The following is a 60,917-nucleotide window of genomic DNA, read 5'->3' on the forward strand; positions in this document are numbered from 1 at the left end:
AACTGTGAGATGCATTTTGAATACATGTCTTGACCTCATTGTGCATTCTCTTTACTGTTGACAAATTCCTCTTAAAGTCCAAGCCCAGATGATTGACTTTTAACTTCTGAGTCTCTTGGTCTCATGGCCTGCCTTGGTCTTCCTCTCAGATGTATAATTCCTTTTAAACCCAAGGCATTCTATTTTGGCTGTCTTATTATATCTAAAATTGGCAATCTGCAATGCAGCTGATCATTTAGTTTCTAGGATAATTCTATATCCAACAATTATGGAACATAAATACAAATAAAACAAGTAAAACAAAATGTTTTTGTTGTTGTGCTGATTACAACGCTGTTGAATTATACAATCTATTTATTGATCACATCCTTGATCTTTCATTATTATTTTTCCGATGCTTCTCCATGTAATATGTATCCAATGAAGCATTTTCCCCCAGGCCTGGTGGGTGGAGGTGTGCACTGCTCCATGTGGTGTCACTGTTGCATCGCCGTGACGAGCCTGGGCCCTGTGAGTGAGAGGCAGGTAGTGCCCAGTGCACCGCTGTGACAGAAAACAGTTTGTGCACGTCAGCGTCTCCTGTGCTCAAATCTGCGGCTGTAAAATATGGCCACTGCCGCCATTGCTCTTGCACCCTGTCTATGGGCTTGACTTTAAGCTGCTCACAAAACAGCCTTGCAGCCCACGGGACCAAACAGATATCCGCACTTTGCCAGGCAAGACGCAGCCCTTGGCGCTGAGAGATGTGTAGTTATGGAGAGCGCCATTCATGTCATAGAGCCTTACAGGCAGATTGAATCCTGTAAAAGGTAAGTATTTAGTACCTCTCCAAGCATGTCCTCTTGGGAGTTGCTTTTGCCTGCTGTCGGCCAAAAGACTGGACAAATTCCAGGTGATTCGAGAGGGCAGAAAAACACAGCAATGTAGGACAATTTCATGGAAGAAAACTACCCGTAAAAGATCAATCTTTTTTCTGCCACATGATGCCATTGTTATTAATGAGGCAACAGGATGCCTGTGCCATTTTGCAGTACGAGCTGCTCGGATGAATTCACTTAATGATACTAAATGAAGTCCCTGTGTTTTTAATACGATACAAGGCAATCATTTTCACTTTTCCTTTGTGACTGGACTGTGATTGCTCAAAATATAAAATTGATATGGCATACAAGGCGTAGACAAGCACCTCTCTGTTTTTCATATCGCCTGTGATTAGTCATTCCTTTCCATTCCAGTCCAGTGGCTTCTCTTCTGTATTTGATGGTAATTAAAGGTATTAATCAATTTGACTCTCGACTAAACTACAGAAAGAAGCTTTTCCCTCCCAGCTCTATTCATTTGTGTGACCTTGGCATACACACATACATTCAGATTGACATGGGCATGGACTCAGGGGCTTTAAGCATTACACAACTCCTCAGAGGCAGTCTTGGAAGCACATATCCAATCAAGTCGCTGTGCACCCCTCCGAGGGGCTCCAGATATGATCTCTTTGTGGGTGCAGTTTTGGATGGTGTTCACGCTTCGTTCTGCTCTTTGCCATGGCACTTCCTCAGTAATGGTGGTAGTGGCCCTTGTAGTTAATTTGGCTGCTCTTTGTGCTGGCTGCCTGGCACCCTGAACTCCACTTTAATTTGTTCTGCTGTGGTTGAAAGATGAATGACTCGAGTTCTATTCTTGGCATTCTTCTGTCTATGTCCAAATGTTTCATCTCCAACTTGGCCAGGGCCGTAGTCACCATAGACATTGAGGGGGACGTGTCCCCCCCAATATTCAAATATGACCAAAATGCCCCCCCCCCCCCCCCCCCCCCCATATTTGGACATAGAAAAATAAAGAAAGAATAAAGCGCTATACTAGGCCTACAGGAAACCAACATGTATCTGAAATGTAATCAAACGTAAATAACGCACAAATTAGTGACCTATGGTTCCAGAGTAGCCTACACCCCTGAGTGGTTTGTCCTGGTGATTTTCCGTTTTTCGTTAGTGGCGTCGTGCGCTATCAAAAGCTTCCATTTACTGCACCCTACTGCGGTGAGGTAGGGCTGTCAACAATATCGCAAAAGCTACCGGTACAATTTTCACAAAACTTCTTGGAAAGGTGTAGCACAGGCTAAGGAAATCCCATACATGTTTGGAGCCGATCAGACTGAAAGGGAACATTTTCCATATTGTAGCCTATTCTCGCAATGATAGCGAAAGTGAAACGTTTTATTTTAAATTATGAATTTGTGCAAGCCTGTGTCATTTCTTTCACGTCTTTCAACATAAATAATGCATTCATATGCTAGTAGTAATGGCAGAAATCACCGTGTATAGGCCTCTTAGAAATGATTGTTGCATCTTGCATAGCCTATTATTTAGATGCGCACTCAATCGCGCATCCGTGCAGGCAAAACGTGATCTGGCGACGTTTACAATAAGTGATAGCCTACAGTTAATGTGAATCGCGGACAATAACCAAAGAAAGGAATTTGCACCTCCATTCACCAATTAAAGGCTGTAGTAGGCCTAGTGTTTCTACATGTGGGCACAAAACGTCATTTCAGAAGCCAGTCTATAATGCATACAGGGGTAACATGAGGTGAGTCAGACAGAAGAGGGGCCTGTCTTAGTAGCCTATTCCTGAATCCTGTCCCTTTCAAACTACGTTAAAATTGTGTGATTAGCCGCCAGCATAATAAAATCTAAATTAAAAGACAAAATCTTATTAGGCTCCAAACCTATGAGTCTAAGCCTTAGTTTAAAAAAATCTTCAGGTGTAAGTAATAGGTCAAAGAACCACATTCTGTGTAATATAGAGGTTATCATAAGATACTATACTGTAGTTTGTAATTTCTTTTAAAGTATACATTTTGAACACAGCATTTGGAGTCACAGGTCCAGGGATGGACCAGTGAAGTTGCTTATTCTCCACCCTTCTCTTTTCACAAAACTCACGGGGGGTGGGGGGGTGGGCATCTGTCCGTCAAAAGTTTGGAATAACCTAATTGACTGACCTAACTAACGACTTGTTTGTGATTTTTAATAATATTTTTGCATGAAATGTATTAAAATTCTGTTTGGGGGTCCCTCAGACACCACCACAGATTTGGTCCCCCCCCCAATGTTGACATCATGACTACGGCCTTGAACTTGGCACATGTTAAATTTCGGCAATCAACTTTACATATCTTGTTAAGTTTAAAATATACAACTTGGAAAACTGATGCATACATCTGAACTTTAAAATCCATTTATTGCTTGAATGCTTTTTGAAGATGTTGAATGCCTCTCTAACGTTGTAGCCTACTATTGACTATGTACTGTAACTACAGATATTTAGTTGATGTGTCAGAATCAATTCTTAAGATTTTAAATGGCAACGGTTTATTGTATTTCATTATAAAAAACAATCCTCTCAAAATCAAAACAGAACGGTTTAATGCATGGTTAATTCATGATAGTATTTACAATGATATATCCATTCTCCATTTCTCCAGTGTTTGACTTGTACAAACTGTGTTGTTGGTGAGCTGAGTGATAAACTGAAGTTGAGCACCCATGGTCTAAAAATGAGTATACATAATTAATCACACAACAATGCAATTTTGATGCACAATTATGAATCGCAAACCTGCATTTCAATGTTATGAGTATGACTTCTTTGTTAGTTTGTTTTGCATGTGTGTGGATGTGTGTGTTTGCAGCAACCCAATAGAGTTTGACAGATTACTGTGGTAATTGGAGAGTCCAGTCTTGTTTTTCTGCAAAGTTTCTGACCAAGTCATTATGATTTAAATGTCTCATAGACTTGGTATTCTCCCCAGCCCTGTTCTCCAGAACAGAAGGAGCATTCCTAATCAATTCTACTGCATTCATTATGCATTGCCCATCACATGCAGTCATAACAATCCTTATAGAGACTTGTAGATAAATATGATTATGAGTTATACAGTAATTCACTTCTAAAAACTTCCAACTGAAAGTAAGATTTTACTTCAAGACATCTCCATTACATGTCGTAAATGTGCTCATAACCTATTACAGGAACATGCTCATATTGCCCATTGGGCTCTTGGAATACTTATTGCCGATAGAATAATGATACCCATGCAGTGCCTCGTTAGTAGTTTCAGCCCGATTCTGTACCGAGAGGTTGATGCTATTGTTCAAGCACAATGCTACATACGTTTTTTTTTTTTATTAACTGAAGAAAGCTGTTGTGAATGGCAGTTCCATTACCTCGAAGTACACATTAGATATAGTATAATACACAGTGAGGAGGGTGGAGAGGAAATTATGCGTATGAATTTACACTTTTTTCCCTCATGGTGATCAGCCTATTCAGATTTTGGTGGACTGTTCAATATAAAATGTTAATGTGACATTCAGGTTAACACATCCGAAATCTTCAGTCTCCAGCAATACATTCCAGAGGTTTTGTCATGGTAGCACTATGCACAGGCAGACAAGAAGTCTTCCTTTCTTCTCCTCTCATTATTCCCCATGATTATCCAGTCAGCTCCCATTAGAATTTTCCCACACACAATGAAATCATGAAGCCACAGCGTGATGACTTCTTACACTACCGGGGAAAGCAAGAAAATAAGAAATACATCCATCTACATTCATTAGCAGATAAATTAGCCCTCTGGAACATAGCAAACAAACTGAGCATATTGTGAGCCAAATTGTTTGATTTAAAGACCTCACTAACACAAATAACAAAGCCCACGTTCTCCCCCAGAAGAACCTAACGACTAGATGCCACTATCTCAATAATTAGATGGGTGGCCAGACTGACAGGCAGCCTAGGCACATAATGAATTACTTTGCATTCCATTTTAAGACTGGCTTAAGGGCAAGTTGTGGAATAAGACATTGTAATAAATGTGTGTGGCAGAAGTGTTGTAGGTACAGAGAGTGCTTAATGCCCCTAGACCTATATTTACAAGCACGCTATTGAACGCTTCACTGTATTAGGTGTTTTCATTACGCTGCAAATGAGGGATGTAGTATGTTGTACGCACAGCTAAGGCCTGAAGCCCTGGAGATATTTCCAGATTTAACCACACTATGACATGGATGGTGTGGTCGGTTTCAAAAAGGTTTCAAAAATATTCATATACATATTCATTGTGTCACCTTAAAACTGTAAGCCAGTACAACCTCTGCTGGCATTCAAAAATATTCAAGTCCATTATTTTACTACTACAAAACATTTCTCAAGTAACTCTGTCACCACCTGCTTATGGAGGTGTCACCACTGATGACATTGACACTACTGTGACTTGTGATGCCAGTGACACAATAGTTTTGTCTGTGTGGAATTTTTTTTAAATTACATGCCATGAATGAAAGTCATTGTGAATGTGGTATTTGCTATTCCTCCACCATATTCAGGTCTTTTGTTACTTAACCCATTCCTGTAAAAGGACAGGAATGTGATTGTATTCTATTTTTGACTTTGACTGCATTCCACAACAGCACCATCATGCAGTACATTGCCATGAGACAGGAGAAACGTAAGCACAATTTTGTTGCAGAAAAACTCAATGTGTGTAGATGAGAAGTGACTGATGGAGTCCTCAAAGGGTAATCCATCTTCAAATGACTGACATTAAGTTCACATTGTGGGAGATAATGTCATTTCACGCCTAATCAGCTAATGGAGCCCAAATCCATTTTTGTCTAAATAGGAGGGGCAAACACACATTAACTTAATGGCAAGGCAGAGAGGGATAAAGCTAATGAGAGCAAATGCAATTTTCAGCCACCTTTCCTTTCAACCTCTAAAAACACCGGGGGGAAAACATACATATTTTGAGCAGTGATGTCAGATGTGAAAAACGTAAAGTTTGGCCTTATTTCCATGATATATTTAGAGCAGGTGGCTGGTTATGACGCAATTAATAAGTCTTGTAGAGGATGAGAACACTCAAAATGCTGCGCTCATAAAAGCTGTCGCCTCAGAGGATTAGCATTAGAGTCGAGAGACCCCAAACCAACATCCTTTCCGCTATCATGTTAAGTTAGGGAAGTTCAAGATGGATAGTCATTAGCTGATTATCCACTGCATGTTCACAGATAGCTCCACAGATATTCAGACATATTTGACATACCAAATGTACTGTACAATGATAGTGTGATCTAGATGTACTCTATTTTCTCCAGTCTTTAGGCATTGCACTGTTTGCATTAAGCTCTTTATGGTAAGGAGTTGTCAGTACACACCAACCATCCAGCCCTTTGTAATCCATGCTATAATCCCCATGAGTGTGATCTTGGGGCTTTACTGGCTCATTCTGTGGTTTGTGGTATTAGCAGATCATTGGATGTTAAACATGATGTAACTGATGTTATAGCATTACGTCCTTATTTCTGTTAGACCTTTCCAACACTTGAGTCAAGCCCCTCCTTTCTGTGTGTGAAACACATGCAAAGTAATTGACAGGCAGGAGTACCCATCTGTTTGGAAGTTTCCTATAGTTGGTGAATGTGGGCAGAACATTTTGAAATGTTAGTTTCTAGTCACAGAGCCCTGGAGCGAAGACTCCAGATTTTCCTCTCAGCATTATTTCTGTGATATCAGATTGTAAAGTCAGATAGTATTTCAGAACCTTGCAGCATCTTTTTTAGATAGATAGATAGATAGATAGATAGATAGATAGATAGATAGATACTTTATTGATCCCCAGGGGAAATTCAAGGTCTCAGTAGCATACAGACATCACACACAACATGCACTTACAGCAGAAATGAATATAAGTATAAGCATAACCAACTCCACTGTACAATAGAGACAGTAGAAGATAAGGAAAAACTAAATACTAAATATACTAAATATACTATTTATATACTATATAAATAAAATAAAAAAATCCACAGTGTGCTTGAGGGTGATCAAGCATGAGACACTTGCAGTGACAGGGCCGGGACTGGCCTGTAGTTCTGTGTGCATGGTGAGGTCCTCAAGAGAGTTAGTGTCATGGTGAAGGTGCAAAATGTAGTCCAACAGTAGTCCTGTAGTACTGTGTGCATGGTAAGGTGCTCAAGAGAGTGAGTGTCATGGTGAAGGTGCAAAAAGTAGTCCAGTAGTTTTACAACATCTCTTGTATCTTTACCTGGGCAACAAATCACACAGTAAAATCAGATGCATAGTCTCTTAATATCCTAAAGCCTTCCAACATATATACAGTATATACAGTATTTAAAAAAAAAAAAAACATCCACTATATATTTGCTGCAATTTGTATGTGGACAAAATATTATTGACCATACTGACAACTCAATTAGTTGAGAAACCTGTTGATTTTCTCCATATTGTAGATACAAATCTGGTGCTAATGTTTTATCCTCCAATAACACAAAATGTTGCAATCATGAACATTTTATAACATGAAAGTAATTGTGGGTGGATATAATTACTTGAGAAAAACACAGCAAACTTCGGCAGAATTCCAGATTTCCAAGATTCAGGCTTTACTTTACAATAACGCGTCAAGGGAGAATACAGCCTTCAGCTCAGAAGCATCGACTACCAATACTACCGGAAGAGACTGGCCTTTTATGCTCAATTTGCAAGGGTGTGGTTCAAGTGATGGTCATAGGTACAACGTTCTGTGATTGGCTTTCTCTTCCTGCCATTCAGTCAGCCACACCCAGACACACCTACACACACCTACTTACTATTAACATATTAGGCAGGCTTCTCAGGTAGAAATGTTAGGATGTTCTAAACATTCTTACACTTAAATCATTGTACTCCTTGTACTGAGACTATAAAAATGATACCAAACATGAATACATTTACAGTTAATAACACACACATATAATTCAGCTAAAGTTAACCCTAAGGTCTTTGTCTAGCCAAAGACAGAACAAAGGAGCTTGTGGACAGATGGTAGGAGGAAATGGTGCCCAGCCAGTGGGGAGCATTTCACACCTACATCTGCATTGAATAGATCAAAGGAAGAAAGAGAGAATACACTCTCAATGTAAATGGAGCTAAGCCTCCATCTAGTCTGGGGCAGGAAAATATCATAAAAATTCCCATCAAACGTGAGTAAATGGAATTACTTTTATGTGCCGTGCAACTGAGACTTATTAGGTTACTGAAAAGGAACGTTTGTTGTGTCATTTTTAAAATGCATGTCCAAATGACTTAACTGATGAGCATCATAGCAGGTGGGATGTGTTGTTGAGTCATACCAGCCATAATAAACCCTAAAAATAAAACCTTGGTTTTAGCATGCCTCCCCTTTTTGATCTGACATATCTACAAATCATTTAAATTCACCCCTTCATTCAAACCTAACTGCTTAAGTAAGTTTCTCTCCAAAACTATTAATTTCCAAATGAAGTGCAAGTCTCCTGACACCCTTGTGAGGAAGAAATGATAATCAAATACGGAGCAGGTAATGTACTCGCCAAATGACCTTTCCTTGCCACTGATAATTAGAGCGAAGACAGGCGAGTGGCAGATAAGCGGAGTGGTGAGCTGAGAGCTCTGATATCCGCATGCGTGATAATGGAGGACATCTCGGGGGCTGTCACACACTCACTCTGACCAGAGGAAATTTCCAGCAGAAGGTGGAGTTCATAGCCATGCACTGTCATACCAAAATTATTGTTTACAGGACAGAGGCCCAGTTGATTGGCATGGTCCAACCTCTAGCCCTCTCTCAGAACTGTTTGGATCTATGGACAGGGTTTCATTAGCTGAGTGATATAATCATCTCCCATTTGCTGCTTGTCGAATATTATGAACATTTTTATCAATGGCTAGATGGAATCAGCCAATTATTGATAATTGATCGTGTCTCAGCTACAATGATTTGTAGGTGAAATATCCATATTAAAAGTCATATATGAATATTTATAATTTATTGCTTTAGCAAGATATAATGATATGATATAATGGTATGTCACTATGTCTTGATCAGTGGGATGTGTCCAACATTCTTAAATTGTAAGGAATGTATACACCAATACTATCTTCCACATATTCCTCTCAGGAACAGCTCATGGAGGTCTCTTAACAGTGGGTATTTGAAGGTAAACACTCAACATTTAGCCTTTAAGTGTATGTACAAATAATCTATGAAATACAACATTAGGATATTTTGAGACAGCCATCTTTCCATTTCAGTCAACCCAGGAGATGGCTAATATTTGAAGCAGGTTCAAGTGACCAAATAGACATCATCACCGCATAATTTAACAGCATGTGTGATGAAACGCTGTGCTAATTTAAACCAACTCTGATCTGAATTCACTGCTCTCCGGTATTGTTTGTTAAGGTGCCAAGTGTGTGTGTGTACCAACTGGGTACACACACACACACACACACACACACACACACACACACACACACACACATGGATTTTTATCTGCCAGTTCTTCAACCACCCACCCATCTGCCATTTAGCCCACATTTTCAGCTGCTCTACTAAGCTTCAGGCTGGCAGGGAAGCTCACCACTTTGGTAATATCTGCCCCCTCCCTTTGTATCCTCAGAAGGCAGATTTTGGTTTCCCTGAAACGATAGCCTATATTCAGAAACAGCATTACACAAATGGCCATAAGGATTGTGACACATCAGAACAGTGCTGCGGCTCAGTGATCAACCAAGGCATAGCCATGCTGCACGGCCCATGTTTAAGAGCATGCATGGGAGATTGTATCAGAAAGGTACATCATACATTATGATGCGTGGGATGGAAAGCCAAAAGGTGTTTCTATGGCAACAAGCGAGGTATTGTTTAATACCCATATGGAGGTCATAGAAACAAATACAAAAGGAAGGAAACAGGAAGAATGAAAATAATATGACGATGTGCAGCCTCATTCTCAATGTCTGTGGTGTAGATAATGTGGAAAGATTATTTTGCGCATGAAAGGTCAGACGCCACAGATGCCCTCCTACTTCCAGTAGATTGTGATGGAGCATATACAGTCTGGGTCAACAGGAAATAATCTTAGCAGGTTCAGCGCTTGCTATACACCATTCTATAAAGATGTTCAAATGTGCCTTTCATGGTTATCTCAGATCTACATTGTAAAATCTGTAAACTACAAATACTCCATTGAAATATTCAAGCTGTTTTTTTTACTGAAAGGCCTTTTAGGAAATCCCATGCATGGATCACTGTGAGTTCAAAGTGTTGAGCTAACCTCTCCACATGGCTTCTCCTGCTCATGGTAGGTCTCAGGGATAAAAAAAAAAAAAGAAAAATGGAATGAATTATTCAAGCCCATATGAATGGATTTATAGCACTTGGCGTTGTCTTGCGTTAGCACGTGCTGTTCTGTCTGTGTCTACTGTCTGCTTAAGGCACATCTCCATGACATCTAACAGATTTCACTTCACTTGCTTTGTCTGTCTTATGTGAGCCATCATGGTTTTGTGTCTGTAAGTCATAATATTCTATAAAAAATACTTGAGATAATCTAATGTGAAATGATGTATTGATGACAGGAGCTGACTGACAGAAGATAAAGTTTTATTTAGATGTCTAAGTTTTTGAGAGATGGACTGAGAGGGCTGTGATATCTCCAGCGTTGCTCATAATAGCATGAGGGATCTAGAGACTCGCCTTATTTATTTAATTGCTGAAAGGAAGATATATTCCTTAACATTTCAAATGGCTGTGATCATTATTCAAGCAAAGACATTGCCAGCACCCATAGGATAAGGACAAGTGTGACAGAGTGGGCCCCACATATGGCCGTGCCTCACCTCTGATATGCCACCACTAAAGGGCTTGTGGAGCACCTTAGTCATCAAGTCTTCCCAACACTGTTTGGAATCTCCTCTGTTCGGTGCTCTGGTCGTCAAGGAGCCACTTGTTGGCCTGCCGGCCTATCAAGAGGGTGGGAGGGTGACGGGTGCAATTAGAGCAATTTCAATGCAAATAACAGCGGAAAGGTGCACATTCTCCTTCCCTGCTCACACCTTTCCCTGTGTGCTACGGGAATCATTGCATTAGGTTTAATGAATGAAATTGTTCCTATAAATGCAAAATGGAAATATATAGGGCAGCCGTGGCCCACTGGTTAGCACTCTGGACTTCTAACCGGAGGGTTGCCGGTTCAAGCCCCGACCAGTGGGCCGCAGCTGAAGTGCCCTTGAGCAAGGCACCTAACCCCTCACTGCTCCCCGAGCGCCGCCGTTCACCTTACTGTGTGTTCACTGTGTGCTGTTTGTGTTTCACTAATTCACCGATTGGGTTAAATCCAGAGACCAAATTTCCCTCATGGGATCAAAAAAGTATATATACTTATTTCTATTAATTAATTTCTATTAAAAATATATTTATTAGTGTTATATATTAATATTGTCTTTATTTTTTCCCTTCCTCCATTATAATGTTATGTAGGTTATGTTATTATTTGTTTTATTTTGTTTTATTTACCACAATTACTATACTATATCTCTTGTTATTTCAATGTTACTGTAATCTTGGCTTCATTGAAAATGAGGACTACCCTCAATGAACCTCCGAGAATAAATAAAGATTGAATGAATGGATATATATATATATATATATTGGACATATATATATATTTACGGTAGCAGTCCCAGTGGTGTGACACCACTCCATATCCAGGTGACACATCTCATAAGCAGATAATGTGATGTGAGAATATGGGAAAGGTCCTTCATACTTGCAGACCCTTCATCGTATAAGAATGTCATTGTGCTTCACTCAGGGAGGTCTTCATGGTCTAATTACAGCAGAAGATAAACGTGTCCATATATGCAGCTTTGTTTTCATGGACAACCTTTCATTTTATCTACAAATGGAATTGACTGGTGATTTTTCTCCAGCTTTTCTAAAAGCAAAAACAATAATTAGTCGCTTCTGTGGAAAATATTGTTTTATGGGGATGCTAACAAGCATAATGGGGTGATGATGGTGTATTCAGTTTTGAGTGTAGCTAAACTACAAGGCAGTGCAGCTGGAAAAGTCTAAACATAAACAATGAACTGACAGACCCAGTGGAGGCAGAGTGGAGCTTAAATTGTGGGTTTACGGTGGCATCAAGCCCAAAGATGCTGTGGATTTCAACCCTTCTTTTGCAAAATGCCACTGTTACTCAGAAAAAACCCTTATCTTGCAGATTTCACAGTCTCATTATTCAGATGCCCATCACTTGCCTACAATTTCAGCAAAAGTAACCGAACTCCAAGTTCAGTTTTAAGTCCCAATAAAATATGGCCCTTTTGGGAGGAAGGGCAGGATACCAGAGCAGTGGAAACCAATGGGGAAAGAGATACATTTGTTATGCAGACTGATTCATACAGCAGAACCTGTCAAAGATGTGAGAATTATGCTGCCATGGTCCCTAAATGACTGCATAATCCTTGCCTCAGCGCAGGCAAAAGAGGAGACCCACCTCTTTTCCAAAGTTCAAGACCATTGACTGGTTCTGTAAATTGGCTCTGGATAGCAATGTATCAGGGATGTTACCTACTTCAATGCAGCTGTTTGAATGGCAAAGTGCACAATGCTAGTCCATCTGCACCTGGACCTGAGTTTGAGTGCTAAGCAGGACTGACATGTGTGTCCCCACGGCTGCGACACCAGCTCTCGCTGGCTGACAGAGCAACTGGCAGGTGAATGCAGAACGTATAGTATGGCCCTCCGCACGGGTCTGAGTGGTGGCATTACAAGTTTAATGAGAGGCTCGGCCAGAACTCCTCAGTCAGGCCAGGAGATGGATATGACAGTTCACAGTAAAGTCAACAGGGAACTGGGAGAGATAAACCTGTGAATAGGAACATATGATCAACTAAAACATAAGGTGGTCATATGTAGTGCTGTGCAAACGTCATAGGAACTTAAGTCTTTTTTGGAAATGTTTGTCTTAGACCGTCATTACATTTTCAAACACTCTTTTTGAAGTATTCCAGTGAGCTATCTATTTGCTGTTAAAAAAAGAAACCAAGTCACAGAGCACATAGCAGATTAAAAGCTATAGGCCGACAGCTTGGACCCGGCAGAGACCAGGGTGATCTGAGTTAAATAAATAGACTCAAAGCATCGAGTCTAAATGTATTGAAGAACTGTGCAAGTTCTCTGAAATGCCTGAAACACCTTACCTGTCAATAGACTTCCTTACAGAACATACAAGGGTGCCTTGGCAAACTAGTAGTTTTAAAGACCAGATCACATATACAGTATATATATTGATTTGTTGTTCTTTGTTTCGGTGCACTTTGTGTTATTTAAAACAAAAGTAAAAACATATTATTCATGTCCATTATTTATCATTAAGTATATAAAATGCAGTTCCTTGCACAAAAATATATCTACTGCGCAAAAATCTGTCAGGATTTGGATACGTCAGGTTCAATTATTTCTAAAAGATTAGGGTCATTAGTATGGACTCCATCCCTCACCTAGAGGAGTAGCTCACAAACATTATCATGGAAGAGCTTATCATGAAATGGCTTATCATCTTACTTCAGCAAGAAAATATGTTTTTGGCTAATTGCAGCAATTATCTTCTGTGCCGAAATTAATTTGATCTTTCATTTTCCATTGTAGTGTACCCCTCTCCCTGCCTTTTTTCGCCTTCCAACCATTTCAGCAATTTCACCCCTCAGTGTCATCACATTTATAAGGGACTGGAGAGTGGCAATCTGTGGTACCCAAGAGTCTTTCACTCCCCGGCTCCTCGCACAATCGCTGTCTCTACCCCACTCTCACCTCACGCGCTTCTATTAAACTGTCACATTTTCCCAAATGGCTGTCATCATTCCCAAGATCTCCTTTCACCACAAACACAGGCAGCCACATTGTTTACACGAAGCCTGCGAGGACAGGGCAATCTGGAGGCTAAAATGATAGCGCCATTGTTTTGAAAATAAAGAAATGCTAAATGTGTGGACTCCATGCTCCATTTCATTTTATGCACTCTCTCCAGCACGCGAGCCCAGGCTACCGTTGCCAATGTCTTTCATCGTGGATACAGAAATGCACATAAGCAATATCAGACAGAGGTATTTTTGGCAAAGTGTATCAATCTGACAGTATGTGCATGACTCTGTCTGAGATCCCTGAGAGTCAAAAGGGTATGGGGATCCCTCCTCCCCTTCACATTGTCTTTCTGTCTTGAAGTAATTGCAGTCGTTTGATCTTGGCAGAGAAAGAAACTCATGGCCTCCTGTAGGAGTGTGCTTAATTAGGAAAGAACGATCAGATCAATGCCTCCTGCAATAGCCTTCAGAGAGCCAGTTGTCTTTCTCTCCAAAAAATACTGAGAAGCCTGAGTGTTTACTGAACGCTGGCTCTCACCAGTGAATTTGTATGTCTGCAGAAATGATGAATCTGCCTGGTGATTCATCAGACAAGTGCAGCTGAGATTCTCCACTTCTACGTCCCCATGCATCCTATGTATAGAACAGTGGATACTGAGGGATATATTTCTGAACAAATCAAATTGGTACAGGGCTTCAGGTAGAATGTTGTGTGTTTAAAAAGGCAGACTCTTTCTAACAAACCTATAATCATTTTTATATATATATAAATTGGCTTTCTCTGCTTTGGGGAATGATTTGGCTCCATTTTGAGAATGACTTCCTCCTTTCAAGCATACCTATTAATCCAGTAGGGGTCACTGTGACATAGGGCACTTGTGACCTGACAGGTTTTGACCCCTACATGGACAAATCATCCACTGAATTTCAGTAGCTGGCATTTCTGAACCTAATTTTGGTCATAGCCACATTTTTGCTTATTTATTTATTTTCTCTTAGGCATGTTACACACGGCAGCCAAAAAGACTGCTTGGATTGGGCACGTCATGAAAAAATAAAGAAGTTCTGGCCTTTGAAATGAATGGCACTTCTGCTCTGGTGCTTAGACACGCAGATAAAGGTCTACATTTTTTAAATAATTGACAGGGTGACATTGTAATACAGAAGAACAGCAGCCAGCTGTTTTCCCTCTTGGTGTCATTCAACATTTGTTTCCCTTCGAGGTTTTCATCTCTGTCAGATCATTTCAATATGCTGTCTTCATTCACAAGTAATATGATGTGAGGATGTTCAGCAAGAATAAACCCTTTGCTTGCAAGCACAGCAATTGTATGGCTTAGACCCAGGATACTTCACTCATGTTAATCATTCTGTAATATCCCCTTATCACGGATGTAGTTTGTAGAGGAATAACCAGAGTTTCTAAAAATAGGCTGAAGTCAAGCTGGGAAAATCATGTAATTCTTGCTAGAATGTCACAGCAAGTTCTAACACCCTACTCAAATGGGAACCAGTTTGTCAGCATGCAGAGAGATATAGTCTGTTTTATTGATCAAAATGGAAAAGCTTTTGGCCTGAGAGGCTTTGTACCCCAGGATACTGTATTAGAATTTTCCTAAATTTGCAGAATGTCAGTTAAAATAAATATTTCTCACATCAACACAGGCTTGAAGTCAAACCACTTTTAATCAATGTTACTCAAAAATATCTTTTATGTCAGGTCAGCATTTTGTACAGTGTACAGATGCCCTGACATAAACAAGATGACTAGTACCTTTGATGAATTATTTGCATTGCTATTGTCTGTCAGGGCCTATTTATATAGTTGGATAAATTGCAAGCTGATAAGATGAAGAATACTATGCAAAGAGAATAAAATGCCATGGCACCAATCCTCTCCAGCCAGTCCTCTTGTCTGCAAATACAAATGCTCTATTTCATGTCTGTAGCAGACTGATGGCTCATCTCCATTTTTTTATTTGCATTTTAAATTGGTTCCGTCAGAGCACCATCCATCACAGCACACAGGCACAATTGTGAACAGGCAACTGGCCATTTTATAACCATTGCAATGCAAAAATACACATTGTGTATATAATGTTCTTTTCATAATTCCAGCCTTTTAAATGAAATAGTTTTTAGAGATAACACCGCAAGGGGCTGTATACCTTCCATTTCTGATGATGCAGTAGTTCTCTTCAAGATATGGAGATATGGTTTGCATTAAAAAGGTCTGCAAATCCAATCATTAATTTGCAAGTCTTTGATGTTTGGCACCAGGGAAAGGGACATTAATGTTTTGGCCAAACACATCAGCTTGGCTTTTGATTAAAAATAGTTCAGTTAAAATTAGATTCAACCATGTCTGTGGGGTACATGCATGATATTTTTACAATGTCAAATAACTTAAAATTGTACAAGGTGCATAAAGTAATTCCGCCAACCAATTTTAGTTATTTGTTTATACAGACAGAGTGACTGGTGGAAATTGTGGACTCCAATACAGTCTTAAAAAGGTGTGGTTGTGATCCAAGAAATTGGAGGGTTTTGGCCAAAGAAGTCAGGAAAGCTGTAGTTGTGCATCATTGAATTTGCCCATTAAGCCAGTGTAATTTATGCTTCTCAGTAACATCTTAACCTGGTTATCAAACTGCTTATAGCCTAATGACTTTATGTAAAGTTTAGCGTGGTGTCTTAAAACCACAGTATATTTGAGTCACTAGTCAGTGAATAATTAAAAGAGTTTTTAACTTGCAACTGCATTCTCAACCCTTTTCAATCAGGTTTCAGGAAGAGACATAGCACCATCACAGCAGCCACTAAAGTGATTGATGACATTGTCAGTGCTATTGACCGTAAAAACTCATGTGCAGCATTGTTTATTGACCTTTCAAAGGCATTTAATACGGTGGATCACAATATTTTGTTACAGTGTCTGGCTAAAATTGGGGTGTCCACCAATGCTATTGAATGGTTTAAGAACTCTCTCATGAATAGATTTCAATGTGTCACATGTGACAGTGTTACATCAGGAAAGGCTGAACTTAAAATTGGAGTTCCACAAGGCTCCATTCTAGGGCCACTGATATTTACCATTTACATACTGTAAATTATATTGTAAACATGTAAATGCTAATGTTCACCTTTATGCAGATGACACCGTTATCTATTGCACTGCCATGTGAGACGTTGGTAAAATTATAGGAGGCATTCACAGTTTTACAAGAACATTTATTGAGGTTAAAGTTGGTGCTAAAGTCTAAAAAAAAAAACAAGGGTAACACTTTGTTCCAAGACATCGAAGACACAACATACATGTCATATGTACATGTAAGTAATTAACTGGTACACTTAATAGGTTTATTCCACTGTATCAAAGAGTAACAAGGTTGTAGCAGCACAGCTGTTACTGTACATGTACACTGAAGACAATGAGGCCTTGACTGGAGCTAAGAATGGTTTGTATATCAAATCTATCATGACCAGATTTACCCCATCCAGCAGGTCTCAGGTCAGCTCTTTGCCTCTGTACATTTTTTTTTTACCCTCACGTAACTAACTTGGTAAAGAAACTTAGAGTCAAGCTAGGTTTCTATCTTAGAAATAAGGCTTGTTTTAATTTAAAAGCTAGAAAATAACTGTGGCAGCCACATTTGTATATGTACTAGATCATTCTGCTTTACAGTTCATAACTAAAGCAGAGTACTCTACACATCATTGTAATTTATACACTTTATCTGGCTGGCCTTCATTATCATTATCATCTCCATTATTTCTTGAATTTCCACTGGGGATCAATAAAGTATCTATCTATCTATCTATCTATCTATCATTGCATAGGCAGCGTAACTGGTTCATTTTCATTTATAAAGCAGTTATTGGATTGTTACCATCTTATTTAACAGTTTTCTCCCTTGCAGCTAACAACAGGTCTAACCTCAGGTCTAACAGTAGCATTCTATTCAATGTGCTTACTGTTAGATTTGAATAGGGGGAAACAGCATTTAGTTATAATGCCCCTTCAACATGGAATGCACTTCAGAAACAGTTAAAACTTAGTATGTTCATCCCACTTTCTGATTTAATGATCAATGTGAATGTATTTAGATTGTCTTTTTAACCCATATATGTTACCTGTTTTGTTGCTTGTATTGGACACTGCACCTCCAGCATCATTACCCTAAGCACTAGCGCCCCTAAAGGCTGCATCCTGAGTCCCCTGCTCTATTCCCTTTATGCCTATGAGTGCACAGCAACACACAGCTCCAACATCATTGTGAAATTTGCAGCTGACACTGTGGTGATAGGACTGGTCACTAGTACTGGATGACGTTGAGCTGCTATTGTCTCGGTGTAAGGACAACTGCTTAGACTTGAATATCTCCAAGACCAAGGAGTTGGTCTTAGGCTACGTTTATATGGTGACGATGAAAAAAGAAGACGCAGAAGTGGCGTCTCGTCTTCATTTTTTTATTCGCGTTTAGACGAGCATTCTCAGGGGGAAATATTTGTTTATATGAAGACGCAAGAGTATGTGATATTCTGTGGGGTACATGCATGATATTTTTACAATGTCAAATAACTTAAAATTGTACAAGGTGCATAAAGTAATTCCGCCAACCAATTTTAGTTATTTGTTTATACAGACAGAGTGACTGGTGGAAATTGTGGATTCCTATACAGTCTTAAAAAAGGTGTGGTTGTGATCCAAGAAATTGGAGGGTTTTGGCCAAAGAAGTCAGGAAAGCTGTAGTTGTGCATCATTGAATTTGCCCATTAAGCCAGTGTAATTTATGCTTCTCAGTAACATCTTAACCTGGTTATCAAACTGCTTATAGCCTAATGACTTTATGTAAAGTTTAGCGTGGTGTCTTAAAACCACAGTATATTTGAGTCACTAGTCAGTGAATAATTAAAAGAGTTTTTAACTTGCAACTGCCTTTGTAAACGAAAGGCACTTATGATAAAATATTTTGTCGTCTTCCTTCGCAATCGTTCTCGTATAAACGGCCCCTTAGACTCCAGGAGGGAGAGGCAGAAGTTCCACCACACACTTCTCAGAATCTATGGGATCCCCATTGAGAGAGTGAGCAGCTTTAACTAGAAAATGTAATTTCGAGGAAATTACCAGTGCACGAAAATATAAACATACTGTATATTAACATAAAATGCAAAACAAACTTTTATTTGGAAACAGTTGGCAGGAGTCATAGTTGATAACAACTGACAGTTGAAATGTCTAAACAGTTCAATAGTTTAGTAGTTTAAATAGTTAAATGATTTAATAGTGAATTATTATAGTGAGGACATTTATTTTGAAACAGTTGTGGGCAGAGGAAATAGGAACAGAATCTGTAGTCTTAAGAGAGCCAGATTGTATGCTTAAAGCCTGAGACAGAGTATAAAAGTTAAATTTAGATAGTGTAATGGATGTTGATAGACAGAAAGTTGAATGGATGTTGATAGGCAGATTGTTTAATGGATGTTGGTGGATAGTTTAATGGGTGGATGAGTGAATGGTTTGAAGAGGATGAATGGATAGAAAGTTGGATGGAATGTGCCCAGGGGCGCCTTAATACCACCTGAGGCCCCTGCCCCCCCCCCCCAAACCGCAAATACTAATTATGATACCCGGCCCGCGATCTGACCCGCCTAGTTACATAATGTGCGCTTTTGGTTGATATAGCCTAACATGCAGTGTAGCCTATCATTATTGAGCCTATGTAAAACATTTACATAAACAGAAACAGAAAGCCCTTAATCACGTCAGCCTACCCATGACATCGCTTATCAAAAAGGTTAGCATACTGCACGAAAAAAACAGCGTTGAACTTTTACAACACTATAGGCTAAGTTAAAAGATGGGTTACACATATGGACGTTTCAAGCTTTTCAAAAGTGCATGTGTTTGTCGTCGTGTCGGGGGGTTCCCCAGGAGGTTTTTTGAAATTCTGTCTACTTAACACACCATTCTAACATAGATTGGGAGGGACAGAAATACTTTTAGCCTACAGAACAAGCAGCTGGCTCATGTGACGTGAACATTGGCTACCTTATGCATTATCACTACACTTCCCAACATGGAGACATATCTCACGTTAAAGGAGAATTCCAGTGTGATATTGACCTAAAGTGTATTGAAACATGATACCGAGTGTGAACGTATGTCTCATAGCCCATCTCGCCGATGCTACCAACAGCTTTTTCAATAGTGGTGCTTCGGCATCGGGCTAGCCATGCAAATAAATCACTGTTTTAAGTCTACTGGAAGAAACTGGAATCCATGCATTTCCACTGAATTATTTTTGGAATCTGATCCCTTATCATACCTGTTCATTCTTACTCGTTGCTCGACTTATCGTGACTAAATTCAAGATGGCTGCAAACACTAAACTTCGTGAAGATACTGTCTGTATAAATCGTCTTGTAAGTAAACTACCAGTGCTTTTTCAAAGTTCTCAATGTCTTGTTTTAAATGGCAGGGCCCTCGGAAGTCTACCAATGAAGTGTGGAGATACATTGAGCCTCGTAAATGGGTGTAAAACAGTGATTTATTTGCATGGCTAGCCCGATGCCGAAGCACCACTATTGAAAAAGCTGTTGGTAGCATCGGCTAACTAGCGCCAGATTTTGGAGTGCAGGGGACAAGCCGAGATGGGCTATGAGACATACGTTCACACTCGGTATCATGTTTCAATACACTTTAGGTCAATATCACACCGGAATTCTCCTTTAACAATCAGAAAACATAACATAGGATATTATTTGTGCAAATATGGGTTAGCACAAAGCTTTTGGTGAACGGAGATGCAGATCACTAATTCATTTCTTTGCGCAACAGCCCATGTTCTGCATTCACTCCAGTGAGACAAGTGAAATAGGCCTACATGTTTTTAAAGCCGTTTCATTGCCAGGCTATTTGCTACGATATTTACCTGCTATGCCTTCTGTTTTCATGGACAGTTACAGGAATCCACGTCATTCGTTTATCGTTGCTTCAATCCAACCCACGTTATCTCCAGAGTTTGTAAATTTGTCAGTCAGTTTCAGCCTCTCCTGTAGCTCCTCTACTTTGGGATTTATTAAGTTTTGTTACATTTTGTTACACTTCAGAAGAGAAGACAAAGGGGGCCTCTGCATCGATGTCATTGTAGAGCAGTGGAATGTGCTCAATTATGTAGGCTAGCTCCAGAGTAGGCTAATGACTGACGCTGCGAATACGGACACGGCCGTTTATTATTATTGATTCATTATTATTATTAGGAGGCCCCTCATTGGTCGAGGCCCCTGGGCTTCAGCCCAGGTAAGCCCCTGCATTAAGGCGCCAGTGAATGTGCCTTATATCCTTGTAGAATGGAGAGACACAGAGAGAGTTGGCCTAGTTAAGCAGAAAGCAGTTGATACAGGTGCAACCAGTTTAACTGGCCCTTTGATGGGTCCTAGTAGTGAGCAGCTGGAAGTTGATACAGGTGCAAATCCAGTTAATTAGCCCATTGTGATGTCATCAGCCCGTGTTAAGTCTATGGGGAAAAATAAGCTTGTTTTTTATTAATATTTCAAAAAGTATAAAGTTTACAAAAGTGAAAAATACATTCCCCACGTGTCCTTTTCAAGACCTATGTTACAAAGTTTGAACGAAGTTTCTACGTTAAACGGTTAAAACTGAATTAGACGCAGAAATTTGGTGGGAAGAAGAAGAAGAAGAAGAAGAAGAAGAAGAAAAAGAAGAAGACTTCGGATAACAGAACAGTGTATTTTCATGCACAGTAATAATAATAATAATAATAAGAAGAAGAAGAAGAAGACTTCGGATAACAGAACAGTGCATTTTCATGCACTGTAAATACCTGGGAGTTCACATCTCTGAGGACCTGTGTTGGAACCCACATATCTCCACCCTTTTTGAAGAAGGCAAGACAGTGCTTATATCACCTAAATAAGCTGAAGAAATTCAAGACCTCCTCTGGGCTGCAAAGATCTCCTACACAGCTACAATTGAGTCTGTCACATCACAGCTTGGTACAGAAACAACAACTCCCAGGACTGAACGACCCTAAGTGACCATGGGCACTGAATGGATCACCAGAACTGTATTACCAGGGCTGCAGAACATAACCAGGCAGTGCAGAACCAGGGCAAATAGAAGTATTACAACACATTTGCATCACCATGACCACTATCACCATTGCACTATCACCATGACACTCATTCACACAGAGCACCTTACCTTACCTTGCTATGCACAGAGAATCACAGGCTCAGTCCCTGCCTCAGTCATTGCAAGCGCCTCTGATTGATTAATTACCACTATGTGATACTGTTTTTAGAATTGATTTAGATTAAGTGTTAGTATAATTTGTATTTTAGTATATTTTTTCTTTATCTTCTACTGTCCTTATTGCTTAGTTGTGTTTTTATATAATATACTTTAATTACTTTTTCTGCTGTTAAAGAATGTGTATGTGTTGTCTATATGCTGCTGAGACCTTGAATTTCCCCTGGGGATCAATAAAGTATCTATCTATCTATCTATCTATCTATCTATCTATCTATCTATCTATTTACCTCCACCTTTGTCTTTGATCCATTAAAGCTAGACTGAGAGATTGAGAAGGAGAAATAATTTACTATGTCTATAATGAAATGTGTTTATTTGATTACAGTGCAACCGCAAAGTTTTCAGACCCTTTCAAGTTTTGCACATTTTTCATCAGTCTATACACTAGCCTGGAAAATCCAGACCCTGATAATCTAGAAAGATTAAGGGTCTGCCAAAGAGCAATGTAATGGCCCAACCCGAGGGGCGGCAACAAGCATGCATTTAAAAATCTCACTGCACGCAACTGGATAACACTAGACCATGTTTACTCTGAATGATTTCAGACTTCGACGCAGTCGGATAAGCGCTATCTTCATCAGTTTAGCTGGTTCCCCAGAATGCAATGGGAAAAAGTAACGTGCATCATTGCTCTTTGCCAGAGAGTCTCGCAGAGACAATTCTATTGTGCTTTCGCGAGAACTCTGGATTTCCAGGGTAACACAATACAATAATATTTCACAAAAATCATATATGGCCTTGGTCAGACAGGTAACCAAGGAACCAATGGTCACTATGAATGAGATCATGCTATGAAACGAAGATTCTATTTGGAGAATATTTGGCCACAATTCCCAACGGTGTGTGTGGAAGAAACAAGACACTGAGCTGCATTGATGGTTGTCCTTCTGTACGCTTCTTTCAACTTCACAAAAGAGCTCTGGATCTAATTAAAGAAAAAGAATTACACATTTGACACACAACTTGATTAAATTATATCTGGAGAGTACATTGTTTATCTACAGTAAGATATTGTGGCAATTGCTTGCTATAAGAGCTATACAACTGGAAACAAACAAAAAAATGCATTAATGTCAATTTCATCAAATTAAACTTTCAGAAGACATTAACATTAGTGGAATAATTAACCAACATATAAAATGGAATTATTCACTTGGATGGGTTGTATATATTTTCAGAACTTAGAAACTATAATGGATTTTATGTACATCCAAAGTCAAAAAGCCAAAATACCACAAGCTGAAACACAGAATGCAAATATAACTGCTTTGAGGGACTTAGAGAATCATCCCATTTGGTTCCATTTTTATCATGAATTCTGTGGCTATCGATTTGAATGAGTGTGCAAGGCGTCATAGAGGATTTGTATTCAGGAAAGCGTATTGTGTGCCTAAAGGGGTTTAGTACATTTGAATCGGCATCTGTCTAAATTGTGTAGTGTTACAATGATCTTAGCATTTATACGAGCTCCTTGCAAGTCCAATCCCTGTCAGGGAGGTTCACCTCCTCATATAGTTTTAAAGCAACACCAAAGAGTTTTTTGTACCTTAAAATAATGTTTCCAAAATCGTTTCAGTGGTTCATCAACTTCTTAAGGATGTTTCAAAATGACACATAGCTAGACGAGTGGCAGACAGAGCGACATGCCACTTATGCTACCAAAGACTGTTTTTGAGTCACATCGTTGCAAATCTCATATGATGATATATGTTTCTACTAAATGGTTTGTCTTCTAAATCAATAAGTTATTCAATAGGCTAAACATATAGCCTTACATCAAAGCTTATGTCATTTGATCAGCTACAGACAATAAATGGCAGACAGAGAGTGATGTCACTTATAGGCTAGGCCTACAGAGATTGCTGAGTCACATCATTGCAAACTATACAATGATGCTTCATTCCACAAAATAGTTTGTCTTCTCCATCTGAAGATAAGTTATTCAATAAGCTTAACAATAAACATACTGTATGGCCTTAACTCAAAACAGCTGTTATGTCTTATGTCATTTTGATCTATAAAAATGTCACATGCAGCAATGCCTAAATTCTGCTTAATGCACATTAATTAAAGGCTAATATCATAATATAATATTCAGTATTCATCATAGACTGTATATATACAGTCTATGGTATTCATTATTGAATGCTTAGCTGGATAATGTTTTTCCCTATCATCCTATTTTTAAAGCAGGCAGAACTGCGGGCTTGCAATTGGGCTACGGGTTTTCTACAGGAATAGCATGTTTTAACGGGCACTGCACTAGTACTTTAAATATCTTCACTGTGTGCATAGCAGAGGCCTACAGGTAGGCTATACAGCCATGAGTCACTGGCACACTGGCTTTGAACTAAAAAACGCATGTTAACTAGGTCAGAAATGCACACTGATGAGTATTCCATTAATCTAAGAGTTCCTGACAAATATACAGTTCCACCTCTTAAACATGGCTTGATCATTACAGGGAGTGCTGAGAGCTTCTTACATCAACCCTTACACATCCACACTGGTGGCTATAGTGATGTTCGTGATTGCCTGCCTCCACCTTGGATCTCATGCCAGATGCCTGGGAGTTTGTGCGTGTGAGTGCATGCATTAACCCACTCGACTGTCAGACAACGCTATCTGCTTCGAGTAGGCCTATTAGGTAGGACTCAGGACTGTACAATCCTCAGTACACAGTACAGTACAGTACACTCCTCAGTCCTAATGCACGTATTTCCAGAACAGGTCTGCAACTTTCAGGCAGTTCTGAGTTCGAATCTAGGCAGGAGCAGAGCCTATTATAATGAGCGCATACGGGGAGTAAAAGACTGTTACGCGCTGTTACAACTGTAAGCTACAATGGTCGCAATACAGAAATATGCGTGTGTTAGTTTAGTTAGAGATTATTGTTATTATTATTATTATTATTATTTTACCTTACGTTACCTACACCAAAGCTGAATAAAATTATGCAAGATCAAAGTAACCTAAGGTAGCCTATGGCTCTGATGGTCTGCGATTTTTGTTTTTAGATAATTTCAAACAAATCATTAGTCTAATCACCATGACCAAAATTGTATTTTTTTTTTTACTTTGAATCTTGAAAAAAAAAAAATATTGACCTACCTACCCATTTATTTATTTTTTTTGGCTGTTACTGCAAACAAGAATATTTTTAAGGATGTCCTCATGACTGTGAAAATGGCTGACATTGAACCACAGTGCTTTAAACGAGAGCCCCCAGTATCAGTCATCAAGGCATCAAAATCTGCCACAAACACTTACAACACACAACATCACTCATAAACACGCACACACACACACACACACACACACGGACAGAACCACCACTGTTCAAGAGACCATTTTGGGGCTAAATGTGCTTTTTCTCATTTGGTTGTTTTCTGTTTGTTTAGAGCAGAATGAGCCACTGCTGTTCAAAGGGCCCATTTGGGTGAAATTATTATTATAATTTATGTTATTATTAATTATTATTATTTACTATAGGGTTCTAGAATAAATAAAACAGTGTGTTTGAAATAATGGAATTTGTGCTCTCTCATGAAGCTGGGTCGATGGGACATGGGGAGGGTGGGTCTGTTGATCGGGGGGGAGGGGGCGTGGCGCCACGAGTAGTTCAAGCAGACGTAGGACTTTCATGTACTTCGATCAGGGGGGAGGGGGTGTGGCACCGTGCCAATGCCCCTCCCCCCTGAGAAACAAAGTCTCACTCCTTGCAAACTTCAAAACTTGAGAGCCCAGGGGCCTCATTTATAAAGCGTTCTTACGCACAGATTTGATCTTAGACCGTGCGTACGCTCAAATCCACGCCAACGCTCAGATTTATAAAAACCGTCTTTGACGTGGAAAAGTGCTTATCTCCACGTCAGGTTCAAACTTGACGTACGACCATTTCCTTGTGGTAAAGCCGGGGTACTGCAAGTAATCTGTGGTCTAAGTGCGATCAGAATTCCAAGACCAACGATCTCATGTCTTTCCTTGCCCTATGCATGATCAATATCAGAAGATTTTTAAAGACGTTTTTGGATGCAGCTTCATGTTTCATGGTTTGGCATAAAACTGCTAATGAGAACTATAGCACTTAAGAAAGTGAAAAAACTTATAGCATACTTATTTTATAATATCTATTAAAAAAAACACCAAGACCTACGATAGAATGATTGAAACATTCTTACAGGTGATCTAGTATATTTAGTGTTCTGACCAATCTAATATTGACCATAAAATGTCCAATTGCCCTCGTTTAGGAGAGGAAAAGTACATTCGTGCCAGGGATGTAGTGGGAAAATAAGAGGTGGGTGAACTATGAATTCTGCAATCTCGGTGAGGTGGACTACGCCATGCGGTATCGGATTTTTAAAAAAGGCATTCGAACATGTTTGATAATGGTGGAGGTTATTATGCAGTATTGGGAATAGGCCTATAGGATAGTAGGCCTATTGGATAATACAGTTTTGAATGTTAAAAGTGAATAAACTCTTGAGAGGTGGATAAACTCTAATACGAGGTGGGTAGGCCTAAACTCTATTTCTGAAATGTCAGAGGTAGATAAACTGCATTTACTCGCATTTAGCCTCCACTACATCCTAATTTGCGCTCATTGGCCTATTCCCAGCTTCGTAACAGAAAGGTAATATTTGAATGTAAGCTATACAATGTAGGCTATAGATATTTTATATCATATACAGCCTACACAACAAAGAAACAGAAGTTATCCTCTGAAAGCAGGGCATCTTCATATTTAGTGTTGCGTCGGAGTTGCGTAAAGAGGTGCAGAGCACGCACCTGTTTGCTTTTTTTGACTGGCAGTGCCCAAGATCAGATGACAATACGTGAGTTGAATAATGTAGGCTAAAATATAAAGGTAGACCTAAAGCAACAATAAAGGACAATGTTTAAGCCATTGAACATTATTGAAAGAAAATGATAACAAAGATATGCAGAATGAATGAATAATGACCGGCGAACTACTTTTTCAGCAAAACATAGCCTATCCTAAAAGAAATGTTAAGCCTACATGACATATCACGCTTATAATTTAGTCCTCTGTTTTGTAGGCTAAATCAGCATATTACCCTGGGTCATATTGGAAACGTACAGTAGCCTACTGTACCATAACGTACATGATTATGTTGTAGGCCTAGAGGTCTTTCCTTCATAAGCTAGGCCTACCCATTTTTTACTACAAAGTAGGCCTAAACATAGGCTACTAAATGTTGATTAGTCACATTACTGCAAGCAAAAGGAATGAAAGCGAGCCGAATACAATGGACATGGATGACGATCTCTTTCCAGAAAGCTTTGCTGGAAAAAACATAATTAGTTAAGCTATTCGAACTGACGCATATAGGCCTAGGCTTAACATCAGATGGCATGGGCTAGGCCTATACAATGTTTTCCATATATAATTTTTCATAGGCTACAGCTTTTAGGCCATTGATTTCATTAAAACATATGCTAATGATATTGATGAGGGGGTGTTTACAAGGCGGAGACCTAAAACCATCAGGCTGCGCACAAGTTGACGTTCATTTGTGATTTATAATCGGCACATCTGGAAGGGTGGTGTACGCAAGTTTTTTTGTGCGTACGTTCGTTTTCTCTGAATCACACGTACGATCATTTCAGAAATGATCTAAGATCAAATGAAGGATGCTTTCTACGCAACCATTTTATAAATGAGGCCCCTGGTCTAACATGACGGCATCACCTTTGATGGACATTTATTTCCTTTCGTCTATATTTGACGATGAGGGATTAACATGAATGTCTATCTAACGGACCCCCACGTCGGAAAACAACGCAGAAGGTACACCTTTCTCGTTAGAATTTGACGCCAAGAACCCTTGAACATGCGTCAGACCTTTGACGAGTAGGGAGTGAGACTGTGTTACAACCACCTACATTTACTAATATTTTAGCTTCTATAAATATTAAGGGAACACAGCAACTTTTGGAGAAATTAGCTTATTTGCGATCTACCCCTGAGTTTGATAAGAGGATACATACCCTTCTCTTTTTCTGTGCATTTCTGTGCACTGTTAGCCTAGCTTAGCATAACTCACTGGAAGTGGGTAACACCAGTTAGCCTGTAGCTAAAAGGGAACTAACTGGTATAACCCACCCTGGGGTAGACGACAAATAAGCTAATTTTACAAAGAGTTGGTGTGTTCCTATTTGAATGCTCCAATCAGTAGCCTGGTTCTGTCCCTCCAATAGTCAATGCCTTTATTGTGGTCTCCATTGATTGAAGCTGACTGGGTAGCATAATTAGATGTACTCGCCTACATGGCATTTCTATAACAGACAACTTTTGGGCATTGGATCTACCATTAACTTATATTACAGTCATGAAATCCTTTAGCACTGCATCTAAATAATATGATTAGGTTCATCAGTGCAGTTCAGACCTCTGTGTGCTGATGTCACCTCATCATACTGTATGGATCACTACAGTACATCATAATGTATAGGCAATCATAAAAGCTTTATCAAGCTAAGTCATAAAATGATAATATTTGTACTGCTTATAGTTGTTCAATCATCTGGTTTCCGCTTTTTCCTCCCTTACTCATTTAACACTAAGATGTGAATAGTTATGCTCTCTGACTCTTAAATGTATGCACACTTTCCACATACGTTCATCGAATCTTCACCTCACCACCAAAGGTTATACTAACAACACCAAAGGTTATACTAACAACATTACGCTATACTAACAACATCTGGCTTGAGTGTCTTATGACAACTAAAGCTTTGTCATCATCATGATACAACAGCCATGTACTGCCTGGCAACTATATCAGCCGTCTGCCGCAGCCAAGTCCATGCACCACCATTGCATGTGATTTCCCAAGCATAAAAAACACAACTGCCATGAAGTGCCAACACGGTCAAATGCTCCCTTGTGTTCACAGTGTTGTGTCACAATGTTCACTCAACCCACTGTAGCCTGTCTTCTCCTCCGTCTGGAAAGCCCTCTGACCCCCGTCACTGGTGGCACTGCAGAGCAGGGGCGGACAGGAGCAGCCGAGATGCTGTCAGACTGTTTCACAGCCAGGACTTGTGCCTCGCTGTCCTGATTCAAGAGATTGATGATGAGCAGGGAGGTAAGAACTGTGAAAAGTTGCCATCACAGTCAATCAGGTGTAGCATTGGGTGGAAAGCTAAACCTCTATGACTGGCCTCTCTCCTGCACTGGCAGACATGGTCCTGTAGATATAGGCAAGCGTGTCATTAAATGCAGGCAAATTAACTTAACTACAGCTAACACACCTCAAAAAGATTTATTTTCTAGTTGGAAATAATATCCAGCACAACTATCTCTATTGAGCATAGCTGTAAATATCCCTAAGACTCTTCTTTTATTTTCGTTAGAGGTGCTATCCATACCTAGCCTGATGTGGTCATACTGAAATTCTAGTCAGAATATAAGTCTGATACTGCTCCATTTGGATGTAATTATGGGGCGTGTTTCAACCGATACAGGGGCTGAATCCTGTAGGAAAAACACCAGAACCATCCTTCTTCTACAAAATTGCCTTAACATTGTTTTCTGGTATTTTTTTTTTTTAAGTTATTGCACTGTCAATATCTTCTAGACCCTGTGGCGAAATCTAAATGTCTACCTTCTATCAATAGTGTTTTTTATTGGGAGATCCAGAATGAATGAAACACTTTGTAATTAAACATAATTTACAAAGACATTGTACCATACTGAAAGCTAATATTTTGTCACTAGCAACCTACATCTGTCCTCTGCAAACACAGTTGCATTTTCATGTTCTTCTGGTCCGAACAAGTCCAGACCGATCTTCCCGACCTCAAATGTTGTGGGCAGGGCTAAATTCAGCTGGCATCCAGGCTAATCCATACCGCCACCTAATGCTGAGTCTCACAACTTTAAGTCTTAGAGAACGCATGATTGATTTCACTGCAGCACGATCCATGTTTGACTCAAACTCACAACCTCATGTACAGTATCCTCTTTCCAATGATTAAACATTTCAGTCAGCTATCCACTTGCTACCACTACACCCATGATTCAAATAAAGGGTTTGTCTAAGTGAAAATGCCTAATGTATGTTTAAATACATGCCACTGAAATGCTGGAGTAAGTAAAGTAAACACACCCTGTGCCTGTCTTCAGCTGTGAGAGGATGAAATGTACTGAAATGCATTTGAGATTAAACAAGGTAAGGGAATCTTTTTCAGGTCTTCCGGCCATCTGTGACAGGAAAATGCCATTAACACATAATTAAGCTGCCATGGTGAGTCATAAGTCCAAACAGCTGTTAATTACAATGCAGGCAAAATATTTCCAAAATAAGCGAAGTCATGGAAAGTAACTGAAAGCTAAATTACTGTTTTGAAGTATTTTCAAATGAGCTGTTGTATTTTGGGACTCATGGTCCTTTTCACCATTTTTCTTGCTGATTTTTTCTTAGCAGACTTACAAAATGCCTTGCTGAAGTGCTTATCACCCAAGTGAAATAACTAATCATTTTAGAACACATTACACAGTCCTTGCCACATTGAAATGGTAAGTGTAACAGGGTACAATTTTTAACAAATGTGGCTAACAGCACTGCTGTGTTATGTATATCAGAGAAAAAACTGTTTGGGGTTTGGCTGGGATATGTGTAATTTGTGTATCATTATGATGTAATATAGATGTGGATATTTCCGAGGACATTCATGTGCAGGAGAAAACAGAGGTAAGAGACCTACATACTGTATAAATCAATTGTCATATTTATATTTAGTCAGTCAGAGAGCTGGTGTGTGCACCACTTAGCCACTACATAGCCACTACACTGCATAGTGTGTTAGTGGTTTAGCACGACCAAGTTGTATGAAAAGCAGCTAATTGCATTGGAGTTGACTGCTTAAAGGGACACCAGGCAAACCTGATGCTTTTTCTCTACGAAGCTCCCCCTTGCGTCTGTACGTGTCGATACGTGTGCGAGCCCTCGCTCGGTCTGAAGCTCTTTTCCTTTTCTTTGCATCTTCCGTCAAGGGTTTTCGCTGCTTCTTAGCCGGCTCTGCCATTATACACACGTTTGCAACAATCGCTAGCGTTTCGTTAGCCTGCCTCTGTGCTGGGGATGCAGGATGTAAACTGACCCTGCTTCTCGCGATGTCTGAGACTTTGTGAGACTGAAGGACGGCGGGTAGGATACACCGAACTTGCAAGTGGAATATTCTTCCTATACAGTCAGTAGGGGCGGGCGAAAGAGTCTTCATTCGCCCTGTAATGAGTCATTTTACCATATACCGACTTACAGCAATTTTTCACATAGATCTGAGTACTGTTGGCAAGCTACAAAAAAAACTTAAAAATCCTGAAAAAAATCAGTTCTACCTTGAGTTGCTGCAGCCAACAGCTAGAGGTGCCAGGCAGCTACAGTGCTACACTCTTGGGGCATGAACATGGGGACTCATGAGCATGCCCCCAGAGTGTAGCTGCCTGTAAGCTCTGTGGCTTGTGACTTGCAGTTATTAGCTCGTAAACAAGGCTGTGCTTTGCGGGTAGTTCCTTGCTAACATGCTAACGCAAAGTAGAGAAAGATTTTTCGTTATGATATTATCGTCACCTCAGACGTATTTTTTTTTTAGATTTAATAGAGCTTATTATACTTTTTAATAGTGCTTCTGCTTTAGATTTTATAGTACCTTATTATGTTTCTGCAAAATATAAGAACACAAAATCCTGAACTAGTTTTATTTAAAAAATATTGCTGTCTACTATATTTTGACTAAGTTTCAAGTGGCATACATCACGCACCCTTCACTTGGATTGGCAGTCGGCGTCACCTTGCTGGCGGCATAACGACCACTTATCTCTTGTGACTGTAAAATGTCAACTCTGATTGAAAAAGACTGGCAGCTGGTCGCTTTGACTCTTGTCTCTTGTAGCTAATGACAAGGGGTTAGTTTTGTTATCAATACACAGATTGTTTTTCACATGGGGTTCGAAAAGTCATAATTGAATAATACATCATAAAAACAGTTATTTCAGTAATGAAAATCCAATGACCACATCAGAAATGCATCCCCCCACATACACACACACACACACACACATAAACCACTCCCACTCCCCACCCCCTGCAGTTCTGTGTCTTTTTTCTTGCTAATAATTACAGAAATGTTAACTTGCATCACATGTCGCAGATTGCCCCATGAGGAAATCTAATTACTTTGAACATCCCTTTGAGAAATGAGATGTGTAATTACAGTTCAGCTGCAGATAAATTGATGTTTGTAGTTAGCGCTCATCCATGGAGATGAAGAGACTTTTGATAATGTTACAATGTTGGCTGGATTATGAAGATTGATTTTGCTCTGCAGATCATAGTGCTTCAGCTATGTCATTTGGATATACACTAAATCATCCCTTGTCTGCAGGTGGAAATGATTGGGCACTTACACATGTTTATATTAAGGTCGGCATTGTGGCATAAACTACTAGTGCCTTGCAACACGTTTGCAGGGCTTCATTACTGCAGAGGCAGATAAGCCAGCATGTGAAATGGGACCAAAAGCAATAGTGTGGCATATGATGAAATTGTCATAAATCAAGATACTGACAAACAGGCCCTTAGATAGTTACAAGATGATCATGCATATAGTACTATGCACCACACATTTGCACATAAACACTAAACAAAGTAGAATGAAGGAGTCGGATATGATGAAATCCTTTGGCTGCATCACAAACATAATCTTTAGAATGCCTTGCTGCAGTGGAGGTATCATTGTTCTGACACTAAATGGCTTTGGCTAGAATTTAGTAGCTTTGCCCTTGCAATGTCACCCCTTCCTTGATATTCAGCACAGTATTTCAGGGCAAAGTGAGTGAAGAACTGGAGTTCAACAGCACAGTTTCTTTTTTCTATCATGTGGGCAGAACCACAGCATAATATGCATATCAAGTTCAGCTCAGTTGTTCCTGATGCAAATCTACTCTCCAAATTAGTAAAACCAAGTTAATCCTTAATGTAAAACTTGACGTGACCAGGTTATCTTGACCAGCACTATATATTATAACAAAGCATGATCAGATCTGGGCATTGAATAATGACCCGTCAAATCAAAGGGAAATACGCCCCCTGGGAATGTGTGATTTTGTTTTCATGACTACAAAAATAATCAAACTTGTTATGAAAAGCATTTTAGTGGTGAATTGGTCTTTCCTTTGAGTTACACAGCAAAATAACATTGTCTAGGCAGAGTTAATTAACTGATGCAGCCCCCCTCTGTCAGAGACTTGGCACAATCTAAGACAACATAAATTAAGCCAACAAGTGTCTGAGGTGAACAAGATTTTGACTTAACTCTCGTGAATTAGATGTCAGACTGCTTATAACTCATCTGGGACAACCGGAGAACCAAGTCCATCATTTACTAAGAGTTGCGGCACCTTGTCTGAAGGTGACCTATGTCACCATCTTCTATTTCACTGAAGTGGCATCTATATTAGATGTTACATAAAGGAATGAAAGTAATCATGAATAAACATATAAATTAATATACGATGTGAACATTGTTCAGAGATGGATTACACTGCTATTTGCTAGAGGGAAAAACAAAAGAGCAGAGTATTTTTTTACCATCCGAAGTCACCTACTTTATTTCAGTTTATCTGTTCTGCTTAGAGCCACACAAGCCGAATAGCATTCAAATGCAATAAACTGACTTCAGATCCCCAACCCAATATTTTCATATGAGAAGAGGCCATTAAACAGCCACTATGGCGATGCTCATTTAAACAGGCCTGCAATTGTGCCACTGATATTTCCCTGTGTACGTCCTAAACACTCCCTTCACACATCCCATATGAGTTTCTTGCGGGCAGCCTTCACTTGGCACACCACTGTGTTCCTCAGTGTAAGTGATTTTAACACTTCGCCTGGGAATCTTACTGAGGAATGTGCATGTGTGTGTGAGAGAGAGAGAGAGAGAAAGAGAAAGAGAGAGAGAGAAAGAGAGAGAAATGGTGATTGAAATTATCCGTTGATGGCTGGCCACTCTGTCTGCACCACAACATGTTGGTCACCACTGTATCTTAATAAACTAAATGATTAAACAAACAGATTGTAAAAAGACACATTTTATTTTTTTTATTTGGGTATGAAGTTCAGTACAATCTCTTGAATTAATAAATGACTTTTTTTGGAAATGTAAGGAAACGACTTCACAGCAGTGACCTTATTGTTATTCAATGGTCTACACATGAGACAGCAAAACTGACTTGGAAAAAGATTTGGTGTGAAAAGGACTCCATGAAAGTCCACCACTAAAGAAATCTCTTGTCCTTCAGAAAAAAAGAAGAAATGAGAAAAGAGGATGCAATGATGAATTGCACTCGTCATTAGGTAGCATGTATACACGCATGTGATCGCAAATAACTACACCAGTGTTACAGCCATGTTACCGCTGCAACTGTGAAGGCATTCAGGGCCATGCTACCAGTTGCAGCAGAACCAGCAGTCGACGCTGAAGTAATTACCACATGAAAACAGACATACATGTGCAGCCTAATGGAATGTACATTGTTCCTCCGATAGCTCTCGCCTTGAGAAGACACGGTCTGAGCTTTTTAACAATCTGGTGACTCAATTATTCATAGGGTGACAGTAAAGCACATGGATATAGCAATGTTATTTTATGAGCTGTCAAGTTAAGTACATTGTCTTAAAAAGCCAGTTTAGCCAGTCAGCCTTGAATCGCCCCACTTTCAATTCATCCTATAAATTTTGCAGTCCAGTGTTTTTTGGATTGACAGCCGTGAGTTATAAGGTTGAACAGGACGGGCTGAGGTGTTACTGGAGCATGTACTTCAGAACGACACACACAACAAGGATTCCAGTACTCAAATCATTCAAAGTATTTTAAGTCAAAGAAATGGAAACAACCACACCCACCCAACCCTACAGTATTGTACACTACCAAAGGAAACAATTAATTTTTTTCTTTTTTTTTCTTCCCATACCCTATTTTACAAACAAAATAAAAACAAAAAGAGAAAAAGGGAAACAATGGTTTACATTTGAGCTACAGACCTCTTGGCCAAGTGTGAGAGAAATACACTTTTATTGGTACTGGTAATGATGTTATGAAGTTTGTATTTTTGTTTGTAATTATCATGTTTGGTAACAAGGGAATTATAAAAACTATTTAGATATCTTCAGTTGGATGTTCAGGAGGACAAATACATAACAGAGCAGGTTAACACTTTAGGCTGGGGTTAACATAAGACAAGGGGATGTAGGACAGTGGAGAAGTGGTTAGAAACACAACATGAAGACTTAACCCAGGTTAAAAAGAATAATGATATAAGATTAAATCTAAATAAATCTAATTAACTAAGTACCATGGCCAAATGCTCTTCTTGAAAGATTAGTTTATTTGTTCAATATTCTTCAATAGCCTTTCAGTGAAATGTTTTAGAACAGGTCTGCCAGCCATGATGGTTTAGTTTCCATGGTTACCCTAACATTTTATTTTTTATGTCAGAAGTTATTTCACTCTGGCTTGAAAGGGACCTCTGACAGTTTGGTGTATAAATGGGTCCCCCTTGACCTCATCAACTGCATTTGATTTGGAGAACTTAAAGGAGTCCTACATTATTCACCTCTATCCTCAAAGAAAGAAACAGGTAGGCTACTTATCAACCTCTATTATAGAGCGCTCTCAACACCATTTTTTTTATTCTGTGGGGTACCATTTACATATGTTTAAAATAAATAATACATATAAATAATTTATAACAAAAATTAACTGATTTTAGTTTTTCCCTCATGAAATAACACTTTTTACATTATTGCTTCATACGTACACAGTAGCCTCCTTGATCTTTTTCAAGCCAACGATGTGCATTGTGTAATAATTGTATACAAAACAAAAGGATCAAAGCCTTTCAAAAGTCTTATGTGGATCTCCCCAACCAAAGGTAAGTCATTTTCACAGAGCAGCATCGACACGGCCCCCTGGGCCAAAGTGTTAAATATGAATTATTGAGGGTGTTTAACTTGAAGTCCTCCAATGGGGCAAAGGGCCAAATTGTAGTGACTGTCAGCTGTGGCTACATCTAGACTGACAGATATATATATTTTTTTTTTTTAAATAATGGTCTGCCACCCTTCCTGCACAGAATAGAGTTCTCACTTTTCAAAATTAAATTGGAAAAGCTTTGACTGCAAAAAGTCATTGCATTGCTATTTAAGACAATCTAGCATTGGACCTTCATCACACTATCTCCACATATCTGACATGAGAAGTAGACAGCGGGCTGACTATATATACGTGTTTTATATGTCCTGTTTCTTTAGATGCCTGGGTTGGTTTTGCTCTGGTATAGACAGACAATGTGCAGCTAATTTGAATTCTTGACCATCCCACATCCACTTATTTTCTTACAGTAGCTTTGATAGAGAGTGATGCATTTCAATTTTAGAGCCTGGCTTTTATCCCATTCTGGGCTTTTACGGTAAGAAAAAACATCCAAGGGTACATAACTGGAATATCAGGAGGGCATGAACTATGAAAACTGTGAATGTAATTGAATGCTTGCAACAAAAACAGATTGAGAGTGAAACGTTGATATGTAAGTTCTGAATATGTTTTTATCACATAAATGCACATGTTTAATGTTGGCATTCACTTTCTCCATATGGCATGTACAGCAGCTGGTATTTAAAGTGATTCAGTAGGTAGTTATGTCTTCTCCTTATACAACCCACAGTCATGGTATAGGAGGCCAGAAGATAAGAGCTAGTCTTTACATTCAGCCATCAGATGGACATGACTCATCTATCATAAGACTACAGGTACTGTATAAAACTTCAATTATAGCTCTTTACTGAAAATAAATATTTGTAGGGAATAAGGGATTGTGATAGCCTGGTTATATTGTTGACTTAAGTTATCGAATTTGTAGCATTTTTTTCAGAGATGCAGCATTTTTTTCTATATGAAAATAGCAGCGTCAGTGTTTCAACAATCTTGAAAAGCGTGTGTGTTTTCAGATGTAATGATTTTGGATTTCCAAAAAGTTACATTGCTGAACACTAATGTGCACACATATTAGGTAAACCATTTTTTCCCCAAAGAAACATAAAAGAAAACGATAAGTGCTGATTGAAAAATGTTCTTTTTCTTCCTTGACTCAGCCACTACATATATTTTAAATAAATAACTTTTGTTTTGTAAAGACACTTGTTTAAAGAGTACATACATCTTCTCAATGACATTGATAAATGTTGTCTCTCTCCCTCGACAAGTCCACCTGTTGTTTTACACTGAAGGATTCTGTCCATTGGTTGAATTATTCCTACATTTTATGATCCTAATCTCACCTCTGAAATGACATTCATGTAATCCATTAAAGACGGACCACACCTTGACATCTAAATGAAACCACCAATTTTCTACAAATTTAGTGAGACACTAAATTCTTTTTTTCATTCGATTCCACTACCTCTTCCAAACACACATAGTCCAATGCCAACCCATTATTTCCAACTCAGACAGACTAGATTTGCGTCTCTTGAACATTGTCTTTTGAGCTGGCTTGGATTAGTAAAGGTTCATGCGCTGAAGTATGCAAGGAACTGATTGTGGGGCCGTGGTTATAAGGAGTCTTATAGGAATTGTAATGATTGTAGTGGTCATGCCCCAGGTGGGGCAGAGTCAGATGGTTCTCTAGGGAGGGAATCCCTGTTAGCTCCTCGTCCACGTTTATGATCTCTATGGTCTGAGTGGGGCCGTCGGGATCCTGCAGGTGATGCTGCTTTCGCATCTTATAGAAGATAATGAGCATGACAGCAGCCATGAGTGTGATCGCTACAAAGCAGCCAATAATGATCTTGGTAGTCTTCATGACCTCGTCCAGACCATCGACACTCTCCGCGTCGATGTCCGTCACAGGGATCGTGTAGGCTCTCTCCGTGGCGACTGGAGTCCCCCTGGTTGTGGAGGACGACGCCCAGCTGTTGGCCGGCTGGACGGGGGTCCTGCCCTCTTCAATTGACTCGATAGTTTCGACAGTGACCGTGGTGAAGTAGGTGACGCCACTGTTCTCTATAGACGTCACGTTTAGAAAAGCTGACACAGACGTGTTGCCTGCCATGTTGACAACTATGCACGTATACCTCCCTATGTCCCCCATTGAAACATTGGAAAAGACCAGTGTCCCGTCATTGAGAATGGAGATTCTCGAGAGGACAGCACCAATATTTATCATGGAGCCATTTGGCGTCTGCCAGGTGATTGAGGTCCATGTGTTTGTTCCACATCTGAGTTCTGCAGACATCCCCTCTGTAACGTTAAGGTCTGTGGGTGGCTCTGCTATGATAGGAGCATGACACTGAAAATAGCTCTGGTCAAGGTCTCCGATGTATCGTCCCCTGTAGTTGACCGGTGAGTAGCAGCGGGCGCAGCAGCTAACATTAGCTGGAGCCACCTCCTTCAGCCACCAGCTAAGCCATAGTATGTCGCAGTTGCAATTCCAAGGATTGTGGTGTAAGTGCACCCTCTCTAAGCGCTGCAGGGGATTGAAGAGCTCGTGTGGGAGGAGGGTGAGGTTATTGTGGGCCAGGTTGAGCTCGATCAGCGACTGCAGGTCGTCGAAGGAGTTCCTCTCGATGGTCTGGATTTGCGCGTGCATCATCCACAGCCGCTTGAGGTTGGCGAGCCCCCGGAAGGAGCCGGGCTGCAGCACCGAGAGCTGGTTGCCCGAGAGCTCCAGCTCCTCCAGCCTCTCTAGGGGCACGGTGTTGGGGATCTCCTTGAGGTTACACATGCCCAGGTTGAGATAGCGCAGATTGCTCAAGCCTTTGAACGCCGCCTGGGAGACGTAGGAGAGCCGCTTGAGCTCGCCCAGGTCGAGCCGCTGCAGGGACGGGAGGCGGTTGAAGGCGTAGGCATGGATGCTCTCAATGGGGTTGTTCCTCAGCCACAGCTCCTTCAGCTTGGACAGGTACTCGAAGGCTGCATTGGGAATGGTAGTAAGGCGATTGTCGAAAAGCTCCAGCGTGTTGAGACTGGCGAGTCCATTGAACGCCCCGATCTCGATGCTCCGGATGTGGTTCTTGCTGAGCTGCAGGACCTCGAGGTGGCGCAAGTGCTTGAAACTGTCCACCTTGATGACCTGGATGAGATTGTCCTGGAGGTTCAGGTAACGCGTGTTTGTGGATACGCCATCGGGCACGTCGCGCAGTCCTCGGCGCGTGCAGATGACCTTGCTGAACTGGTTGCTGCAGGAGCACACCGACGGACACGTCTGGGCTCTGACCAACCCAGCCACCACCAACAGCTGCAAAAACAGCAGCAGCACGAAGAGTGGGTCAGACACGGCTCCTTTCCATCTAGGACCTCTCATCATCTGGTTCCAATGGTAAGAGGTCATCTTGTTCAACATTCATAATTTATCAGCTGCTGTTCCTCGCTCTCCAAATCTCTGGAATTAGACGGTCTAAAAAACAAAAATAAAATCAGGGTTAATATGGAATGCACATAAAAAATAAATGTGCCAGTCACATAACAACATTACATATGCTACTAATAATATTACTTTTACTTGCCCTACCACTGAAATCAGATTGCAAATCAGGGGAATGTACTTCTCCTGAAAAAGCATTGATCTGCATTGCATCCACCAAGGTCTTTTAACTCAGTCGGAGCAGGCTTTGGAGTCAGAGGCGCATGCTACAATATAGATCCTTTTGTTCTGAGTAGAATGTGGTTTGATATCTGGATGTTTCTCACAGCACACAGTTCTCTTTTAGCTACACATGAATTATGATTAGGTAGCATGCTGGGAGAGAGCCTGCACTTGACATTCCACATCATGAAACACTGCCATCAAATGCATGCTGTTTAGTATAGCCGTCCAACAATAGAGAAGATGTACTGCACACCAAAAAAGACAGAAGACTGCTCCCCTTAAGTGATGGATATTTACACGTCATGCCTCGCAGTTAACATCAGGCCATAAAGGCTGGCGCTTTGTGTGCAATTCCACGGAATGTTCCCCCAGAGAGGAAGTGTGTGGTCTCACAGGTGTTGTTTTTAAACCCATTAACAGCAGATTAAATGAGAGCCTTTGGCCACCGCAGATATTCCGCTCAGATGGATATTCCACAAAATCAGATAAGACTGCAGCCAGTAAATCTGAAGAAGACAACACTGTGGTAAAAATAGCAGCACTGTGACTTCATGGTAATTTAATCTTACTACTCGATGGATGATAGTTTGCATCCGTTCGGGTCAAAATATTCGACTCCTTCACAACTTTAAGCATTTATCTAAATCAGCATGTCTATTTTTTTACTGTCATGAATGTAAAAATGCTATTATAAGTTATCACTGTTAAAATGGTGGACCAGACCTTTCATACTGTGATTACATCTACTGAGGTAGTGACAGTTCACAATAAAATATTGGTGTTGCAATAAAAGAGTGGGGACTAGATAATGGGACAGAGACTGATATCTAACAGATGCAGTTGACCCAGTTGAAAATGACAAGTTGCTCAACATAAAACAAAAGCTGAAACCAGAGCACCCTGTGTGCAGGTGCATGGACTCAGATGGCAGGTGCACGAAGGCTTCCATACGCTTTAAAATATAGTGGATTTACAAAAAATAACCATACAGGTCTGATGTACAAGAAACACACTATCAGGTCATGCTGACATTGAAAGAACGAAAGCACGCCACAACCGCAAGAATGTCTATAGATAATCTTTCAGAATATACAGGGACAAATGTGGTTCCCACTAACATTGTGGAATGCAGATGTAATCAGAACCTATAAATGCTAATGTATTAGGTAGAGGTGCATCGCAGATATAAATTGCAGGGCTATTGCAAATGAGTGATGTCAGGGAGGGAGATTAAATGGGCGACTAATTTTCCTGTATGTTAGGATAGATACTCTCATACCGGTGTTAAAACAGTTTTAACACACAAGCATACGCTTCGCCCATTACTATAATGAAACAATCAGATGGAATTGCAGCAGCCCTTTCCAGCAGCACCTGTCTCAGACTCTGCAGGTGGATTGAAATGCAGGGGGGCCTAAAGCTCTGGATCTGAACACTCTTATCAGAGCTGCTAAATACGGTGGCACCATTTAAACACCAGACACACACACAGCATGCTCACGGACACTCAGAATATGACACATGGTCAAAAAACAAGCACACCAGGAGCAGATTTATGATAATGGGACCATTTCTGCTGTGCTGACGTTTCATGTGTCATATATTTAATTCCTGATTATACCTGCATATCATAATGCCATCGGACATTTCTACTCAACAATGAGCGCCATTTAAGTATTTCAAATGTCATCAAACACACAGTATCCTCTCTGCCATAGTCATTTGGATTACAAGAACCAATGAATCCGAAACAGAAATGACAGCCTCTGACTGTAGAATGTGTTTGAAAGCTGAGTGTTCTAACCTCAAACAGAACAGAGCCACTGAGGATTACATTTAACAAAAACAGCTCAGACCTCTGGACTTAGTCACAGGCTCTGTGTATAAGGTCAGCGTAGTGCCAGAGCGTGCCTCATAAAATGATTACCCACTTTCTGCCTCTCCATTTCCACAGCCATAACAAACAAATGCTGAGAATATTACAACAAATAAAAGCTGAGAATGGAGATGAAAACTGTTTTAAGAGGAAGGTCATGCACATTAAACCTGCAAACCTGCAATAAACCTGTCTGTTAAATGTGTGTTCACATGTTCTTATTGCACATTACTGCAGTGCTGAGGGTGAGCTGGAGCTGAAGCAAATGATGTGAAAGCATAGTAATGAAAGGTGTTTTCCACCTATTTTTGGCCCTCCACGCTCCCCATTTCTATTCATTCTTTGTGAATCGCTAATAATGAAGAGATAAGTGTACAGCCATGCTGCTCTCTGATAGACAGCCAGGGACTCAGAGCTGGGCTTTCACATGAGCGGCTCATTTTTGGTGGTAAACATTGTACTTCACTACTTCAGCATTTCCTCTACGACCTGGTCTGCTAGACCAAACCTACAAGCTCTAAAAGAAGTATGATTCATCCTCAAGTAAACTCTTAAAGAGCTTATTTTCCTCTTTTTTTCTTTTACCGTTGCTTACTTGCAGAGGGAACCAATACATTTGATGCGTTAAATCCTTTTCAGAGTTTAAGTCAGTGCAATCCACCCTTGCTGTGGTGGAAGACCGAGCATACCCCTCTCTCAGAATTTCCTCTGAGAAAAGCAGCATAAATATTGTCCATTAATTCAGGCCAACCAGTTTGGGTTTTGCATTTTATGCAATGTGCAAATGCACATAAACCCATATACAGTAGTCATTTCAGGGACCTACAGCAAGCAGCTTTTAAACTGATTTTTAATTTTGAGGGCAACTGAATTCCCATGGGAAAATTCAACAATTTCTGAATGTTATTCACACTTTTTCAGCCAGTTTCCCGTACATGGATTAAGCCTAGTCCTGGAAGTCTCTCCCTCCCAGGCAAACCCTAGCTATCTTAGGCCCATTATTTATCAATTTATTTATTTATTTTATTTTGTTTTGTTTTCCTGTGACATCAGCGCCAGCACATCTCTGTGAAAATCCATGAGTCAGAGATGGCATGAATGTGTGCATCCCTGTCACAGTCACGCTCTGTGGCGGCACTCCCGAGGCGGCCGCTGAGCATAGAGACAGACACCCACATTAATTACAGGCCAGCCAATCCTGCGACTGTGACATAAAAATATATACGCCGAGGCTGCCGAGAGTTCTCAGTACTTGAACCCAGTGCGTGGTATCCGTGTTAGCGTCTGCACTCGCACCACAGGGGGGCGGGCTATGATTAAATGCTCCATAAAAGTACTGTGTAAGAAACACTCTGTCTTTCATAAGGTTTAAGTCCTTGCAGAACACATTGAGCAGCAATGGGCGTTTGAAGGCACATCATTAGGATGGTGGGGCTTACTGTGGCACGCTTCCACACTACCTGTCACAGGGAAATGCATAGGTTTCAAAGCTTGCCGCAGTGTGCAAGGGCCAAACATATGTTCATTTTATGGAGCTACAGAGGAGGGCGATCAGGTGATCACCTGTGCTTTTCATGTCTTCACCTCAAACATTTCATTTGTCAAAACGAAATTTGCACTGCTGCACCATAATCCTGCCTAACGTAGAAGGTAGAGTAATAGTAGAAACTTCCTCTATAGACATTTCTTGACATCTATAAATTTTGTTTCCTGTCATTTCTTTTGTCACTACCACATCACTGGTGGTGTAGTAGCACAGCCACAGTGTCAAAGATACGTGAGGAGAAAGACGGTCTAAAATTCATCTAAAAGTCTAAACATTAGACACAAACATTAGGGCACATATTAAAAAGTGGGCTGTTCAAATACAGTTAGACATTTTCATAATAGTACTCTGTGTTCTACTTTACACAATGTAATTTTATACACAATGACAGTAATGTAAGAGCAAAACATGAAATACGCTTAAGGCCACTAATCATTTAATGCAGTCAGTTCCATAATAGATTGGCTATGGTGAGAACACTGCATCAAATTACTGTAATACAAGGCTGAGTTACTGTAGGTCATACTTGCCTGACAAAATATGTGAACAAAACAATGTTGGACTTCTGTTTTTTTAAATGATGCGTCTCCAGTACACCATTCCACAAGGCCCCATGGCCAGAATGTTTCCCCCCACCACCCCCACACCCCCCTCAAACGTAATTAGGCTCAGGTGGTGGCTAATGGCCTAGTCATGTATGTGGAAGGTTGGAGGCCCAGAAGGATGGGGGGGGATCCCGTCAGCGACCCAAAAACAGGACAGGAGGCTGTGATTTGAATCCATCTTAACGGACCAATTTCAAAATGTGCTCGGTGGTGCTGCAGGCCTATTCGTGTTGAGTACTTATTGTGGTGCATTGTGAGAGCAGCACAGCACAATGAATTGAACTACATCAAAAGGCCCATCTGATCAACTCCTTTACTATGTTTACACTGTTGACCACAGAGGATTGTGACTCTTGTATGTTCTTTTCGTCAAAAAGAACAGCAATATGTGTTCATTCTCAATCCAGCATAGAAATGCTGGATGGGTTTCCCTTACATTTGATCTTGCTGGCAACTGAATGAATAACACATCACTGATCTACATCTCTGATTAATAAATTACTGGAAAATCTGTTGCAATGTATTCTTAGTGTTTTTCAAAGGGAGTGGCGGGTAGTCTTCTAAAATCTTAAGCATACCTTAAGCAAATATCTATACAGCCCACACATTTTATAAAGGCAAAGCAATTACTTTAACGCCCTTCGGTTCATAATTATTTGCAGTGAGGGCCAACGTATTTCTGCACCTGAGAATTACCCACTGGGACTGAAACATCAGCAGTGATCTACAGAAGTACATTTGCGGGCTTCTTCCCTAGAGAGATCTGCATTGGACTGTGGAGCTCTGTAAACAATGTTACTTAAATCAACACACACACACAAGCACACACACACTCACACACACACACACACACACACACACACACACACACACACACACACACACACACACACACTTCCTAAAATTCCTAAAATATACACCAAGCCACACCACATCTAATCACTTTAAGAGCAGTGCCCTAAAAAATATATTTTAGTTCACTGCATCAGTGTAAAGAAAAATCATTCACAGAGCTCATCCTTCATATCACCACAGCAGCCAAAACTGGTACTCAGAAAGTGACACGCTGACATGCCTAAAAAAGGAGACCCAGCACATCTCAAAGCCGCAAGGAGATTGAAGTGCAGTGCTCTGGCATCGGCTCCCTCCTTCATTTTAATGACACACACACAAGCACACACACAGACAGACAGACACACACACACACACACACACACACACACACACACACACACACACACACACACACACACGCATCCCAGCATCCATATTTAAAAAGAAACAACATTCTAGTCGAGTCGTATAGCGTGGCTATCAAGCTTCTGGCTAGAGAAATAACGTATCTGTGTTGGTGTATGACTCATCTAGTGAATGATGTAGGATATGACTACAGATACACAATCTTTGTAAACATCAGTGTGTGTTCTTGTTCGTTTCTCATTTACTCGTCAACAGAGCTTTTCTGATCCTTGATTTCACACTACTGGCCGGTTTAGATTGACAGGAGTCAGACTAGGTCATTCAATCTTAATGGAACAACAGCCCCGTGCGAGCAAAGCCTTTTGAAAAGTACTGCTCGCCGCCGAGCTCACTGAGTCTACTCCACTGACTTCTCACTCATTTAGTTTCCTATATAAAACTTTACTGCAGCATTATACCTGACTCTGGGCTGCACACTCATTGCTCTTGTTTTTTCAACAGTTAAAACCAAGGACATATTCAGGTTGCACCTCTTTATCATGTTATCTTGCCTGAATACTAAATGCTCGGCTGACTTAAGTGGGAATGGCTCGCTCTTACCCTTGAAATGCACACAGGGAACTGAGCCACAATCAAGTGGCATGAGAAGAACTGAATCGATGTTGAGGGATTGCTCATCGGCTGACCAACCAACCGCTCCTGCCCAACCGCAGAGAGACCAGCGATGGACAGGATGATGAAAGTAAAGCAAAGGGAGCATGTACGTAAATCATACATACAAGGGAAATATTTGTATGATGTGGGTGTGCATGTGTGACAGAGATAGAGAGAGAGAGAGAGAGAGAGAGAGGGAGGGAGGGAGGGAGGAAGATACAGAGGGATGAGAAGGAGGAAGACAGAGTGCAGGAGGGAGGGGTGTGAGGAAAAAAAGGGAAGCAGCTTTGGCACACTGCATTAATAGTCGGAGCACATAGAGCATGGAGGCACATTCATTATTCAGCAGCTAAGTCACCATGTATAGTAATTAAACACAAAATCACAGCTGGAAATAGAGGTCGCTATTATAGGTAAAATCTAGATTGTGCTGGCATGGTGCTCTCAGTTGGCAGATTCAACAAGTCTTCATTTGAACAGGCAAATGATTGCAGATCATAGATATTGCAGTCCCATTTTAGAAGAAATGGTCTCCTAAGCAAGTAAAGTACACAAGGCGAAAGAAATGGGGGGCCTACGCACACAATATCTACATCCAAACAACTAACATGCCACAGAATGGAAGAGAGGGAAAGAGGGGAATCAGAAATGACTGGATCCCCATGCACAAATGCTGGAGCAACAGCTCACACGACTCTCATCCCCTGAATACAGATTGCATTACACAGGCAATCCTCTCAAAGAGTCTTTGGTGCTGGAGGTGCCCACTGACATGGCAGGGCTGTGGAGAAGACAACATGACCCACAGCAAAGCGCCATGTCCTGCAATTAATAAGGGAGGAGATCCCATATCAGCAGTCGCTGCTCAATATCTCTGTAGGTCAAGCTGGCACGACAAGCGTTGGGGTTCATTGTCGCATGCATTAGCCATTTGCATGCAGAGGAGCCAGAGAGGCGAGTGGAGGGGCGCTGTGTGCAAGTTCCTGACAGTGCACGATAAATCTCCACGGACTGACCTAGGCTGGGTTTTGGGCTGCGGGATGAGATGGCCCCGGCTTGATTAATTGAGAGACGTATGGAATGCCCTCGTTTGTTTATGCTCCCATCAGTTGGGAGATAATCCTCTAGGACATGCTGATTCCACTTACAGGAATGAGCGGTGACTGAGCTGCTGCCACAGCCCACCCATTCATCATGAAGGTGCATCCACCGGTTTACACACACACACACACACACACACACACACACACACTGGGCCCCTGAGTTACGGCTCCAGGCCTCGTCATACCCTGCCTGACACTGTTACGAGTTCATATGAAGGCACACATTATGTGTCTTAAACGGCCTGGGACTTGAGTTCACAGATGAGGTGCTTAGTAATCCAAACTCGGGGAAAGCCGGTGGAATTATAATCAGGTAACCGGGCCAGTTTTGTTTTCCTGCTTAAAATGATAATCTCACTGTAGCCATGCAGTCCTCCCTAGTAATTAGTATTGACTGCATGGGGCAAGGACAATTGGAACACTCAGCAGTGAGCAATCCAGCACACATAAATTCAGTGCATCTTGAGCTTTTGAGTGGATTGTGTCTCGGAGGAGGACACAGCATGCCCCCATCCATCCTGTTAGCTGAAATTTATGCTCTCCAACAGGCAGGAGCTGTTGAGTATCAAGTCCACTGTGTGATGAAATCAGACTGTATTAAGGTGCTGGAAAATGTGGTCGGACCACGGCTGTCCACGTGGGCAAATAGATGTTATTGGTTGGGTGCGGGCTCTGCTAGAATAATGGCAAATGTCAATATGTGGTTGCATGCACACTTTAGATGTGTGAGCACAGCAGGTTAATGTCACCCTGCTGGCTCTCGCACATTGTTTTATAGAACAATCTGCCTCATTTTCTGTGGTGCACGCTTGCTATGTGGGTTTATAATTGATTACTTGAGGCATGCTTTAACGCCGTTAAAGCTGACAGAGGTGAAAAATAGCCAAGCAGAATTCTCGTCAAGGTTTCTACATTACTCTCTGATTTAGCCATGTCTGCTTCTGTTGTGTCTGGACACAAGTCCAAATTGAGACCAAGCTGTATTAATTACAACTGGGACATCTCCACATCTCCACATCTCCTCATCTCCACATCTCCACATCTCCACATCTCCTCATCTCCACATCTCCACATCTCCACATCTCCTCATCTCCTCATCTCCACATCTCCTCATCTCCACATCTCCACATCTCTGCTCTAATCACTCAGTGTTTTATCGCCCTCATTAATAGTACACAATGTTCCATTTGGATCATCAATTTGATATGCTGTGAAGTGTGTGGGGGGGGGGGGGGGGGGGGGACTTAATAAATGTTTAGCTCAAAGGCTGTTTGGGGTCCTGTAGTTTAATACTTTATGCTCAGACGCATATTGTAACAGCACTCACAAATGCTGTAAAATAATCCTGCTCACAAATGCTATGATATGATTATTTCCGAGGACAATGTTTTATTTAGCTTTGTTTGTCAGACTTGATCCATTAAATCTACACCTAGGTGTGTGTCTTCTCACCCCTGTTTGAAGCATCCTGGCAGCCCTCCAGTCTGCCAGATGCCCCTCAGACAGGGTATTCCAGATTGTCAGAGCATGGCGTCAGACATCTGCTGCAGGACTAAACTGCTGTAGCACATTTATGCTTTCAGTTCATCTGCTCTCTCTTGGGCAATGTTCCATTTCCCAACATTCAAATCTATCTGTTGGTTTCCATTTCCTAAAATGGCAAACACATTTGAAAATGACAATGACAAAAAAGGCTAATGATTTTGCTTGACTGAAATGATTTATGCCTCTTTGAATGTCTGTTCACCATTTATTGAGACAACGCCACTCTCATTTCAACAATTCTAGCATCACTCCCAAACTTGAAATAAGACAGACATGTCAAACAAACTAATGGTCAAATTATTATTGCAAATGAACAATCGTTTGGACTAAGGGAAGAAGGAGCCTACTAGGTTACTACATCGGTGTACGAAACAGCTCTATTACTGTTGCTCAGCTCTATCATAGATCACACTTCTGAGGTAGTGTGTGTTTTGAAAGGTAATTAGAGATTCATGAATTCATTTTCATGACATACGATCATGTGGGCAGTTAAAAAAAACCTGTCATTCCCAACAACCACTCAAGCTATATGTTATTTTGTGATCCAGGTCTATAACAATGCAAGTACAGCTCACAGCTCAACGTTATTAAACATATTGCCACAAAAGATTTGCAACATAGACAAGAGTGATGGTGCTCATTAGCTAGCTTGAATGACTAGTCCTGCTTTAACAAAAGACTCGGTAATTCACATTATTTGTTATTTTCATTACAGTTTTGTTGTGATTACATACTATAGAGCAAAATCAATCATGCCATTAGACGGGTAAATGTCCTTGGCTTTTAATTGACACCATTCTAATGATGTCACATCAATATGTTTAACTTTGTGATGTAGAGAAGCAGTGTTTTCTCCCATCCTTCAGCCTATTCATTACAGCTTAATCATGATTGACTGGTTATCAAGTGAGACATGACATGTTACTTCTGATAGAAATAGCCCAAAATCTGATTTCCTTGCATTCAAATTTTTGAAGACAGTGTAATTCCTCATTTCATGCACATCATGTGGTCCCATGATCCTTATCCAATGCCAATTTTAGCCTTAAATGTCAACACTGCAATTTTCCCTGTGGGAACTTAGTTGATACTCTAGTTGATATAACATTGTTCTATCTAAATCATTTATGTTCATCAACTTTGAAGCTCTATCATTTCAGTTTTTACAGTGATATGATAACTTGTTAAAAAACATATGCCTAAGTCAGGGTGTCTATTTAAAGCATATACACTCATAACAGGACTGAATATGCTTTAGTTCAAGTTTTTGATTGCATCAAAGACAAAGGTGACATGATTTTGTTAAGAATTACAGTATTGTGCATTCACACTATGTGTCATATTTTAATTCACGTGACTGGAGACAGAAAGCAAAATAAAATTCTGTTTCATTTAACAAATACAATAGAAAATGGTTTTAATAGCTAACAATCAATCATGTTTCATCTCAACAGCCCAGAGTGTCTCTCCCCTGAATCACTGTCACGGTTTTGTTGTTGGTGCATGTTGGAGAAATGTGACCTGTGTATGCCATCCTGAGACTGTCTTTGTCTGCGTTTTTGTTTCTGTTTATACTAGGTGACATTTTCATTAAAAATGAATGACACATTGAGGTTTGTTTTGGTTGGAATAACATCTGTGTCTTATGTATTAACATCAGAGATGGCCAAGTGAGAAACAGATATGATGTTACTCCCATGAAGATTTTTTACAGCACTAGCTGATTGGGACATTCATCAGCATTGTGACTTCACATACCTACGGTACATGGTTGTTCCACAGTGATGGTCACAGCTGCTTAACATTCCTTTCAGTTCCTCCTCTTGGTTTAAATTCTCAAGGTCTATGTGGATTCAGAAACCACAAGATTAATAAAGGACCAGAATCAGAGAAAAAATGGCTAAAAGCCACATGCGGTAATCAGAGTCAGGAATGTAGTTTGTTGGTAGGCAGACTGAACGGAAGCATAACTACAATCAATTCCATGCTTAGTTAGATGGAAATGTCTGTATTTAAAACCACTACTTGCTCCTACTGGCAGCCTCCCTGTCAATGTATGTGTAATCTTATTCCTTTGCTTGCTGTAAGTATTGATGCCTTCCCCCAGGAGGACAAATAAAAACACTCACAGCTGAATTCACAGTAAGTGCAGGCTTACTTCCCAGCGTACAGTAGCAGGTAGAGCAAAGTAATGTCACCTCCATGTAAACTAGTCCACTTGTGCTTAAATGGCAGGAATTAACGTGGCTAATGGAGGCAGTATTGGCTGAGTGGGCTGTTTTCCATGGCATACACGTCCTGCCCACAGGGGATAGAACCGTTTCTGGCCTATTGCCCCTGGTGACCCATTTAACAAATTAACAGTCAACTTCACCAGTCCAATGTTTTATTCCTGTACTTTTGCACTTCAAACTCACCCAGGTCAGTTAAATATATTCACGGGTCTCTTTTCAAGCAATACAAATTTAGAGCACAGCATAACCAAAAGCCTGTGCTCCATGCCCCTGTAACCACACAGCAATCTGACTCATCAATATAACTGAGAATGACCTTTAACTGATTTATTTGTTAAGAAAAGTATATGTGCCAGCCTGACTTACATGGCTTTGAGGGGATTGCATCACAAGAGATTTTATTCATAATCCACTTTAACTGTGAAAAATACATAATTCTCCTTGAGTCATGAATCTTTTTAACCTCACAACGGATACAAATATTCATCATATGATTTACATCATAAATACATGAAATAAAGAAAATGAAATACATGTAGATGTCCTCTACCCTGCACACACACACCGTCACTCACAGACACAGACACACACACCCTCACAGACACAGACACATGCACACACTGTACACATACACACACACACACACACACACACACACACACACACACACTCACAGACACATTTACATACCCCCCCCCCCCCCCCCGCAACCACACACACACAGTGCTTCTATGCTGCCAGTTTTATACTGCTGCGCTATTTTTTTTTTTTTTAAACACCTGAGCCTAATTAAGTGAGGGTGGTATGAAAACTGTGGTTGGGGGTGATCTTGAGGGGTTATGACCAATGGTCTACAAAAGTAATAAGTATTGTGTCAGAAGAGTAAGAAGAATTTACGGATAGAGTTTAATGTACTTTTAATACCCCCCACATAAAGAAATCCTTATTTAGATGATATGGCTGCTGACAGGTTGCACAAACAAAACAGATGGTTTAGACATCCACCTCTTGGATTGTGTGGTCTTCCACACGGGACTGTATGAATATTTCCAGGAAACTAACAGCTAGATGATGTTACTCAATATTATTGCCACAGCAAGTTTCTTTGGCCTTTTTTAGTGTTATGTTCTGCCGTTTAGTTTGGTTGAGTTTCACATACTGTAGATAATCTGCCAGTAACATAGATAGTCCTGCCATCATCCAACATTCTTACTACTTTATCAGTGAATAGTACCACTGTTAATATGTCTAATATCATTTAGTGGTCAGTAAGCAGCAGACACAGGGACTATAAAAAGGTATGACGGAAAATGGTCTGAATTTCTGATCAGTTCAAAACTTCAGAACAAAAGTCTTCCCTGTTGAAGTTCTCTAAGCATCTCACTTAAGAAGGTTTATTTTAAGGATATATTTATTAGTATCCAAAGTGGCCAATAATTATGGTGTGCAAGACGTTTCTTGTGCAGCCGATTTACTAAAATTGTCAATGTACAGTATAGGCCAGTTTACTGATGCCAACATTAGACCAGTGAGGGGGGAGCTACACACAGGATGACACAGGCTATTCTGTGACTGAATTCTGTCATCTTTACATGAACACCAAAACATGTACTTATGTAGCATAAACACTCTTATTTTGAATGTCTATAAGTATATGAAGTTAAGCATAGTCTACACACCGAACACAACAACTCAGTGACTACACTATAATTAACACAAAACTGTTATTTTTTGGTAACACTTGGATAGTTGGATAGTATGTTAACATACAAGTTCAGTATGTCAGATTGTTGTTGAACAATTACTGAACATCACCTTAACCAAATCCATCCCCTAAACATAACCTTAGCCATCACCTTAACCAAATCCATCCCCTAACCGTAACCTTAGCCATAACTTGTAGTTAATTGAGAGTCAACAGATAGCTGTTGATAATCTGAGCATCTGCAGATAGTCTGTGAGCGGACTATCCAAGTTAAGTGTAACCTTTTTTAGATCATTCTTTCTTTTGTTTTGCTTGCAATGCTGGCAAATGACTTGCAACATATCACTATAACATTACCTCAATACTTTTAGAACCTAAAGGACAGGTTCCTTTAAAACAGTTAAAGCATAAACTCTATATGCCTATTGAAACAGCAGCCCACCACCATGAATCATCCAATATTACATAATGTCTTTGGAGAACCACAATGATGCACATTCCCACAGATTGTGACCTGCTGGAAGCAATCTGCAGTAAAAAGTAGCACCTATGCAAAAACAAATGTGGTTCAGTAGACTCATGGCGTTAACATTTAATTGCTCAGACTACTGCATGTTGCCACCCACGTTGTGAGACCGTCATAGTGATCTTCATGAAACCAATGGACACATTAGCCAACGACATAACGGTGTGCAAGACTAATGGATTCTTAACTGAATGTCTTTCATAGAACTCGTACGAACTCACAAGTTGCATATTTGTTACGTCGCTATCTATGAAATGTCTTGCATATTGTCTATGCACCTGACATGAATATTAATGATCTAATTCCGTACTATGGCAAAAAATAATGATAAATGAAGCAACACGAGGGGGGTAAAAAAAAAAACATCACTCAGACGCACTGTCGCACTGCCACTGCCAAGACCCCCCCCCCCCCCCCAATCACCACCACTACCTCATAGATAGATAGATAGATAGATAGATAGATAGATAGATAGATACCTTCATTTGTTTTGCAAATTATAAAGCACTTGTCTGCAGGCGACATAGCCAATTAAACATTTCAAAAGGTTGCATACAATTATTCATGGAATGCATACACCATACTCACTCATTTATAAAACGCTGAAACGTAAGGGGCTGAAAAATAAAATAAAAAAATCCACAGGAGCTTCGACAATCGACACGTTGTACCCTAATCCATGTAGCCTACGATTAGGTGTTTTGTGGGGTAGGCTACCGCGTTTAGGGTGATGGAACAGGTCTATGAATAAAAACAGAAATACAAAAATATTCAAAATATTCAAGAATTTAAAAATCCCAAGCAAGTCAGAGCAGCATTTTCGCCCAAGTTCAATCGGCACCGTCGAATTCTTTTTTCCCCATGGACAGAAAAAAAAATCACGGGGCTCCCAGCATTGCCTCTTCTCAACTGGTATTCCGATGGGGGAAAATCCAGTTTAGTTATCCCGAACAACTGGAATCCACGGGCGTGTGTTCAGCATGTAATGTAGCCTATATTAGAGAGCGCAGGCTATTTCGCCCTAAATGCGAGCCTTTTGTGATAAAACGTGCATCATCTATGTTCCACAGCTCGTAAGCAGCAGTGCCTAAATCCAAGCCGTCTGTGGTTGATTAATGAGTCAAGTGAAAAATAGCTACCTCTGAAGAGATATGTCTCTTGGCCCTGAAGTTTGAAACGACTCCGATATATCGTATATACACGGTCTAATTATTTTTCAGCAATTTTCAGTCAATACTGTTTTTGCTTTCCCTAAAACCTTGGAAATTTGCCGCGGATCCCAAACTGCAGTGTTATCATGGTAACGGTTCCATGGCTCTAAAATGCTCCAACTGCCCATCGATTCCGTTTACGAGCTGTATCCGAAGACCATCATCAACTCCTCTCAGTGGCAGTGCTCTGTCATCCAGCTGGTGACTTGGACGCTATAGAACTGTTCACGTCTGTATCCGCAGAGCGGCTCTCTAAGGTGAATGAAACGAACCAACAAAAGGGGGTCAAAAAGACAATTGCCTTGTAAGCTTATCAAAGTAGCCTACATGCGGTTCCTCCTTATGAAAGAACGCACTGATGCAGTTTCCATCGTCTACACATCTCCTGCGGTTCCTGAGGCGAATGGAGGACGCTCCGCATCTCAAATAGGCAAGATGTTACCTCTCTAGGCACTGCTTGGAACTGATAGATGCTGCTACTTGGACAACCCACTGTGTTAGATAGAATGGAAGCAGTTAAAGCAAGTGTGAAATGCGTATTATAATTGTAACATTGTATGGTGTTATGCTATGGACTGCATGCAGAATGTTGCCTGCTGTGCGCTGCGATCAGGCATGCAATCATTGATTAAATTGTGTAATTTCAGTAATGTACTGTCAGGTTGGACTGTGCAGGTTTGACACCCCCAGCAGTTCCCTGACCAGGTGGAGGGGTTGGATGCTGTTAAACTGAATTGTTGCTGGACTGGGATAGGCTGTCACATGTTGCGACCCCCTGCGCCCCCATCTGGCCGTGGTGTGACAATACAGAGGCAGTGGGTGGTAGCTGAGCAGTTCATTCCAGTGCCCACACCTGTAGAGGTGTGCATGCGTAAGAGCAAAAATATACCTTCCTCTTCCTTTCCTAATTTAAAAGTCTTACTTACACACACATGCCTGCACTGTGGTGCTCTTCATTGTGGTGCTCTTCATTGTTTTCTATGCACCATACCCCATATGTGTATTACAACCCCAAAACAGAAAAAGTTGGGACGTTGTGTAAAATGCAAAAATAAACAGAATGTGATAATATACAAGTCTCGTAAACCCATATTTAGCAGCAAAAAGGACATAGACAACATATCAAATGTTGAAAATGAAAATTTAGACTATTTCATGGAAATATATGTTAATTTTGAATTTAATGCCAGCAACATGTTTCAAAAAAAGTTGGGACGGGAGCATGTTTACCACTGTGCTGCTTCACCTCTTCATTTAACAAAATTCTGTAAATGTTTAGGAACCGTGGAGACCATTGGCTACAGTTCTGAGAATAAAATTTTGTCCCATTAATCCCCAATATAGGATTTCAGTTGCTCAACAGTATGGGGTATTCTTAGTCATGTTTTTCATGCCGTCTTAGCACCTGGACTCTTCCTCTATAGAGAAATACTATTTAAATATGTGCAGAATTCATTTTGGCATTATTTTCCTGAAATATTCAAGGTCGTCCCTGGAAAAGACATTGCCTGGATGGCAGTATATGTTGCTCAAAACCTGTATACATCATTCAGAATTGATTGTGCTTTGCCAAATGTGCAAGATGCCCATGCTGTAGGCACTAATGCTCCTCCACACCGTCATACATGTTGGGTTCGGAACTGAGCAGTAAAACAAGTTGGATAGGTTGGATACTTGGATAGGCCCTCTCCTCTTTAGCCCAAATGAGTCCATGATTTCCAAAAAAGAATGGCAAACTTTGATTGGTCTAACCACAGGACCTTTTCCCACGTTACCTCAGTCCATTTTAAACAAGCTCAGGCCCAGATAAGAGGGTGGTATTTTCTGTATCATGTCTCAATACAATTTTAGCTGTTACAATGTTGGCTGCAGTTTTTTAATTGATATTAAACTGTGCACATAGACAATGGTTATATGGATTCCAGTTTCTTCCAGTAGCAGCAACTGGAATCCATGCATTTCCACTGAATTATTTTTGGAATCTGATCCCTTATCATACCTGTTCATTCTTACTCGTCGCTCGACTTATCGTGACTAAATTCAAGATGGCTGCAAACGCTAAACTTCGTGAAGATACTGTCTGTATAAATCGTCTTGTAAGTAAACTACCAGTGCTTTTTCAAAGTTCTCAATGTCTCGTTTTAAATGTCAGGGCCCTCGGAAGTCTACCAATGAAGTGTGGAGATACATTGAGCCTCGTAAATGGGTGTAAAACAGTGATTTATTTGCATGGCTAGCCCGATGCCGAAGCACCACTATTGAAAAAGCTGTTGGTAGCCTCGGCTAACTAGCGCCAGATTTTGGAGTGCAGGGGACAAGCCGAGATGGGCTATGAGACATACGTTCACACTCGGTATCATGTTTCAATACACTTTAGGTCAATATCACACCGGAATTCTCCTTTAACTCCGCAAATACTTCACAATTTCATGTTAAGTCAAAGTCAAAGTCTGCTTTATTGTCAATTTCTTCACATGTCAAGACATACAAAGAGATCGAAATTACGTTTCCCACTATCCCACAGTGGAGACAAGACATATTTTACCAATTAGGTCCATAGACAAACATAACATTCAAGTAAACATTCAAGTAACATTCAAGTAAACAATATAAAAAGTAAAAATAAGAAGGCACATACAATAAAGAAATAAGAGCAGCAAAATTTGGGTTGAAATTGTGCAATTGTGCATACAGTAGACAGTAAATATAATAGTGCAAAAGTCAGGCCAATAAATGGCTGAGGTAGTTCTGTTTGACCTAAGTATGCAAGTGGCATAGTGGTGCAAGTTATGTAAGAGCAGCAGAAGTGTGTTCAGACGTGTTTTCAGGACAACAGGACAACAACAACAAGTTGCAAAGTGTGCAAGTGTACAAGTGGAGTAGTGCAAGTGGAGTAGTGCAAGGCAGCCATTGTGGGTCCAAAGTCCAGGATGTTATGTAGCTGAGGGTGGAGGGGGGAGAGAGTTCAGCATCCTAACAGCCTGGTGTATGAAGCTGTTGGTGAGTCTGGTGGTGCGGGAGCGCAGGCTTCTGTACCTCTTCCCAGAGGGCAGTAGATCAAACAAATTGTGAGCGGGGTGACTTGCATCACTCACAATTGTGGTCGCCTTGCGGGTGAGGTGGGAGGTGTAAATGTCCTTCAGGGAGGGGAGTGAAGCACCAATAATCCTTCCAGCTGTGTTCACTATGCGCTGCAGGGCTTTCCTGTTGTATTCAGTGCAGCTTCCGCCCCACACAGCGATACAGCTGGAGAGGATACTCTCAATGGTGCCTCGGTAGAATGTGGTCATAATGGCTGGTGGAGCACTTGCTCGCCTAAGTTTCCGCAGGAAGTACAGGCGGCGCTGAGCTTTCTTCGCCAGTGATGCAGTGTTGGTGGTCCAGGAGAGGTCTTCACTGATGTGCACCCCCAGGAATTTGGTGCTGCTCACTCTCTCCACCACAGCACCGTCGATGGTCAGTGGCAGGTGTTGGGTGTGACCTCTCCGGAAGTCAACAACAATCTCCTTGGTCTTGCTGACATTCAGCAGGAGGTTGCTGTCCCTGCACCACGTGGTCAGAAGGTCGACCTCCAACCTGTATTGAGAAGCATGTTAAGAAGCATTAAAATTACATTGTTTTATCATGTGATATATGAGTGATAAATACCCCTACATCTTTACTTCTAAGAGTCCCTGCCTCTCTGGGATGCTCTTTTTCATACCCAATCGTGTTGCCACTTACCCTAATTAGTTGTGAAACATTCTTCCTTTTGCTTTCTTTATCATTACACAACTTTTCCAGCATTTTATTACCCCGTCCCAACTTTTTTTGAAACAGGTTGCTGTTATCAAATTCGAAATTAGCATATATTTTCCACAAAATAGTCAAATTTGTCATTTTCAACATTTGATATGTTGTCTGTGTCCTTTTTGCAACTAAATATGAGTTTAAGAGATTTGCAGATTATTACATTCTGTTTTTATTCACGTTTTACACAATGTCCCAACTTTTTCTGTTTTGGGGTTGTATTTCAGTGTAGTTTCCTCATATTTAGAGTCCTGTGGAATTGCTGTTTTGCACGCCTTTATGCTACTGTGTCAGTCAAGATGGCCACAATACCCTAAAATAATATTTAATCTCAATCTCATACATGTTTGTTGCTCATGTTTACCACTGAAGCAAGAGCACCTCAGATGGCACTGTACCTGTGTACTCCTCCTGTGTATAGATTCCTAGGATGGCAGAGGTGGCTCAAGACCAGCAAGCCAACAGTGCCCTTCACATACACAGTAGCAACAAAATCCAACCTCTCTTGTCCTGCAATCTGTAAAGAGGCAGTGCTGTTTTCAGTGAGCAGGCAATTACATGCAGAAGGTCACAGAATCTTATCAAATTGTTCTCATGTATCTCTCCACATCACTCGTTTTCTTTTACCTGCAGCTCTCACCAGCCTCTAAAGCGCTGCAGCTTATCCCCAGTCCCTCTGCAGACAGTTTATGTGAGAGTTCAAATTAGCCATGTCTCCAAGTCCAACAAATGGTATTCGGACTTGTTTTGTGCAGGGCTGGCGTGGACAAAGGACATTAGTGTGGCCTTCAGCTTTGGCTCTGCAGAGCTATTCATTGTGCACGGTAGACTCCCTGTACATTTCACTGGGCTTAGGGCTATGTTGGACTTAGTAATTCACAGAATACACAACACACACACACACACACACACACACACACACACACACACACACACACACACACACACACACACACACACACTATGGTGAAATAAATTATCTGGACAAAATCAACAGTGTGACAGTGACAGTGTCTTAGAAGACTATTTGGTAGTAAATGGTCGCACTGGTGTCCTACTTATCTACCTGTCAACCCTTACAGGATCCTCAATAATCCATATATAACAATACAATCTCAGTGTCAAAGTTGTTTAGACAACCAGCAGCAAATACTCTGGAATTAGTTTTAAATAAATGATGTAGTCAAAAAGATACAATGTGGGTGGACTGCACAATGCACATAATACTCTTCAATATGAATCCTTAAAGCGCCAGTGTGCAGGACTACCCCTTTTGAGGTGTATGGGCAACTAGTTTTGGTATCCGGTCCTATATCCATGGTCTAGTTAGAACAATCTGTCTCACCACAGGGGGTGGGCAATTCTGTCTATATGTATATGGTGATCTGTGATGTGTGGAAATCAGTTTCAGTCTTCATTTGGGAAATACATGGAACTGTTATTAGAGAACATCAACCATCTGTAATCAAATCAATGATCCAAAAACACAGAGCAAAGTACTACTAGTACTGGTTACATAAATCTTAAAAATAACTTGGTTTCTTCTTGGAACATCTTAGAGAAAGTTTTTCAGCCTCAGCGATTTATTAAAAGTTTGCTCAAATTTAAGCTTTGAAATAAATATAATTAAATGCGTTATAAATACAGAGAAGCAGGACATCTTAAATGCAGTCTCAACAACCCCCCCCCCCCCCCCCAACACACACACACACACACACACACACACACACACTGTGGAGGACCCTGTTAGTCTATTTGCTTTCATTTCCTTGCAATCTTTTTTTTCATTCCTTGCAACTTAATAAATCTGTTCAGATCTTCAATTTGCGGAGTCTGACTGGTGTGGTGAGAGTACATGAATAAATACTACGCAAAGTGATGTTGAAAAAGGCCAGTGCAAGTACACTGATGGTGATTGTTCAACTGTCTGAGGCATTTCCGTTTTACTTCAATTGATAATGTTTGCCCCTAGCTGGAGAAATGCCTCAATGATCTAAAAGGTCCAATGGAAAGGTCATCTATGGACAGATAGCCTATCTGTTTTAACTTTTGTAATGTTGTATTTTTTGGTTGCTTTGGACAAAGAACACAGTATATGTCATTGGGGACCTTACCCTTTGCTAACCTTGCAACATAATCAATGTTGACAAATGAGCAAATCTGTCTCACTGTCATGTATCAATATGGAACAGCAGTGAACCTCATTGAAATGCTAGGTATTAAAACATATTCCAATGTTCAAACTCTGCAACCTTACGAGAAAAAATCTGACTCACCTCTAAAAATGGATTTGATTAATTTCTAAAATATATCTGTGTGCAGAAGTACAGAGAAAAACAACCAAGGTTAGAAACTGTTTAAATAACATATTAAACAATAAACAGTTTAGACTGCTGTTCTCAGATAGTGTTTCTCAGATAGTGTTTCTATTCAACAATGTGCTGAAAGGACCTGAAGAGCAGTATAAAACCCTTGTATACCACGTATCACTCATTGACATGCAGATCAGACCATATAGCACACAGTGTCCCTGGGAGCCCAAGCCATGACCTCTTTGTTGAGCGCTTGGTTCCAACTGTGTGCACATTATTCAAAGGAGCACGGCAGCAGCTAGACCCAGCTGGAGCAACCGCTTACATGTACCTGATCAGTGAGATCTTGGAGTGGTACTACACCTCTCGGCACACTGACAGCACGCGACTTCCTCCAGCCCAGTCCGCCTTGTGAACAGCAGCAGCAGCAGCCACGCAAGATTTGGCCTTGTTTCAACCACCTCAGATGCAGACGTCTGGAAAGGATTCATACAGTCTCCTCCATCATAGATGAGTCAATAGCAAGTGAAGACACAGAAACACAGCCTTCTTTGCTTAGATCTTAAATCTTATAAAAAATAGTTCATTTACCAAAATATTAATGCTGACAACACGGGAATTAAAGATGAAAAACATGTATTTTACATGTAAAAGTACTCAAGCTCTTCTCTGCATTAAGGGTTACAGCAGAGAGTTATGTCTTTATTCGTGCATATGCTCGCATGACCTTGGAATCAGAAGTGGTGAGTCACAGAAATGCCTTTAAGAGCCAGATTAATAGAATGAAAAATATGTAGGCTTCCTTTCAGAATCTTCAATGAAATTCTAGCTGTATGTTCAGTGT

The 60,917-nt window shown here is 40.5% G+C and overlaps 1 protein-coding gene across 2 annotated transcripts; it reads right to left on the reverse strand.

Annotated features, from left to right (window-relative positions):
• Positions 1 to 34,195: 34,195 nt before the first annotated feature.
• Positions 34,196 to 54,084, reverse strand: lrrc4cb (leucine rich repeat containing 4C, genome duplicate b). 2 transcript variants are annotated; one of them, XM_042062498.1, is made up of 3 exons: positions 53,350 to 54,084; positions 50,055 to 50,139; positions 34,196 to 39,575 (listed from the first exon to the last, which is right to left on the reverse strand). In XM_042062498.1, the coding sequence occupies exon 3, from the start codon at positions 39,519 to 39,521 to the stop codon at positions 37,635 to 37,637; it is 1,887 nt and encodes a 628-aa protein (XP_041918432.1). In that variant the 5' UTR covers positions 39,522 to 39,575; positions 50,055 to 50,139; positions 53,350 to 54,084; the 3' UTR covers positions 34,196 to 37,634. The 2 variants fall into 2 exon arrangements, with proteins under 2 accessions (XP_041918432.1, XP_041918431.1); XM_042062497.1 differs by lacking the exon at positions 50,055 to 50,139.
• Positions 54,085 to 60,917: the final 6,833 nt, after the last annotated feature.

This window comes from Alosa sapidissima, chromosome 14 (assembly GCF_018492685.1).
Source record: "Alosa sapidissima isolate fAloSap1 chromosome 14, fAloSap1.pri, whole genome shotgun sequence".
In the NCBI taxonomy this organism is placed as follows: domain Eukaryota; kingdom Metazoa; phylum Chordata; class Actinopteri; order Clupeiformes; family Clupeidae; genus Alosa; species Alosa sapidissima.

Bases quoted from the DNA above. Each gene is read 5' to 3' on its own strand.
- lrrc4cb (XM_042062497.1), bottom strand. From the start codon at position 39,521: ATGTTGAACAAGATGACCTCTTACCATTGGAACCAGATGATGAGAGGT.